At 40.3% G+C, this 72,089-nt stretch overlaps 1 protein-coding gene across 2 annotated transcripts; it reads right to left on the reverse strand.

The window, feature by feature from the left end:
* Positions 1-21,113: 21,113 nt before the first annotated feature.
* ANKRD10 (ankyrin repeat domain 10) lies at positions 21,114-59,083 on the reverse strand. 2 transcript variants are annotated; one of them, XM_056329664.1, is made up of 6 exons: positions 58,736-59,083; positions 52,796-52,948; positions 44,401-44,492; positions 29,366-29,601; positions 25,699-25,794; positions 21,114-22,780 (listed from the first exon to the last, which is right to left on the reverse strand). In XM_056329664.1, exons 1-6 carry the CDS (start codon positions 58,934-58,936, stop codon positions 22,302-22,304), a joined length of 1,257 nt encoding a protein of 418 aa, XP_056185639.1. In that variant the 5' UTR covers positions 58,937-59,083; the 3' UTR covers positions 21,114-22,301. The 2 variants fall into 2 exon arrangements, with proteins under 2 accessions (XP_056185639.1, XP_056185640.1); XM_056329665.1 differs by having other exon boundaries at positions 21,114-22,762; positions 58,736-59,081.
* Positions 59,084-72,089: the final 13,006 nt, after the last annotated feature.

Genomic DNA, 72,089 nt, shown 5'->3' on the forward strand with positions numbered 1-72,089 from the left:
GGGGATAAAGAATGAGAGCAGAAGAGTAGGAGTAAAGCTACAGTCAGCATCCCTTGGGTCTTAAGGGATTTCTAACTCTGACTGAGGTTTTGTCCCTCGACTTCCTGAGGAGCAGTTTGGGAGCTGGCTGCAGACCCGCATGCACCATTGCCCTTACAGTCACGGGTGTCCCATGGGCTGTTTTCCAGAGTACCAAAAGTCTGCAGCTTACGAGCCGAGAAGGAGACAATGATGCATCCACACATGGCCCTTGCAGCAGGAATGCTGTCCTGGGCAGTCCCACGAGCTCTTGGTCACCCAGAGGACTCGTCTTTATGCTTCTCTCTACATATGGGAAGATATATTTCACTCCTGAATCCAGATGGCTTCTTTTTGAAAAGACACACTATTAGAGATGGCACACGGGGCTTCAATCTGCCTCTTTGTCTTTGTGCTACATCTTGATCAGGCACCTGTGTCCATTGCTGTCGTTCTTTCTGCTCTTCTCCTCTCACCAGCTTCTTAAAGACGGCCGTCACATAGGAAAAGTCAAGCTGAGGTGGAAGAAGCTGCTTTGCTTTCTCCTTTCCTGGTTCCTGTTTGTGCTGTTCCTGCTTTTGCAGCTGTCCTGGGGTAAGGTTTCAGAAGATGGCGTGAGCCAGCATAACGGCTCACGACTGCTAAAAGGGGATGGTTCCTGCCCCAACCCCTGACCAAAGCTCCTACCACCACCTCTGCCAGGTACACCACGCTCTGGGCTTCTCTCTAAGCAAAAGCAGTAGGCAGGTTTTGCCATTTCAATAGGTAAATGGGCACAGGAGAAGGTCTGAAAAGGTGGTAGCCATGCAAAGGAGGTGGTGGGATGGTGTGGCTAGTAGCAGAAGTGGGACTAGTTCCCTTTTCTCAGCCGTGGGCAGCACTGCTGGCTCAGCTGAGCACAACGCCTCAGCCGCAGCGCGCAGCCCAGCTTTCTGCGAGTGCTTCTCAGGTGCCACGTCTCTCCACGCCAAAGGGACGGGCACTCCGGGTGGCAGACACTTCAAGACACAGTGTGTGCCCGTGGGTGCCAGCTGCCCGTGCTTGCAGGAGAAATTCAAGGGAGATTTTCAAGCCCTCCCTTTCAGCAAGATGGTGATATTTGCTATTACAAACCCGGTCAAGCAAAAAGAAAAGCTCTTCTCTAAACAGAAAGGACACACGAGCAGAGTTTTGCAGCTTTGAAAAGTACTTATCTTGTGACCACACTCTGAAGTATGATCCATTTTTATTCTTGTAAGTAAAATAACTTTCTGTTCATGGATCCCATTGAAGAGAGACCAGCCCAGCTATTTTAATTTTAATCCAGGCTAAACCTATGCATGCCGTGGCATATCCTTTCTTATATGAAGAGTCATTCTTGCTGAATTAACTCGTACTATTGCTATCTATTCCATTCAATGTACACATTCCTTTATGCAATCCTGCTGCCCTCTGACTTTCCAACAATGTCACAAAACTTCAGCACTGAAGTAATGAAGACAGTGATTTAGCATGCCCTATAGGAAAAAGAGAAAAGATGAGCCTTCTGACATTGTGGAGAGCAGTGGTGTTGTGTTTGATGCCTCATTTGTCACAAACAGTGTCTTAACACAAGGGTGTTTCACAGTATGTTAATCTTAAATCAAGCATGTAATTATTAAGACTGATGTAGCACACCTAGAATCACAGCACACTAATGAGTCTTCCTAGTACCACTAGTTCAGGGCATTTCAAAATGAATGGTGGTATTCAGAGATGTGATACAGTAGGTTCACAATTCCCAAATAGTGAATCAGATAATTCCATCCATCCCAATGTCACCAAAGATGTGGTCTGCTATAATATGCACAAATGAGAATGATCTAGTAAGATTTTTGAGTCTGAATAGATTGGACGGAATTCCAAAGAGACTGAACCACATATTAACTGTGGTACTTTGCAGTGTGACCCATACACAGTGAACAAGTGCAGTGTAAGGTTCAAAAGTACCCAAATAAAAAAAGATATTTTTTTTTTAAAAAAGCCAACAACATCATTGCATTTGATGGAATTACCCCTTCAGAAGATTTTAGGAGGTAAAATATCACACTGGCAAAGCTTGATAATTCCAAATTCCCCAGGAAACAAAAGCGTAAGGGATGTTGGTACTACAACACGTTTTTGAAGGCTGAAAACTCAAATCTGACCCCTGAAGACATATTTAGCTAGACTTGACATTCAGGCCCAGAAGGCTGTGCCAAGTCATTTATAAGTCCAGGACTTCATTTTTAGCCAGCCGTTCCTACATTACAAATGCACAAATGCCATTCAAAGTTGACCTAGAAAGAATTACATGACACTAGTATCGTAACATGAATCCATCTTCAGGAGTTGTTACGTGGTTCTGTTTTCGTTTGTATTAAGCCGGGGTTCAGAAGTGGTGGTGCAGTGATTTGTTAGCACTAGAGTGCAAAAGCTGTCTGACACAGGGCAGGAAAACCCAAAGCTGCGATATTTCAGCCATCTATCAGGGCTTCAAAAATAGCTACCAAAAAATCCCCCAAACCAAAGGGAAGTGCTCAAGCCCTTTGAATGCATCACAGTCCATAGTGTGGATATCAAGGTCAGCAAGGTCAGGCTATTAACTGTCATCAAATCAGAGGTCTCCTCAGACATGTGCATGGTCCAAATCCTTTGGTGGTATAAATCAACGTGAATAGAGTCAAGGAGGTAAAAAGTGATCTCCTTAGATCACAAAACCCTCCCTGGCAAGTCACTCTTCATCGGAGTTTGCAAGGGCCATGGGCTGACTGCCAGGACTTCTTTGCTGAGCGAAGCCTGAGCAGAGGGTGAGCAGAACTTGTGGGTGAAGGCAACGTACACACAGGTTTAAGCAGTGAAGTCTTCCACATGTATCAGGACTCCCATTTCATCTGCTCTTCTTTTATTTATTATTTCATTGAACACTGAAGAAAAGCAGCAGATTTTTGCCAAAGAGCCTGTCAGAGGAAGTATTTCTCCTTTGGCTATCACCTGATATTACCAGCTCTTACATTTGCCAGATGACTTATGAAAGCACACATCCCTGTGTCAAATCCTCCAACACACATGCCGAGCCTTGTGCACTGCTGATTTGTCCCAAGCCATCCTGTTCAGCCATTTGCTGTTTCTATAAGGAACATCACCATCTCCTGGCTCACTATGAGATCACTTTGTTACTAGACAAGACTTAAAGTGGAAATAAAACAGGTTTATTTGATCAAAGTAAAACGTTAAGCGAGTGCAAATTCTAAGCCCACTTATAAAGACTACACCTGCTGCCCATCCTGTGCTTTAGCTGTTCTCCCTGCTCGGCCTTGCTTTATTTCAAACAACACCTTTTTAGTGAGGAATCCTATTCTCACCTTTTATATTCCTGTTTGCACATGGACAGTTTTTGGTCGCTCTTGAAGTGCCAAAGGATGTTGCTCTACAAATGTAGAGCACCTCTGCATCATGCTGATGCTTAGCCATGCGCTACACTACTATGTGAGAATACTAATGAAGTATTTTTAAAATGTGAGCTCTTTGAGTAGAAAGTCCTCGATCTGCCAGTTTTTTCTTATCTTTCAAGAGTCAAACAGTTTGCCGCCATCAGCTGACTTCCTAACATTTTACAAATCACGCATACCAAAGGAGCCCTCTGGGGCAGCACTTTTTTGGTTTGTCTTCCCAGAAACGACAAGAACCGTTTTGTGAGCTGCATGAAAACTTGACACTTATACACTCTGAAGTGCCCGACATTTGACATGTTTCTATTTGTTCAATTCGTGTGATGCCCTCAGTATCTGCAGGGGCTGCACATGACTCTGGTGGCATGGGTCTGACCTGCCAGGCCAAGTGCCAGGGGATTCTCTCACAGAGCATTGGTGTTTAAGGTTCATGCGGGAAACATGTTTTAGGAGGAAATGGAAAAACTAATGAAGTCACCATCACAATGAGCCTCATTGCTTCATTTCAACTTTTTTTGTCACCAGCCCAGTTTTGATCTCCCTTGGCAATTTTTTCCAGATTTGTCCTTCTGAAATTGATGCAATAATAGACTCGCAAAGGCCTACGTGGTGAGTTGTACTGCTCCAGCCCTGACCTTAAAATTCAATGCTAATATAATTTGAGGATGGCAAACAAAAAAAAGTAAAACGATTTTTTTATTTAAAGGGATTTTTGTGCCTCTTACACAGTAATCATTCCCACCAAAGTGATAAAAATTGGAGGAGATGCAGATCTCCTTCATTGAGATTGAGTTACTTTGAGCATTGAGTTCAGAGTCGAGTTCTGCAGCCCTTAGATTAGGCTGCAGGAGAAACAACAGGCAAAAAAAGAAAAGGGAGGATGAGCTGCTATGTCTGTGCTGTGAAAGGCGCTGGGCTAACAGCACCTTCTTTATTGTTTTGGTAACTTCATCCAAGTGGAGAGTAGCTCAAGAAATTCCTCATGCTTCAAGCTCCCCCTGACACTGGGCATCCAAGACCAGTGATGGACCACAGCCGTGTTTGCTGGCTCACCGCTGCTGCCAGCCAGATCCAGGAGCAAACAGTGCGTGATGTGTGCGGGATGGGGATGCTGTATTTGCTCTGGGCTGGAAACATCTGGAGCTCCTGCCTAATGAAGAGCGGGTCTTCGTGCCCTGTGCCGAGTGAAAAGCTGGAGGAGCAGGACCATCGGTGTCTGTGTCCCGCACATGTCCAGCATGAAGAAACAAGTGGTTCTTCCCTTATTCTGACTTCCCAGGGGACATGTGAGGGAGGCGGGCTTGCTGGACAGTCCAGTGAGTGGATAACATGCTTCTTCATGTTTAACCCTGTCTTGGACCAGGCTGCCCTTGGACTGATGACACTGTGAGGGTGCAGCAGACATTTTTCGGGAATCCTCTCCCAGCTTTCTCACGTACCTTTCCTAGGACACTGTTGGAGCAAGGATGGAGGGGCTGACTGATCTCGTGTGTGCACAAGTACAAGTTTCCACAGCACGTCTGGGCTCGGGGGGTGTGCGGAGCCGTCTCGGATCCAGCGCATTGGTGCCCCCCCAGGTACCCCCGTCGGGGAGCCATGGCAGAAGGGTGTCAGGGCCACCGCTGGCTAGGGTTATTAGGGCTGAGAGCAGAGAGGTCTTGCGGCTCTAGCAAGTCTGTCTCACAGCCCAGGGGGATGGCCTCAGCTCCCGTGCTTCCAGCTTTCCCTCTCCCTCGTCTTCCCTAGTCCTCCTGCTCTGCTCTGCTCATGAAGAGGAGTTACCTGGCACGACGGTGACCCACAGGGTGACAGCCACTCGGTTCCAGCCTGTGTCAGTGAACAGCCGTCTGCTTCAGGCTTTCAGAGCTGTTCTAGGGCTGGCTTTCAATTAAAACCTGCAACTTCTCCCTGTTAGGATGATACGTCTGCTCATATATAAAACCATTTCTCAGATGTTATAGTGAAAGGCAGACAACCGAAGCATTTACATCAGGTCCACCTTCATTTCAGGTAAGTTATGGAGAAACGGTGGGTTTGTTCCAGGCAGAGGCTACCCTCTCTCTTCCCTAACAAAGCCATACGTCTCAATCGCCTGCGGAGAGGCTTGTGCTGGGACACCCCATGGTGCTTTCCAGTACAGAACTGGGCATCCCAGAGCCCCACCAGAGCACTACAAACAGCCTGCTCCCTCAGAGGATGAGACCGTTTTTCTTTGCAGACCCAGTGAGCAGGTGCCCTTGCTTCCGCGCAAGGCATAACAGCGTAGCACACCCTGTAGCTGACAGGCACAGCTTGCTTAAAGGAGGTTTTCCTCTGTCTAAGGTTTTTATGTGCAAAGCCCAAAGGGAAAGTACAAGCTCTTCTCTTACCAGGGTGGCACTGATGTAATGTCACTTCTCATCTATGCCAGGGAAAACAACCTTGTGCTAAATATTTGTTTAGAGCCTTCATTATTTGACAAAGGGTGGTTCCATGTAGTTTCCTAATAACTGAAGGAGGCTGATGTTATGAACATCTGATGCAGACTGGCCGCCTTCTGAAGGGCAGTGCTGCTCTTAGGTTCTACCCCTAGGTCGCACCCATTAACCATGAGAGAGATTTTAAAGAGTACCGGTGGTTCCATGAAGGAGGTTTTGCCCATGTTACAGTACAGTCAAACCGTGACATTGGTAAGGAAATGCAAGGCAAGACTGCTCTGAGCAGTGTGGTTGCACAAAGTCCATTCTAGAGCAGCAGCTGGCCAGGAATGCTCCTGTGGGAAACCAGCTGCTTTGAGTGGAAGTGGGAAGAAGCACTTCTTTTTTCCAAGTGTGTAGAAACCCATATTCTCAACAGATGCTGCAGAGCAGTTTGTGATAGACCACTTGTTACTTTATTAACTGTTCCAACATCAATTAAAACAAAAAAAAAAGCAAGCAAGAAAAAAAAGCACTAAAATAAACTAGACCACATCCTTGTTCCCTGTACCATTCACAGCTGCTAGCTTAACAGTCCAGTTTTTCTGCCTGTAGGGTGGGCATGGAAGAGATGCTGCAGTGTCCTGAGCTGTAGGATGCCCCTGTGTACAGTTTGTCAGGGAGGGAGACTCAAGCCTATCACCCCTAACAAGCACTGTAGGCTACTCTTTAAAGTACTTACCAAGTGTCTATCCTTTAATCTGATGAGCGATAAATAAATAGGGGCACCTTCCAGCCCGGAGAACTGTACCGTAGAAATATTCAAAGTTGTAACTGTTAATGGCAAAGCAGCTGTTGTGTCTTTCACTTCAGTTTAGCTGTGCAGGCAGCCTGGTGAAGAAAACTGTTCCCTGAAGCCATGGTGGAAGCGGGCATGGGGCAATTTAATCAAAAGGCCAGGGGGAAGCTGAGAGGTGGGGAAAAGTGCAGAGGTTATGGTGTTGTGGCTTCAGTGGATGAAGATATTAAAAATTCTGTATCCTGGAGGGGAATGGAGAGATAAAAAGGACAGAAGCTGACAAAATTCAGCAAAGAAAGTGGGCGGAAAACAATTACAATAATTAGAGTCTTCTTTTAACAAGACTATGAAACAGGGACTAAAGGGGAACGGAAGGCTGTAGAGCTGGGGTGATGCCAGTGAGGACACGGCAGGGACCTCAGATGCTGGGAGGGAGGGGGGATGTTGCCAGTGGGTGCTGTAGTACCCTGAGTGCTGCCACAGAAGGCACATATGCACACACTGGGGCCTGGTCAGTGGTGATTCAGGGTACAAAGTATTTAGGAACAACTCAGCAAGAACTCGCTCCAGCTGGGGAACGGTGCTGGAAATATCAGGCAATATCCTGGGGGGAAGCTGGGTGGGGGTGTCTCAGCTGCAGCGGAGAATCCGGCGGGAAGCCGTGCCATAGCTAAGCTGCACAAGTTACAGTGCTGGGGCTTTGCCAGCAACCGTCTGGCCAAGATGTCAATAGGGACTTGGAAAAACTAAGGGAGATCAGGGAGGATGGGCAACACAAAGTATTTCAGTGCTCCCCATGCAGACAAGGAACCATCACGATGGAGCATGGTGCAGAGACTGAAGTGCTAGACAGCGTAAGTGCATGCACGGCTAGCCACAGCAAGTCACCAGAAAACTCAAAAGATGCAATTCTCAGTCTAATCTTGAATGGTACACTAGGCCTGGATCGTATTAAATTTAAACATCTGTATAGGAAAGGAAGGGTAAAAAAAAAAAAAAAGTCCATTAGAATAATGTCAAAGTGAGAAAGCTCGTTAAAAGGTACAGCCAAAACTACCTAATGGGACCGAAATGACTTCGACTTTATGGACACTGCATCAGAGGATGAATGGAAAAATATATTTTAAAGGACGCTCAAAGAAATAATAATAAAAAAAGCTACATTTCTGTGTTTTTAAAGAGCACTACTAGAAGTTAATTAAATAAATAAACTTCTTCAGAAAATGAAAGGCATCTCCCAATGAGGGTGATACAAAAAAGGATGAGCTCTGGCAGACTAAATGGAAAACCACAGCATGGCAGGCATAAAAAATTTCCTTAGAATTAGAGGGCAAAAAACCTATTAAAAACTATTTAAAAATCTATTAAGAAAACTCCCTTGGGGGAATTTGAACCCTTTCTTTGCCTAAGGATCTGTCTCAGATTAATGTGCCAGTAGAAGAAAATCTAGACCAAACCGATAGCTGGGGCTCCGGCAGGAAAGACAAGGACTTCAGGGATGGAGGTGTCAGATCCCTGCAGCATGTCACCCGCTGGTGAGGCAAGGCATCCTTGCACGGGGATGGCATTGGCTGATGTGGCATCTCTTTTTAAAATGGCCAGCCCAGAGATCACAGAGCTGAGATGACTTTCTGGAAGACAGTCTGGTTGTCAGGCTAATGGGAGACAGAAGCAGGAGGCGCATGGATGAATGAGACCTACAGGAAAGAATCAATGTGGATTTTGTAGGGCAAGAAATCATGTTTCATCAGGTGTATTTAGTCAAGCCAATGCTTTCAAAGCTTCTTGATAAGGCCCTTTATCCAAGATCTTTGAAGAAATGAGGATATAGGAAACTTTTGAGAGCAGCTTTAAAAGTAGGGATTAAAAGTAGGGATAAATAGGCAGCTGGAAAGGGAATATGGGTGAGGTCTGGGAGAAATTTATGTTGTGACCTACATTATTCAAAATACTTGTAAGTGATGCAGGAAGGAAAGCATCCATCGTGAGGTAAGAGGGTTTGTTGGTCATACAAAATTATCCAGAGCTATCTGAATTGAAACCCACTGCAGAGAGCTGCAGAAGGATCTCATGGTACCTATTAACTGGAAATAAAGTCAAAGATTAAAGTTGGTGTTATTACATTCACGGTAATTCACACAGGGAAAACAATCTTAACTATATAAATATATGCAATGCTGGGGCCTCCATTTCCTCTAGCCGCGTAAGAAAGATCTGGTAGTGTGTTGAGAACATCAGTTCAGTGTTAAGTAGTAAAGAGACTCTTGGTAATTCCTGGAGAAAGAAGGCAGCACAAAACAGGGTACATCATTGCACTATAAATTTATGGTGCATCATCTTTTGATATATTGTCATCTCATCTGAAAAGGTTATAGGCAAAATGAAAAAGAGGTACAGAGATAACTAGAATCTGCTGTATAGATCGACTTCATAAAAAGTACTGAACAGAATATGATTCCTCTGCTTGGAGAATAGATGATTGAGGAGAAATATGATATAGCTCTGTGAAACTGTGTGCTGCATAAAAAAAATTATTCACTGTTTCTCACAGAACCAGGGGTCACCAAATGAAACAGAGACAGTAAACAGAAAGGAATGCTTTTTTACGCAGTGTGTGTTGAATTTGCGGAGCTCATTGGCAACGAATGTTGTAGAAGTCGAAATCATAAACAGATTCAAAAATAACAAAACAAACTAATAGAGGGGAGGCAGTCAAGGGCTATGGAAAACTGATGGGCAGATACAGGGTCTGGCTGGGGCAGCCAGCTGGGCAGGAGCCAGCAGCGAGCCCTGGCAGCAGAGATGGCCAGCAGCATCTGGGGCTGCATCAGCAGAAGCCCAGTGAGGAGGTTGAGGCAGGGGTTGTCCCTTCTGCCCAGCCATTCATTGTTAGGCCACATCTGGGTACTGTGGCCAGTTTGCTGCTTCTCAGCGCAGAAAGGTGCTGACGACCTGGGGTGAGTTCAGCCCCATGATGCTCAGGGCTGGAGGGTGTCCCTGCGAGCAGCGGCTGGGGCAGTGGGGCTTGTCCAGCCTGGGGCAGAGATGGCTTCAGGGGCACCTCACAGCCACCCCAGTGCCTACGGGGAGGGGATGGGGAGGGGGCAGCAGGGCAACAAGGTACAGCAGGCGTGAACTGAAACGAGAGGGGTTCAGGCTGGGTGCGAAACCTCTCCCCCGTGAGGGCAGGCAGGCCGGGGGGTGGGCAGAGGGACCGGCTGCCCGGGGGGATGGGCAGGCTCCATCCTTGGGGGGTTTCAAGACCCACCTGGGCAAAGCCCTGAGCAACCTGGTCTGATCCCACAGCTGGCCCTGCTTGGAGCAGGGGTGCATGAGGGACCTCCTGAGGTGTCTTCCAACATGAATTGCCCAATGATCCCACCCTCTGATCCTAACTCCTTTAGATAGAAATTGTCAGAGGTGAGAAAGCTGTTATCAGGGAAAACATGATACTGCATAAGATTGTCCCTCAGTCAGTCTCTATGCATATTTATTATGTTATATGTACTCACAAAGAAATAAATATAGGCAGTAAAAAAAAAGTAAATTCAATGAAAAATGGGATTCTGGAGCACAATCCCATTGAGAAGAAGCCCCGAAGCCAGAGAGTGACCTGAGCCTTATGACAAAATGAAACTGTAACTGCACTTGACTCATGGCTACCCCGCAGAGCTATTGCAAGGGAAAGAAAGTAGTTTAAGGCACCCAGTCCACCTGTGCATCCTCAGCTGGTTCCTTTTGCAAGCTCCTATTACACAGACAATTAATCCCACCTGCCCCAGGGCTGCAGAGGTGTCAATGAAAACCTTCAATGCCCTGCATGGTCCTGAATGCACTCGGTGATGCATGAAGCAGAAGAAAATCAAGTTCAGACCTATGGTCCTAGCCTGAATTTGTAGGGTTTGTGGCTGACAAAACCTAGCACAGAGGCTTTCCAGAGCGACCCGAGGTACTGGATCTGTAGCACAGCAAGCACAGATCTGGCAAGGCCATTTTTTACCTGTTTTCAGCCTAGAACCACATTTTGGTACTTAGCGAACTCCCAAAAGAGGCTGCAAGTGGCAAGTACAGTGAAAGAGCTGTTGGTTATTTTGCGGTCCCATGATGATGTTTCATAAAGGTCCATGGTGCCAGGAGTGGGCTGGTGGCTGCCAGCTGCAGGGCAGGCAGCAGCGTGCCTCTGGTGCAGAGCAGCCACTGTTTGGACTGCGTGTTGGGAAGGGTGTGAGAGACTTTCCCAACTGTTGACGACAGAGAAGTCTCTATGGTGCTCAGTAACACCCATCTTTTTATCATCTTCTGGTATAAGAAGGACAAACCAACTCTTCCATGAAGTACTAGCCAGATGCTGGCAAACAGGGTTGTTTTGCTCATGTAATAGGGCTCTCTGAGACAGTTCTGTTTTCATGAGCCATTTCAGGATGATGCATGTTCATTTTTACCCCCAGGTAGATTTTAGGTACAACTGGGCTTTCCCATCACACGTTGCACCTGAAATCTAGATGTAGCACTACCACCGGTTATATCTTAGTCAATGCCTTGTTCCACTTTGTGTAAGAGCTGAGGAACAAGCTTAAAGCATCATATTTTTCTATCCCTACACAGTGATGCCTGACTCCCTAGGGCAAAACATTACACTTCCAAGTTAATTGGTATAGATGTTTCCAAAGTTTGGTACTACAAATCAAGCAAGAAATTCATTTCAGAGTGCAGGGGCTCCATACTTTCTCTCCCTCTCAAGTCAATTCCAAATGCTCCGCTCTACAAGTTTCTCTTCTTTTCAATTACAGTTCTCCCATGGTAGTAAATAAATTTGTTTCAAGCACACATGTTTCTCTTCTTTTCAATTACAGTACCCTCTCAAGTAATTTAATTTCTTTCGAGTCTTCAATTCACATCCAGCTTTCTCTCCAACAAATATATACATCAGGTAGCAGAAATACATCCCAGGCTCTGTCTTTATATTGAGGTTTTAGAAGGTGAGTTTTGTCTCCATTACCTCTGAATTGACTACAACCTCTTTACAGGTTCAGCAAGAGGTTCAGCAGACCAAAAAACAGGTGAAAGCTGCAGAAGTGGACTTTCATCTGGGCCATCTCCTTTGGTTCCAGTGGCTGTCCTAATCCAGCTGCAGGAGTAATAGGAGTGCCGAGTGTCAGAGCTCCAGCCTTATTTTGATAGAAATCTATTCATTTCAATTTGCAGCAATAGCTGATGTGATAGTGAAATTCTATGAAGGCTTCATCATCAGCTGTTTCAGGCTGATATTTATCACCCTCTCGTCTTCACAGAGTGTTAGAAGATGTGCAGAAAGATAGGGCTTTAGGTACACGTGAGGGATGGATGGAGGGCTGAAGGAACCGGAGGTCAAGGGCTTCCTTGGGGTTGAGGCTGGGGTGATCCGTACAGCCTCTGGTTGCTCTAGGACCCACCAGAGGTGTATCACAAAAGACTGGAGGACAAAGCAGTCTACCAGTATGTGTACTCTGTCCCTCCTGTGAATATACACAGGACTGAGGTGACCGTTTACATACCTTCCACATGTGCAATACTGAATATTCAGAAACTGAAATGTGCAGGAAAGTGCACATAAATTCATTGTGATAGGGGCTGACCTAAACTGCCCACATAACAATAAGGGATTCAGGCAGCGAGGCGATGCGTGGTCCTCACAACACAGCGAGGAGATATGTGGTTGGACTCTGGTGTATGTGTAAATTCATCCAGTTGAGTTAGCAGCTTGCTGAACAGGCAAAAATATTTCTCTGATGCTTTACTACAGCCACCTGTCAGAGGATGGGTAGAGCAGTCAATAATCTACAGAGGTCCCCACAAGAGGCTTCCTCCTGCCTTGGTTCATTTAATCACAGCAGCGAGAAAAGATGATTCAGCCTTTCATGAGAACTATATAAAGGTTATGAAAGCGAGAGACAGACCTCCTCAGTCAGCTGTCCTGAGCTGGCATGATCTGCTCTCCACAGCTCGTAGCTGCGGGCCAGGATGCTGCAGTGTGTTTGGGGTCCCTGCCCAGACCCAAGCCCCGGGCAGGTGGCTGAGTGCATCCCCTCTCACGGCGCCAGGCAGCTTGGCTTCAGTGCCTGTGCTGGAGAGCCACCACCGGTTCCTGGTGGCCATGGGAAATAGGTGTCCACACTTGCTCTCATTTTGGACATTAAAATAGAAAACGTATTTCTATCTTCAGTCTCCTCAGCTAATTGCACTTCATTTCTCTCTGGATTTGGCTTTTACGTGTACCCCAACTGACACCTGCTGTTTTTATTTATTGAGTCTGTATCTGATGAGATTCTGCTTTTTTCTTCTTCTTTTCCTCCCCATTTCACTGTACTTGCAGTTCATTCAGTAGCTCCCTGATTTGATAGCTCTGTCGTGGGATCTGGCACAGTGCTTAGTCTGCCTCCTTCCCAATACCATACTATTTCCTTACAAAGTCTTGTTTTCCTAACATCCAAATTGTGCAGAGGGGCCCGCATGTTCCCGTGGTCCATGTGCTCTAAGGCACAGCAAATTGCTCTTTAGAAGAAGCCCTCCATAGTCCCCTGTGCAAGCCGAAAACGCACCCTTGGCACGGTGCCGTTCCCACCGACAGTACAAAGTAGTCTCGGGGAGAAGGTTCTCAAGAGGGCACAAGAGCTGATGTGCACAGTGGAAATGTAGGTGCAACTACAGACCAGCTCAACCAGTATGCTCAACGTGTAGCATTCTGTGAGACAAAAGCCTCCCACATTTTAAATGCCACGCGAGGCACATGCTGAGCTCCCCTTCCTACGATGTGCAATGATTAAAATCCTTCAGAGATTCCTAAATACACCAAAACCCACCTCCCGCCATTCGGAGCAGGCAAGGCACTCGCTGTGTGGGAGTGCACGGACTTTCTGCTCGAGAAAAGTGTTTGCTGGGGCCTCATTAATTGCCTTCCCTACTTTGCTTTTGTCTTTTTCCATTTTTCCTCTGTGTCAAACGTCTGTTCTCACAACCCTCTCCCATTTTACCCTCCTCACCGTTGAGGAGGCACTTTGATTTCATTGTGCCAGCACAGCTCCTTGAAAGCCTCAGTGGTGGAAATTATGGGAGTGACTGGAGCTTGCTTTTGACCTGCTACAAAACACCCACCTACTCTTTCCTGGCAGCCCCCGGCTTCTGCTGAGCAGGGGAACTGTGCCTTGTCAGCAGCCCAGGGAAGGGCTGGGGAACATCTCCTGTTTGTCACAGGCAACTGGGAAGACACAGCTGTGCTGCATCTGGCTAGGAAGAGCCACATGGGAGGGTAGGAAGAACCTTGGGGCTGAAACACTGAGAAGGGGCAGAGAGACAAAGCAGCTGTTGGAAGGGATCTTTTGACGTCTTAGCTGGTTATCCTCTTTTTCAGTCCTGTGTGGATATAGTTACACCTTTCCAGGTGGGAAGCTGGATGTGGAGCCTGCTTCTCACTCCAGAATTTTCCTGCAGATTTCAGGCTTTCACAAAGAGGTGAACACCCAGCCCTCGCCAGGACTGAGACCTCCTTCCCATCAGCTGGCCCTCTGTCAGCCCTGCACCTCCCTAGCTGTGCAACCTGGGGCTGATTTCTTAAGCAGTTTTTTTCCTTGTTTTGTTCTGGTTTCTTTTTCCCCACAGATTTGGAAAAAACAGTTTTGGCTTCTCCCTTTTTTTTTTTTTTGCCGGTGCGTCTTCATTGTCAGTTGTAGGGTGCTACCCATGCGCTGCACATCCTCACCGAGCTGCGGAACAGAGAGTCCAGGGGAGATCTGGGAGCAGAGCTGGGATCCTGGCTGCGGACAAGGAATGGTGTAACGATAGATGGGGAACCCTACGCATTTGTGTTGACTGGGAAGTCAGAATCCGGTCTGAAAATGAGACTTGAGATAAGGTAAAGGAGATTTTTAGCCTGACATACTAGAGGAGCGGGATGTGGAAGAAGGCTGTTCTTAAATGTATAATAAATGAATCTTTTCTTGCAAATAATCACAATGGGACACAATCCACAACAGTCATATCAATCAATATTTTCAAACATGTTCCTGTGAAGAGTGTGTAGAAGAGGAGGAGAAAAAACTACATCTCAGCGTTTCTGCCACCAGATGTTGGTGCTGCTGCATGCCACAGCTTTTGGTCCCATCATACCATGGAGTACAGAAGTCCAGGGTTATAGTTTTAATTTCTTAGTGTTGTGCTGCTGCTGTGGGCCCACCTGTGAGGAGGAGCTGGGCAGATCTCACCCTTACGGGAGGATGCCCTCAGCGATACACTGATGGTGAGTGCCAAAGAAGATGCTGCAGGGCTGGAAGGCAATGCCTGGAGAAAGCTCAGACAGCAGCAAGCATCCAGCTGCGTAACACACTGAGTGTACTCTTCACACTGCTAGCAGGGGGCACGTAGGGTTGGACACTTAGATGAACAAAGAGGTGGGGATGCAGGAGGGCACAACCTCCCCTGATGGCCCCCAAGCCAGCGTACAGCACTCCCAGCACAAGGGCCAGGCCAGGCAGTGAGGGTCCCCACTTCCCAACATCCCAAGTGCTGAAGGCCAGGCTGGATGGGGCTTTGTGAGCACCCTGGTCTAGTGGAAGGTGTCCCTGCCCATGGTGGGGGGTTGGAACTGGATGATCTTTAATGTCCCTTCCAACACAAACCATTCTACGATTCCCTGAAGGCACTGAGGACCTTCTTGTCCAGATCTCCTCACCTCCTCACAAAATTTGGACTTACTGTGTATACAGTATTTTGTGTATCTTTCAGATACTTTAGTGATACACTGACACACCAGACATGGTAGCAGATCACTTGGAGTTTGGAGGCCTTCTGATACCTGTCAGTCCCCCATAGACCTCTGCTCCTAGCCATGAGGAGCCAGGACTTGCAGTTCCTCATGCCCACCTTGTGCTTAGATTAGGCAAATCTATTTGTTGCTTAAGCAAAAGGGAAACCAAACATCTGTATCAGGTAAAATGGGCACTGCGTGTTGTTTGCATCAGGTGTGGACTTTGGCCTTTGGAAAGCAAATGGCTGTGAAATATGTAACTGCTCTAGTTCTGGAAAGGTTGTACCTTGCTGGTCATAGCACACTTTGGTCTTTGCATTTGCTTTTTCCTTTTTTCCCCCCTTACTACTCATTCTGCTGCTCCCAGAAGTAATATACCTGAAGAGAGGTATGTACAAGTCTATACAGGTTTGAGAGTATGTGCATCAACTGGTGTCAGGCACTGTCCTGGAATGCCATTAAATTAAACAACATTTCTGGGTTCATTCCTTCTCATTCAAAAATAGTTTTGCTTTATGATCAGTCCATCCTTTGCAATTTTAAGTAGTTTTCCTGTTGGAACCAGGGTGATGATATAGTATGTCTGAATTTATCCAGTGCCTGGATAAATCGCTCAGATTCAGTATAAATGAATTTTAAGGCCAGCACCTGAATTTACACAGATTGGGAGCACATCTATACTGAAATCTTTCAATGCTTTGCATAGTAAGGGCTCTACAAGAGACAAAGGACAGCTATAGGATGGCTCGCCTTATTCATAAGAATTTAAAAACTCACTAACAATAATAAAATTGTTGGTGTCATCTGTGGCAAAGAAGTTACTTACTTTGTTCTCAGACTGAGTATTTTCATTACCTCATTTTGCTGCTTGGCCTGTGTTCCTCTCCTGGTTCCTGAAATCTCTGGATTTCTCATCCCTGGATCTCATCTTGTCTCATGACTGGACTTTTTGGATGTATCTTTATATACTGGAAAATCTCTGGTGAGTCCTTGAGAACCTGTGTCTCAAAGAGCCGCCCATATCAAGGATGCTGCCTTCCTGCTCCTTTCACCTTACTGCTCGTCTAGTTTGTCCGTCGTTTTCTGAACTTCTTCCAGGATGAGGCAATCATGTTTGTGTTTGCTCTCTTTAGCCTCACACTACGCAGCTGTCCTGTGCAAGAGGTCACCTGTGCGTATCGCAGTTCCTTCACTCCACAAATTGAGTTTGAGGGATGATGTTATCCTCCTGTCTTTGAGTTCAGCAGGATTCTTCCCTCAGCCATTCTGCCTTTTACTGTCGAGGTCACGGCAGGCTTAACCACAGGCAGAGTACCGAAGAACTGATAAACAGGGCTTATTATGTGGGGCTGGGTGCCATGCTAACCCAGTTACAGAGCTCCCAGCTGCCACCCGCCTGGCTGGGGGCTGTGCAGTGCTGCTCTGAGCAGCGTACCCGCACCTTGGGGAGGGCAGGGCTGTCACGGCTGATGTGCCCACCGAGACTCCATCATTCCCAGCAAGCAAGGCATAGCACCGGGGACTGTGAGGGGCTGCTGGTCCCAGGGTGGGGAGGGGTGGTCTGCCAGGGGTGATGATCCCCTCCGCCCATGTGGCAATAATTTCTTTACGCAAGTGTTGGTTACCGTCAGTGATGCCAACCTGCATCTGCAGAATGATGCTTCAAGATGAAGAGTGAAAATCTATCTGGAAAATGGTGACAGTTTCTAATATGACAGTGTCCAACCCATCAGCTAATGGAAGACATATCTGTGATTTGTCAAAACTAGGATTTCAGCTGAAAATGCAGATTTGAAATATTAATTACAAATATAGTCCAATAAAAGAAGTTAGCCATTTTATCAGCTACGGTATATATACAAAAATACTGAGGGTTTTATATTTCCTAGAATTCACAGAATTTTCTCCTTGGGCATCATATTGTTGAGAGAGTTGCTTGATCCCAGGAACTACCATTTAAGTGCTTTTCTGCATCACAAATATACTTCTTACTTGGTTCTTCTTACATTGTGTACCTACCTGATTTTTACAATTTGCCCTTTTGGTACTGATTTTTATAAAACATGTTCTATTATACAATATGTCAAATAGAAAACCAAATAAACTGAGATTCCAGACTATGTGCCTAATGTTGTTAAGACTTGATCCTCCCCACAACAGCTTTTAGAAACAGTGAAAATAAAAGCAAACCATCCCCCACTTCTCCTCCCCCAAACAAAACCCAGCACAAACCGCAGACACTATTAAGTTTGTGGTTGTCACAGGAAAGCACACGTGTCTTGGGTGAGATCAAGCTGCCAGCTAGCACCGAAAAACAGTGCTTGACCTTTTGGTAACATCAAGAGAAGAGCTCTATCAATGTGTGGTATTTCCTCTGTAGTAAGACTACATCCTGCTTTTGCAGGAAGGGAAACTCAGGCTAACTAGTTTTTCTTCTTTCACTTAGAATTCTAGCCTGGCAAGAAGAAATATGATTAATACTATGCAGCTGGGTATCGTGTTCAGCTCTAGGTATTCGGCTGTTTTCCTTGTGGAACATTGCTCAGGCCAGTGGTTGAGCAGGGGAGTCGCCTGCAGTGCCGAATGCGTGTCTCCTCGCTTGCGCTTCAGCCAGTTGAGGCCAATTCCTACCGATTCGGAAGCGGTTATCAAGTCTTGTGTGTGCAGCTGAGTCACACAGAAGCAACGAGAAGTTACTCGTTAAAACTTGAGCTTTTTGGAAGGAGAGAGGATGCCTGACTTTTCTTCTCATCCCACAGGTAACACTCACTATGCTTTTTGGGGGGGTTATGATTTTGAGTGTGGCAAAGCTTTTAATTTGGATACGTACTCCAAGCATATGGTACTGTTATGAACTATTGTAGTGTTATTTTTTTTTTTTTAAATATGACGGCCAGCTATGCTTTTAAAATAAACCATCTGCTTTAAAGCAGAGCTCTTTTGATCCTTGCCTGTGAACAGCCAGTCACCACTTCGAGACAGGAAACTCTGGGAATGGAAGGAGAGGTGTGAAATATCTGGGAGTCATTAAGCAGTGTAGCAGAAATGTAGTTACCAGTTGCCAGGAATAGTAAACCCTGCTTACACAAGACTGACTTTTTTTTCTTTTTTTTTTTTTTTTCCTTTTTTCTTTTCTTCCCTTGGTTTGCCTGGGTCTCAAAGATTTCCTGCCCGATGGATCTGCATCCCCCAGGCCAGTGGCAGCAGTGAAGTGGGATGCTCCCAGGGTGCCATCTCCCTCTTCTGCTGCAGTGGGATCGCTGCAGCTCTTGGCAGTGCCCAGCACAAGGAGCTTCCTCTGCCCTGCCTCTTTTTATCCCTGTAGGAAATCTGCAAGGCTGCTCCACCCCCAGCTCACCTGCCCCCAAACCAAGGCATGCAGGACCTCCTCCCTGGAGCATCAAGGAATTCAATTTTAGCTGTAGCTTTGCATGAAACCATACCTGAGAGTTAGAGGCAAAAACCAAGAAAAAGTCGCTTATTAGAACGCCAGAGACGGTGGGGTTCTTTTGTCACAAAGACCTCTAGAAAGCTCAATTAAAGAATTTCACTAGGGTAGTAGCCGCCCTGGAGAGAATGTGTTGGGATCTGAAGATGCCGGTGGGAAGCTGCAGCGTGTCACACCCCGTGGCAGCAGCAAGGGAGGAGTGGGCCAGCTGCCGCCCCCTCTGCTGCCCGTGCCCCACGTGCCCGGGAGACCATGCGATGCGGACATACCGCACTGGCGATGCCAGCATGGCACGGCAAGGTGGGCAGGACTGTGCTGGTGAAGGACCAGTTTTGGTTCTGGGTGGGGTTTTTTTGGTTGTGCTTCCCCCCCTTGAAGCGTGTAGTTTTTCATCGACTGGAAGAAACTTGCTGGACAGAAAGTAAGGGGAGAGGTGTGCAAGGCTGTACTTCAGAGAGCGTGCGTTACTCATACAAGCTTGTGCCGTAGGCTGGTTCCAGCATATGGGAGAGCCGGGATTCCTTTTTCATTCCAGGTTTGTTTTGTGCTCAGGACTTGACGTTTTGCGAGGCAGCTCTTTTGGATGTATTACACCGGTAAGCAGAATGGCAGAAGCTCCTTAGTGGTTTGTAACTTGGCTATAAATATCAAGCTGGGGTTCAGTTTCAGACTGCAGACGGATGATAGTTGTTAGAGGTTTAATAAAATAGACTTACAGCCAGTCTTTTGCTAGCTTACGGAATGCCAGTCTGAATAAGGAGCAGGATTTCAGTCAGGTGCAAGACCAATGTTCAGGTAAGTTCACAGGGTCTGAAAGCATTTGCAGTGGGTCTTGAAGCCAAGCAGCATCTCATCTTAATCTAGAATATATCTCAACTGACAGCCTGCTTTCATTGTTGTTGTAAGTTCAGGCTAATGTTTTATCTGGAATCAGAGGATCAGTTGTTAGCAGTATTAATGACTGTAACCATGTACGGAGTTGTGCAATACCTCCCTTTTCCCTCTTCCAACACTGCCAGACTTCAACTCCTTCATCAGAAATATTCTGTATCAAAACACTGCCTGAATCTGTACTTGTTAATATTTCTGCCAGAACTTCGCAGATGGGTTTTGAAAAGCAAAATAGGAAGGAAGTTACGTTTGGGGGGAATTAGGACAAAACCATCTACCTAAGCCAGAAAAGAAATCAACTGAAATTTCAGACAAAACACGTGTGTAGAAGTGCTTTTTAAAATAAAACAGTAAGCTCTCTCTTTAAATTTGAAATACAGTGTCTTCCAAGGTATTTTTAGGTGGAAAGATGTGAAAAGCAAGTGAATGCAAACCAAGCCTACACCAGTTGTAAAAACCTTGCCTTATGAACACAGTGTAAGTCTTGTCATTGTAAAATTACGTACTTAATTTTTTACCATCAGAATAGACACATGCAAACTTCGCTGTTACCCAAAGAAAATCCTTTAGGAATCCGTTTATAGCCATGTACGTAAGATGGCAGTGCTTATTATAACTACGAGTTGCTTGGGTTTATTTGAAGAAGCACAACAAAGCATATGTAGCAAGCTTGGCAAATACTAAAACGATCCCCAAAGCAAACGCTACGACAGATTTAAGCTAACATCTCATGTTAGTATGATGGCAATAGCACATGTGCCTCTGGGCGCTACATGGGCAAATTAAATTGTCCAAGAACAGGGCCTTGGTGCCGTTGTTCAAGCATGAGCCAGGCAGTTTCTGCATGCCAGAAACAGCTTGTTTCAGGTGAGACTTGGTCTTGTAAGACCCTGTGGAGTTTTGCCGGACTGGCCAATTAATTTGCAAAAGGACTGATTAATATTCCGATCAGCACTACTCGCAATCTGAATACACTGTATATTCTATGCAGACAGTGAACCACATAGAGCGTGAAGTCTATTTAAAACACCGACTTCTCTGTAGTCCGTAGCAATTTGCCTAAAAATGTTCGAAGGAGACTAATTTTCATGAAAATCAGAAAGCCAGTATTTTAACTCATTTTTGGAGTTCAAGGCTGATATAATCCTTCGTATGCAGACTATCCGGTATGTGTTTCTGTAATTCAATCAAGGACAACTTAGTGGGCTTCCATATACTGACAAAATCAAGGAATTCCACAGTTGCACCAAAAAAGATTATGGAGGAATATGACTTTAAAACTATTAAAGACTTGCTCAAGTTGCCAATAAAATAATAATATCTAAACAAAATATTCAGATACAATGTGTTTATTTTTTTTTTAATCCAATTTGTAAAGGTCCCTTTTTAAACAAAACAAGAACAGAAAAATCAACACAATTCAGAGGGCTTATCTCATTTACCGTATTCTTCCCCACTCTTCACTTATAACACAAAGCAGCAACTTATATTATTAGTGCTCATATAGTGCACTTATATGAATTTTGATTTGTGTATTAAGCTTTAAATACAATGGTTTTTCTGTGAGTATAGCCCAAAGAGTACACAACATTACATTTCCAAAGCATTATGTTAAAAAAAAGGACAATAGATGTATATCCAAGACAGTTAAACTCAAATATTTTGACTTGGCAAATTCTATAACAAGTAACAGCAATTTTAAACTGCGTACAAAGCAGAACAGTGCCAACATGCCTCTGGTCTGTGAGCTATGGTAAAATATCAAGCATACATATAAAGGAGAGAAGCCAAAGAAAACCGCCACAAATTCAGAGCTAACCTGAGGCACACTCGACTGCGACCAAACAAAGGCAGCCCACTTTCTCACTCGATAATGCAAAGAGCCTGACAACAACGAAAAGCACTTCTACCCTACAGAAAGTGAAACGGTAACTCCTTCCAATTTTGTATCTGTGTTTTTAAACAACTTCAAAAAATTTAAAGATGAACATCTACTTATGCCAAACAAATGTACAAACTATAAAGTCAGAGAAGCTCCAGAAGATTGCCACTTTCAACCTTGCATAGTGATAGCTGGCATTGATATTGCTACCATAGCTTCAGCAGAAGATATGGAAAAGAAAAATCTTTACTTCTAAGTGATGCACATACGTAACGTTTTCTTCACAAAATTCAGTTAAACATTGTTTTAATAAAAGGGAAAACAGCTCTAAAAAGGGAAAGATAGTGTTCACAAGCTTAGAAATAAAAAAATACAAAACCGAAACATTCCATAATAAAAAACCTAAAATAATAAACATTCCATCATAACAGCCCTACTTTATCACTAAATAAGCCCCATACATGCGACAAACTACAACTATTGTATAAGGCTGTCAAATTAAAAGGTTTACTTTTCATATAAACGAAGTGTAAAAATAGCAGTAAGTTGCAATCTTCAAATCTAATGCTGTGAGGATTCTGTCCCCCCAGTTTCATTTGGTAGCAATTTCAATATGGATTTGATATAAAGGTCGTTCATTTAGGAACCGTGATACAAATACATTGTGCCTAGGACAGTATTGTCGTATCTCTGTTCAACCTTGACCGAATTGGAATGCTCAACGACACTACTAAGTTCGGGGATGCTTTCAGCAGTATCCCCAAAACCATGGTAGTGTCCATAGTGCAAAGTATCGCCAGGGTCTTCCACCCATGAGGGCCGGTTAGAAACACAGCTACTCGGGCTGCCATTCAGATGTAGAGATCCACACATATCGGTGGAATTATTCATGGCTTTTTCTGGTTCCTCGGTGCCACCACTGGTGTGAATTCGATGCCTGCTGGGAGAAGTTATTCCGGGAATTATTCCGTTAGGTGTTAAACACTCCTCGCGCCTGGCATCCATCCCACTGAGCTGTTGTGCGGTGGTGAAATCCAAATGTCCATTGATGGCACATCCATTTGTCAGTGCATTCAATATGGAGCTACTGCTATTCATATCTGCATTAAGAAATACACCTGTCACCAACAATTAAGAATAAATCAAAATACATCAAAATGTCTCCACTATACTCCGCTTATTTAAAAATGTTGCCGTACACAGCTTGGAAATGCAATCTACCCTTTCTGTATTTGTAACAATATAGGTAGTTCAAAGTAATGAGAACTGATTGCTTGTTATCTTGTAAGCTTGTAGCATGGATTCTTATGTTGAAAATGCAACTATCTATCTACATTCGATGTGTAAATATGCCTATATTAATCTTTGCAAACACAATGTGAACTTCTCAGAATTTTTTTATTTAACTGTACAAAGTAAGCGTAGCAGAAAACGTTCCGGGCAGTGTTTTGAAAAGTGGAATATAAGGTATCTTTCCACCTTAACTGTAATGCCCTCTTGGGATGAAAGATTATGTACACACAAGAACTGAGTATCTGTGAGAGAGTGAAGTGTTGTTGGTTGGGCTTTTTTTGGTTTTTTCAGCTGTAATTTATCCGTGGCTCTTTTTTCTTTTCAGTGGTAGCTTTCTCAGCACAATATACACTGAAATAGGTCAAATAAAGAAATGTTATGCTGAGGTGCTAATATAAAATGTTTCCAAGTTCCTTTATTCAGAAAGTACTTCAACTTAACTGGCAGCATGCTAGAGAACGTACTAGGCAAGTTTGTACTTAATGGTAAGTTTATAATAACATCTGTACAATCCACATGCAAAATGCCATACAATAGCAACAGCAGAGTGCACAGAAGACTAAAAAAGATTAGTAGTATGAAACAAAATTCTAAAAATGTGCATGCAAAAACCACTGACAACTGTTATAAAGCAATTTCTCCTTTGAATTTAGTAATTAGTACAACAGTTTTTATTTCCATAAGCAGATTTCATCAGTATGTCTGAGATGTACGCTTTTGCAGTGGTACTCAAAGTACTAGCACAAAAAATGGGTGATGTATTCTGCCTTAAAAATACCTAGCAGTAAAGGACATCTAAAATTTACATCTCTACTGGTAAAGATGAGTAAGGCAAACGTAGACACTGCAGACCTATATGGTGACATTTAAAGATTTTACATTCTGTTATTATCCTTGGATACATGCACATATGTTTATGTATACATGAATACGTAAACCTATGTGCAAAATAGGATTGCATTTACCGCCTGTTTCCAATTCAAGCCAGTAAGTCTGCTGGCAACTCCCCACATTTGTAAAACGCTGGGTTCCTGTTTAAGCGACACATAATGAGTACCACTGTTTGACAAGGAAGAATACGAAGTTTTGTCTCTATTAGTCTTTTGCATGGATATTAACTGAAATATGGATTATGATACTGATACATACAGCAATACATAATGCCAAGAAATGTGTTCGATTTGTAACTCACTGGATGTACTAACTGGAGTTTTCTGTTAGTTCCTACACAAGCTGAAATAACGGTATCAGCTGAACTCACTAACCACAAACTCTTATTGAAAGTGGAAAAAAGAACCCAAACCCATCAAGATATCAAAGCTACTAATTCAGTGATGAAAACACACAGAAATAATTTAATATAGGGTTTATTAACTTAAAAGTGCAAAATTTTAACTGTTTAAAAATAAATCTTTATAGGCTGGCTTTGGCAAATCAAATTTATTAAAGATGGAACTACTGTTAGTTAATATGCAGAAGTAGGTAATGAATAGTTCTAGTGATAATTATAGAATGTTATTATTTGTTAAAAATTAGCACCTATAGTAATAGAGTATATTTATGAAAGACAATCATTTTTCCATAAATAAGAACACTTAGTAATTATCACTGGAAAACATCATAGTCTACGTTTAAAGTATTGATATATATGTATGTATATATTTATTCCTAATATATTAAAGTATCTATTAATTATCATTCCCTTTGGTGAATCTGATCTGTGGTACAAAGCATAAACATATGTATCACAAAACGGATTAAAGAAAGAAATTAATTTTTGAATGTAATAGTGCACTATCATAGTAACTCCATGCCTTTACCTACAAAGTACATGGAAAAAGCTGACCCAAGACAGTTTTAATTGAAACTCTATACACATCCTGGGGTTACCAAAAGAATCTTGATTAAGCAGCCCTTAAAAAACTTAAGAGCATTAATCTTCAGTAATACTAGTAACATTTTGACTGTTTCATGAAGATCAGTACAAACCACAAAAACTGTTTTCCAAGGTACTTTAGTTCCAAATACTAGTTTAAGACCTGTGATGTCAAGTCTTTTATTTACATAAAAAACCCCACAGCAGGATCCTGCACTTAAATCATTGTGGCTGAGCAAAGTCTGAAGACATGGTGTATGTCTAGGCTATTCTTTATAGTATTTGTTGAACTATTTTGAATATAGTTTCATTGTAACATGTTATTTTCAAAGCTATAAAAGCACTAAGATATGTTTCCCTATCGAGTCTTCTCATTAGCAATGAAATCTATTTAATGGAAATTAAATCAATAATTTAAATTATCTCTGAATTTCCTTTAACCTGAAATTATAGCAACTAAAAGCAAGGCACAACGTAATACAAGCCTCAGGTTAAAAGTGAAACAGCCATTGTGGAATTCTGTTTATCTGAAATAATAATAAACTGCTAATAAACCTTCTCTTTCACCATTAAAATATACTGTGTGAAACAGCTGATTTTCCATACCTACTAAACCCCAATATAACGGGTGTTACAGCAATACAAGTTTTCAAGACTCCAGACAACAATGTGCAAAAATAAAGGACTAAGTTTTATACTTAAATTAAAAATAAAATGTGCATTGATTCTTGCAACGACAAGGAGTTTGCATTGCCGAAACAGTGTATATTTCAATTTCTTTTGGTCCAACAGAAGAACTCTCCTGTTGTTTGGTGTCTTCAACCATTTGAATGTTGTTGTAGTTAACAGGAAACTGTCCACTCCCACCTGATACAACAGCAAACTCTCTATCAACGTGCATATTGTCAGCATCGTCCTCAACTCCTCCATTCATCATTGGTATTAAGCCATCAAAGCTGTAAACTGATAAAAAAAAAAAAAAGTCATGTTTAGTCACTGGTGCGCACTTGAAAACTCAGCCGAACAGACGACTATAAAAGCAAAAGCTTTTTACAAAGGAATGTAAATTTTTCATGTCTGAAAGCTTCTGACGTGCTTGAGATTCCAAATGCAGAGTAAGTAAATGCTAAGTACCTGCACATTCATTTTAATTCCTCAAAAATGGAGAATTACCAGTGTACCTACCAGACTTTGCACCTACATACCAAACAATTACTAGTCTGATATACTAATTAGGAGCAATTTAAGTTACTTACATTTAGGCTTTGCAGCTAGTGCTCCCGATAGATAAAAAGCAATCTCTACCTCACATTTGTCTACCGTGTCTGGACTGCTCCCTCTTTCACTCCCAAGGGCCAGTTCCCAGGAATCCACCCCCTGTTCATACCAGACCGCTACAGGGAACCCTTCAGGAGCTGAACGAGCAGATTGGTTTTCCAAGAAAAGCTGTCAAGTGGTCAGACTGCTGTGGGAAATACTTTAACATGCAAGATGGGCTTGACTCCACTACCTCTTGTATCTACCACCCAAATCACTGCTCCAGTACTACCCCAGCAGATCTTCTGCTGCTGTCACACTGATATTAACACGCCTTCCTACATACACTGCACACACTCTTAAGGTTACGTTATGAAGGGCTACTTCAGTAGACTGCAAGTCAGCTCTCATTACCTTGGGCACAACAGAAAGGTAGAAATTTTTGCAAACTACTTGTCTTTTAAAGAACTTTAAGCAATAGCTGAAGAGTTTCAGGGCCAAAGAGATTGCACAGTGCTTAAAGGAGACGGGGGCCCTTGATCAGTGGGCTTCAAACTACCCTGAACCAGGAAGGGTAAGGCGTTTTTTCTGGTTACCTAGAGGAATATGGAAGTGCAGTTTCAAGCTGGCCAGCTCAAGGGTACACCTGGCCATGCCTTCCACCCCCACCTCCCCACGCACATCTAAAAGCTGCCGTGCCGAGGCTCGCAATACCAACACCGTCGGTCACCGGCTGTGTACAGCAGGTCAGTGACGTGTGCAGCACGTACAGCACAGTGCCCAAGCCAGGCTGCCAAGGGCCACAACCCGAGGGGCTGGCACGAGGAGTGCCGCAGAGCCATGTGACCAGCCGGGCTGGTGCGCGCCACCCTCTTACCAGCCAGCCCAGGAAGCGGGATGGTATTTCTCTGACTGATTTCAGAAAAACAGACACAAAATCCAGCTCATGTTTCCAAGTCAAAATTAAAAGCTGTTTGGGGTATATTCTGAAAGTGGCCACTGTGTTAAGCTCAGGTTCAGCCTTTGGAACGCATCTTTGCATTACATTTGAGAAAGTGATCGGTGCAACTTAATTTTGAGGCCGAATGATTTTTTTAGTAACTATGCATCTAACAGCAGATATATGTGTGCATATACATATAATTTTAAGTAACCCCCACCCTCTGCTCAGCTTAGCTACCCGAGGACAAAGGGCAGGCTAAGTATTTCTCTTCTTCCAACTCTACTGCTTACAGGTTCTTGTAAGGGGCATATACTGTGCCTGGTCACAAGCAGCTTTTTTTCCAAAGCAGCATTTGTTTTAATTTGGGGTATAGCCATCAAAGCTTGACTCTTCCCTGCAAGTACAGCCTACCTGCACATTCTGAATATCTGGAATGTCCCGTGCAACATCTGAACAGGCCAGTGTGGTTTTGGCAAGGGCAAAATTACCACAAAATCGGGCTTGTTTTGTAAGAAGGCTAGCTAAGCATAAAGATGTACTGATGACTTCTCGTTACTCAGCTCTGTTTACAAATTGCCTTGAGAACAGTGACTCATTCTCACGCCAATAGACTTTTTACATTGACAGGGTATTACTGATGCTGATGTCTTTGAGGGAAAACACGTCAGATTAGCAACTTCAGCTTCTGCACATGGGATATATCTCTTCATTTTTCCGAAATCCCTCAAGCAAATGCAGCAAAGCTTTTGGCTTTGTTTGCAAGTGTTATAAAAATCATACTGGTAAAAAATTCAGATTACCTACTCTGATTGTTTCTGTAATTGCTTAGCTCTCATTTACTTGAGCATATTGTCTGTTTGTTTGCTTGATCCTACTTATCCACTGGGCCAACTGTTTCTGCTGAAAGGTAACGCAGATACTGCTATTTCATGACAACACGTAGAATAAAAAGAGCTAGCTCAGCGCCACTTCCACAGCCTGTGGGGAAACGCTACCTATTGACTAGATTGGAGCCATTTCCTGAAACTAAAAGGTTATGAACTCAGAAGGAACAGCTCATCAGAACAAGAGATACACATCTCTGACTTGAAGCAGCACCTCCTGGTAACAGAACACAGCATTGAAGATAGCCTTCTGTAGCTGTATACTGTATTTGGGCACCTGTATACTGCCTAAGTTTTCCTCATGCTACGTAGCTACTTAGGACATTATTTCTGAAAAGCAGTCTTGCACGGGCACTCTTCATCCTGAATTAGTTATCATTTAGACAAACCGCATAAAGTAACATATCCCATTTATGATCAGCTATGGAGTACCGCATAAGGGTCTCCAATAATAGTGTAGTTGAAATGGTGGCTGGATAGCCAAGCAAATACTGCAGGATGTCAATAGTGATGCAATTTATGTTGTCGATGTCATATTTAGAAACACTGTTTTGGTTTCAATTCCCCTCTCATTTTCTGGAATTATTTGGCTCACTGGAAGTCATACCTGTTAAAAACAATATAAACTTTAACTGGTGTCTTCAGTGACGACCTACAAAGTCCATTTCCTGATGCTACATGGGAAAAAGAACCAAGGTTTGAGTGCAGTGCTGTGTTCCTTTTAATAACAATTTAATGGGATGACCGACAGAAAGGAAGCAGAGGATATTCTCTGTCATGTTAGTCAAGGTATTTATTGATACAGCCATCAAAAATATCTATGGCATCATTGCTGGCAGACAAAAGCAGTAGTATCCTCAATACACAAGGATGAATCTGAATCCTTAAGGTTCATTCTAGACTTGCATCCTCCTGTAAGGTACCAGTTCTCCTTGGAACACGATCCTGGAAACTTAAGGTCTGTTAACTTAATGTCACAGACATAATCCCTCTCAACCTGAGAACCCTTTTTCCATTACATTTCTTTCATCCATCTAACAAGCCATTTTCAAGTTGTGAATTAATCCTGAAGTGGAAAATTAGCATCAGAACATCCGGGCATCTTTGTGAATTAAGGCAACATTATTTGGCACTCCTGAAGGGGCAGAAATCGAGGAAGGAGTAGAAGCTAATTTCAGCTCCTACTCCTCCACATATTATTCTTGGCATCATGTAACTTTAGCACTTTCTGGAAATAGAAGTTTCTGAAGATACCAAGATGATGACAGTGAGAATGAGATCTTGTGGCATGGAGTAACTGTATTCATCTGCTTCTTGTATTAATATGTAATTCAGATATGCAGGCGAGTTTGTCAATAATACCCAACATCCACTCTGAAAGGCTTTAAAATGTTTATTTCCCTTTCTCCGCAACAGTATCACCGCATCCCTTTTACCTCTGAGGTCTCACCTTCCGTTCTAGCCTTCTTTACTCCAGCAGACTCCGTATCTTCAAAGGATCTCTTTCGACTTGTCCCACCACTGAATGGATTGGGACCTGCATTCTGATGAACCCCATTTAAGGTGCCATTGCTATAGAAACGATTCAGGTGACAATTCTGGAGGTTCAAGAGAAACTGGGCACATTCTTGGAAGCCCTGGTTATGTGCAAGGTCTGCTGCTGTCAGGCCACTGGCATTTCTCAAGCTGTACAATGCAAAGAAACTGAATTACACTCATTCATCAAGCTAGCTTGCTCCTGCTGCTGCCCTTACTGACTATCTATCTGTTGCTGATGAGAGAAAACATACACTTAGCAAATTTCCATTAAGAAATTAGTTATCAATCTTAGTTTTATAACTAGCTTAACTTTTTGCACATATATCTGGCTTCTAAAGCAAAATTTGGGAGACAATACACTTTTAAATAAAATCAATATACTATGTGCCTTAAAAATCTCCATCTTCCTATTTAAGAGTCTCAAAATACTTTATTCTAAAATAGTCTGAAGTATCTGATCTTTACATAAACTTCAGACTAATTTACGCCTTGAATTTTACCATCTTCTGCAGTCTATTCTGCAATCTACTGCTTTAACTTGAGCAAAAGATCAAATACTCAAAACAAACTTAACATGACTTGGCAATTGTCCATGGCATTCTGGTTTCTAAGGTAACATCATCATCACTATTCTTCCTAACAATAAAATATATACATATATAGGAAAAGATAGATAAAAGATGCTATACTTAGTTATGCTTTGCTTTTTTTTTTTTTCCTTTTTTGTTTCTTGTTTCAAAGTGTGTGACATCATAAGTGCTGGGACTTGCTTTGTTACTTGAACCAAGATGCTTCCATGCATGAGAGAATGGCACCAGATTTTGACTATTCTAATGCATGAAGGAGATTATAAATGAAGTCAGGTAGGACTTGTACAGATGTAGAAGTTTCATTTGAAAAAGTGCTGCATCACATGCATTTACACAAACATACGGCGTATCTGTGCTTAGAAATACAGGCTAACTTCATAAGGAAGTGCATAGAAGTGGAGACAAGAGGGACAGAAATGACAAAACTAGATTGTGAAGTGAAAGATGCCAATAAATCTTTGCAAAGCTTTTCCACCTTTCCAGACAGATGTAACTACTCAGAAAACAGAATTTTTGTTTCTTGGCTAGATAGACAAGTCCATTACTTAAAAAAATCCAGAAACGGACCAGTCAACAGAGTAAGAATTCACAAAGATTAAAAGACCTGAATCTGTTGAAACTCATACGAAATAGAAAACTACTCACTTGAGCTCATGTGAAGAAAGAACAAAGCACAGATCTGCTTCCTAAATAAATGAGACTAAAAAAATAATTAGACACTGACTAGTACAGCAAGACTAATTCCGTAAATGGATACCGTCAGACTACATAGAAATTAGAAGATGAAATCAAAACACCACAGAATCGGAAAAACCACTAGGCTAGATCAGGGTTGATTTCATTCTGTACTCTATGTAATCACTTGAATACTAGTGAAAAATCCAGAGAACAGCAGCCACGAGTGGTCTAGAAAGTAAGATCTCAGAAGACTGAAAAACCTAGTTAGAAAAAATGGAATCTCAAGGTAGAGGTATGAGTTTTGAATACCTCAAAGACAACTGCAGAGAATAATCCATTCCGTTCATCCAGTGCACACAGTGTATGTACAAACTAAGGATATTTGAAGTTAAGACATTAGGAGAAAGTTTCAGAGTATAAAGGTTGCCGAAACTCCAGAGGGTCCTCTTCTCCCCCTCATTTTAAGAGCAGATTACAATTTCAGAAATTCTGCAAAATACTTTCAATCCTTTCCCACGCTGAACTAGATAGCTTGTTGAGCCCCCCGCTAACCAACATTCAATGCTCTTTTGGTAGTTCTAATTTACTTGCGTAGCATATGGATGTAACACAATGCAACTACAACTTCAAAACCAGAGATTTCAACATATCCATTTTGGTCAAAAAGAATAGCTCAGTTCTCTGAAATCCATTTTACATTTGCAAGCCCCAAGAAGACGGTAAAGGAAATCTATATAACAGCAAATTAAAGTTATGGAAATATAAAAAAATGACCAGAACAGTATGGTGTTGACTGACTACCTCATTTAACAAAACTTCCAAGTAATTCCATTACTTCGCAAATGTTACTGGACTATAATTTTGCTTTGAAAAAAAGGACCATAAGACAGACTGTAGTTGAGTCACCACTTCCCAAAGGAATGTTAACGTAAGTTGCCAGAGGCATGTGGAGATGTACAAAGTAAAATGCAAGTGTCTAAGGCTACATGACCAAACTCTGGAAAAGAAAAGTTAAGTTTCCCAGAAACAAATGAACTTTAAGTCAGTGTTTGTCAGATTTTAAGATGTAACTGATTTTGATATTTTTAGATCTGTCCCCACGTCTTCCGGAACAGCTTAATTACAGGTAGGCAAAGATGTACGTTCTACAGGAGTATTTTGGAAGCACTGCCTAAGTTTTCAAGGGAATCAAGCACATCAGCTATAGCATTCTTACTTCTGAGTTTAGAAATCTCTCTCAAATATCTGAGCCTGAATTTAGCCTATCAATTACAAAAGAGCATCCTGTATTTAATAGTAATGACAAAAAGAGAGGGGGAAAAAAAAAAAAAAAGTCCAATCAGGTAAAAGACTACAAGACTTAGATGACTCTAGAAACTGGTTGGCTAACTGCTACGAAAGAGTTAAATACTGTTAAATCTCTCTGCTCCCTCTCAGTGAGAACATTTAGTGTATTTTCTACATCCAGTTGCCAATTTCCATTAATTTCATCAAAGTTTGTTATTCCGGGACTTTCAAATTTCAGTTAAACTGGTTTGCAGTCCAATACTAACGCGAAGGAGAACAGAAGTTGACAAAATTGGTACAAACTCTTCTCACTTTCTAAAAAACAGGCTAGAAAGATAAAAGACGTACTTTTACTGATTTTTCTACCCTTCTCTAGGAGAAAAAAAATCTTGTCAGTGGAAACACAGAAGGTAGCAAGAGCTAGCCATGCTATACTAGGCTCACCCTAACAAAATGCAAGTAATCAAAAAAAAAAAATGGCTAACTCAGACACAAGCACAAAGTAGGAAAGAAAATGCTCTTAACAAGTATCACAATAGTTTTACCAGATTTGAAGAGCTTTAGGCATTTCCAAAATATGTAGAAATACTGCCATCACCATGTGGCTTCTGAGCGCATAAGAGAAAAATATAGTCTTATACAGACCTTTCTAGAAACCCTGAAGTACTTGAATGAATTATAGAGCTAGGGCATCTACTAGACCATTCTTTAGAAGTGCTAATCTGGACTTGAAGTACCCTGTTAACAGCAGTAGTTACAAGTTACTGGGAAGCCACCTTTCAGTGTATCTGCAGTGTATGGCCTACCTCAAATGCTGCCAATGTCTGAAAATGGAGCAGCTACCTCAGCTTAGTCCACGAGCTAAGAATATAAAAGCCATTACTGTAAACAGACTCCATTTCAGGAATGAGAACAGAAATGGTTCATTGCTCCAGCTACACATAAAGCTTAGAGGAGTTCCACCTCTTACGTGTCAATCCCTATGTCAGTCCTTGGTTATGAACTGCCGTTACATATAAACTATCAAGCAAAAAGAAGGAGCAGTAACCAAGGACTCATTTGGCTATTACATAGACTATACATGACGTGGACTGGATGGTTAATAAATAAATAAATAAATCATCAAGCAGGAAACTCAAGAGGTAACCACTATATTTAAGTAAATTTTTAACTACTTCCGTTATTAAGTACTTCACTTTATCTACATAAAGAAAAAGGATAGGTAAAGAATATTAGAACTGAAACCGATTTCAAGACCTAGGCGATGAAAGAAGAGCAGTGAAAAAAACATACACCACTGGACACCACAGACAGAAATATCATAAGATTTCACATCTGAGTTTTTTTAGTAAGTTAAAAATCCCTTCAGTACTAGTTTTGATCTTCTGCCCTGAATACCTTGAAATAGCGGAAGCTCCAAAGAAGCTCAGAACACACTGTTTGATACTAAATCTTCAGGCAATCTGTTCTTTGTTACTGCTAATCATACAGCAAATATGACAGCTCTATTTCAGTAACTGCATTACTCAGAATTTAAAAGTGACTAAGGAAATTTCATGCAGGTTTTGTGGGTTTGGGCATGTCCCCCATCCCTCCCCCTTTTTTTAGGTTGTTTTTTTGTTTTGTTTCGTTTGGGGAGTTGGTTTTTTTCCCCAACAAAGATGCCAGACTTGAAGAGAAGCTTATGTTTCTTTTCAGGGTTTTTCTCTAAGGTAGGCTACCTAGCTGAAACAAGCATAAGCAAATAGCAAACTACATAGACTGTATTTTTCAAAGATGATCTTATAAAGGAAGCTACCAGTAAGGAAGGTGTGGAAGGATGGAAGAAAGTCACATTAAAGAAAGTTACATTAAGGAAAATAAAATCAGACTAAGTCTTGAAAAGTTACATGCATTTTATGATTAGTCAGTCTTTTATTAAGTAGTACTAATTGACTTGGTGCAGTATTTTTTAAAAGGCTGGCTGACTAACTTTCAAAACTGACAGCTGTGCTCCAAGAACTTGATTCCCTGTCTCCAGTAAAAATGAAAACAAAACCAAAATTAAAACAAAACACCACCCCCACCCCCCAAAACCGGAAGACATATCTGAAGATAAGTCCAGCTATAGAACAGGTGGAAAAACTGAAGGACAGACACTGAAAACTAAAGCTCTGAAAATCCCATTCCCTTTTTGGCACCTACTCCAGACAGAAAAATACATGAAGGTTTGAACTGATGAAAAGGAGAGAAATTCCTTAACCTTGAGCAGGACTAAACACAGTTTTGGTACGTGGTTGTAAAGTCAAGTGTCTCTGTGCTTAGAAAACAGATAAAAAATTTCCAAAGCAATTCAAGTCCTGTTAAGAATCTTTTGCTAGGCAGTATTGTTTTGCTTTATAGTTTACTCACTATTTCCATGTAATTCTTATTACTAAAAACAAATTAAGAATCATGAAGCATGGTATTATTTACCCTCAGCCTTCTTGCAGTCTAAAATCCAGGAGCTGGGAATGATAAAGACATATTGTTTTCTTCAGCGTACAGAAGTGTAAGACGCTAACTCCAAAGCAGAAGACAGACAAATGTAACCAGAAAGATATATTTTCATATTACCAAGTTATTCTAAATAGAAAAAAAATCCTGAGAAAAGTTGAGGAAAGTCTGAATATGGATGAGTAGAAACAGATGATCTTGGAAGCTCCTTGACAGATGACATTTAACACTTGAGATGGTCTCTAGTGACAGGCATTTTATAAACAAACTCAAAACATGCACTGTTATTCTAACTTTTGTACATACATTTATTCACACACCTACAGTGCTTAGAACAACACTCTTATAACATGTTTTTCTTCCTCCATCAAGTGATGTCCACAGGCAGTCTTCAGATCTTGGTATGAAGAGGACTTTTATTTATTTATTTTAAAATGTTTTTTCTCCCTCTAGTTGACATCACCAGAACTCCCATTTTAAAGGCCCAGTTCAACTAAGAGTTCTGGTATCAGTTAAAGCAGCTATAAAGAGGACACTGATGAAGCACATGCTTTAAGATATTCCCTTCTTCTGAAATGCTTTTAAAAATGCTGACTGTGAGTTTAAATCAATTGTTATTCAAAACCAAAAGAAATAAGTATGTTATCTGACCAAGTAGGATTGGTGGACATAAAGTTAACTTTCAGCTTAGCAGGATGTTTTTATTATTTCAATCTAACCAGAATTTGTTGTTCTGAGAAGTCCACTAAAGGAAAGAAAAAAATCTGAGGCAAGCTCTCAAAAAATACACAAGACACTTCCACCATGATTAAGTTACAGAAAGTAAAAACCCAAAAGTTAGAATTCTTTAAATATAACTTGTGTAAGAAAGATTTAATTCAAGATAATTTATAAAACTTACTCTTAGAAAGATCTGTAGAAAGAAAAGATAGGCACTTGTGCCTCTCACATTGAATTATGAATTATATTGAATTTACTTAGAAAATACCTTGATTCCAAGTTGTTTCAACTGTTTGTATCTTTCATACTTAGAGGAAAAAAAGCAAGTACATTTCTATGTGTCTTTAACATAGAAATACATTTGAAATACACTATCTTCCACTTATAATGTCACATACCTTGAAAAACAAACATTTGCTACAAAAAGTCAACAGTAAATCTTTTTGAAAAAACATATATGTAAGTAAAAAAAAATCCCCTACATGTTTAATTTTAAACAGTGATTACATCACCTACAGCTTACTGTGTTTTTGTTAATGCCATGCGACAATCTAAGAAAATAAACCACAGTTTTCGTATATCAATGTAATATCTGTTAAAAAATACTGATCTCAACTTATCTATTGTTAGTTTACAAATAAAAATGTAGATAATTGTAAATTAGGGTAAGCAAAGCATGCAAATCTATAGATTCTATATCTGAATTCCTAGATTAGCATTAAAACCAATCACCGCAACAAATACCTCAACAGTATGCCTTGTGTGCAGAAAGGAAGCGATACTGAACATTCAATGCCACAACTGTAAGGTTTTCGGAGAAGCACCTGTGGCAGTTTCAGCAGTTTCTATATGGAATGCTCCCCCTTTCTAGGATTACTTGAAAAAATCAAGTCAATTCGAATTACGTAGCTGTAAAACATTGACATGTGTAGTTTTTACAGTTTCAGAATCTTCTGTTTGATTTAAACGGGCAATGGTGCATAAACAGGAAACTTATATCATAAGGGATCACATATTTGCAGGCAACATTAAGATTAAAAGTTACATTAACATACATGAAGTGCTGTAGCACATTATTCAATATGTAAGCCATTATCATGTGACCACCTTAACAACAAGATACTAAGCCTTTTATGCCTTTAAAGCATTATTACTTTCATCCTGAAACCAATTTGTCAGTTCTTCACTGAAATTTATATAGATTGGATTAAAATTACCGGTCAACTCATGGCTTCAATTACTTTAAATTTAGTAGGCTGTATTTCAAAAGAATTAGTAACTATTCCTATACAAAAATTAGCAGATACAAGGATTAAAACAAAACAAAAGAAAGAGAAAAAGAGATCAGAACACTAAAACGCCCACAGTGAGAAAAAAAACGTTTCCTATATAAACATCAGTATACTAGTCTAAAATTTCTAAAGCAAAATGATTTTAAAATACTAAACTTTAAGTGTTTTAACCCTTTGGTGTCCAAATACAAAAGATGTGAAAGTTTCAAACTTTTTTTTTTTCCAGATACCAAGAGAAATATTCTTAACTAAGCAGACGTGTGTCACTGCTGGGGACAGCTATAAAAATTCATGCTAAAATTACATACTGGGCATCTAAAAAAGCACAAGTTGGTGCCAAGTTTTTATTTCACAACAAAACATGTGGCAGCTGAAATTGTTTTAGACTTTTAAAAACAATGGTAGAATTTCTATGAACATCCTCCAAAATTGTAACAAGGTGAATATACTAGGAAAGAAGGAAGCTCTTCTTTGTGAAGCCACTTTTCTGACATAAAAATAAAGGTTCACTATGAATTACACACCTACAATCAGCTCCTAGATACTTCAACTCACACAACTGAGCAAATGCTGGCAGAAGAAAGAATTGATTATCCATGGTAGGCAACATTAGAATTACTACAAGCATCACCATCAGGTGGTGATTTATTGCTGCATCTGTATTCCACTTCATATGCTTTGAAAGACTTCAGTGGATTTTGATTTTCAGTATCTCTTGTAAAAATAAAGCACATTTCCAAGTAAACTTCTGTCTGAACAATATAGACCTATCTGACTTCGCCTGGTATCAGCAATATTTTGAAATTCTTATCTGATTACGTAAGAAGTGATTCCTAAACACAATTCACAGAAGGAATGTATGAAAGACTATTGAAACTCTTAAAGCAAAAGTGATTGCAATACAACCACAACAGAAAAGACATTCCCTCATAAAGTGAAAGTAAGTATTTCCTAGATCACTCACAAAAATTAATTCCAAACAAGCATCTTTTTAGTACTGCCGCCACTTTAAATCCAGATTAACTAAATAAGAGTTACTTAGCCAGCTAACTTTATGAAAATGAGAACTAACCTTACTGCTGCTATCATATTTGTAGAAACAGACCAGGAATTGCAGATAAAGTGGCTTACAATGAGGAAAGCATCATGGAAGACCATTAAGGAAAGGTTCAGTGCAAACTCTGACTTGAAAAGATAAAATAATCTTACAACACTGATGCTACCAAGATGCCTCTAGCAGCAAATAAAATCACACTGTTTCTCCTCACCACACCAACTGAAAACCAGTAATTGCTTAGAGTTAGAAAAATTAAGAAAGCAAGCTTCTCTCAGACATGCTGAACATGGAAGAAAGTTTAAGAGATTCAGCATAAAAAGCACGGACAGTAAAAGCTTAGGAATAAAACTAAAGAAATGAGGTAAACTAATTTTCAAGTATTTTTGTGCCAAAAGGGGAATAAAAAACCATAATGAAAGGACTAAAGGAATTAGATTATTTCATTATTTTCCCATAGTAGGCATGTAGGGGGAGACTATCGAACCACACAAAATTATTTTTTGTGACAAAAAGAACTTTATGCTCTTACTCAAGCAGACAGAAGATATTTTGGATTAAAAAACCACTGAGGTGCATAAAACCACTTTAAATGAGCTTCACAGAAGAGTTTTTTCAACTTAGATTTTCCTCCCTTTAAAAGAAAATTTATCTACCATATATAAGCAACACCAAGCAAAACAGAAAGAAGAAAACAGAAGCTGAAACAGAAGAGTAATATTTTCCCCAAGTTATAGCTGCCAAACCCTCCATGCAATGAGATACATCTTGTAACCTGTAGCACATGACACACATTAGAAAACTTTTCTGATGAACCTGAACACATTCTGGCCCACAACACAACTACCTTTCATTTTTTGTCCAGGTTCAAAGAGTGCTAGCTGAACTATGATCAACTTTACTGAAAAAGACACAAACTAGAATAGAAATGAAATCTAAATCAATATAACAGAAGTTAGAGCAAACACACTGCAATTAACAGTTCTCTCATCACATCCAGTCAAAAACTATCAGAAGATCAAGCACAGCACACGTGCAGATCACCACCACCACCTGTCTGGACTAACCACCAGAACTAACCAGACTATTGTATTTGGGAATATACCCCACCCTTGTTTCTCTCACTGTATCCAACTTAGGCTCTGGCCAAGTTCTACTTCGTAACCCTCTGGTGTCTCCACCTGCCTTAACTGCATTCACGTTTCTGTTGCCAATAATAGCTTATCTTACAGAAAAAAACCCCAAACCTATCCAAAGGGAAGGTGCACAGTGAACATTAGCCCAGTATCATATGTGAAGGAAGATCACTCCCAACAAAAAATCCAAACATTCCTATCAGAAATCTCAGCTATCCTAATATAAAAGTCTTACAAATCCTTCACAGTTCCTTATTCAGCTCTTCTGGACTGAAGAAAAGCCGAGAAACCAGTGCTATAAATCACAGAGGCTCATCACTAATGAGTAAGCTCCCCTATTAAGCTGACCCATACCCTGTGAACTTCCTTTATGTTCCAAAAAGGTCATAAAGTATCATTGCTTTAATGAGGGATTTAACTGTATTCATAGGAAGTGCAACTTCTCACATTCTTCTCCATTTCTGAACTGGTGTCAGTCACTACTGTTGTTACTCCACCCCCACTATGAATAATCCACTCTCAAACCAAATAGGAACTCACTGGTAAGAGTTTGCCTCAGCTTCTTGCAATTATTCAGAACAGCTGTAACTGAAAACTACCCTTTTCCATTCTGTTTTACTGCAAGACTGAGATTCTCCCACTTTTTGATTTTTCAATTATCCACGCACCTACGTTCTCCTTCAGTATTTCCAAACCTTTCTTTGAGACTAAATCCAAATTACTGCCTTACTTCATGGTCACAACCTCCCCCAAACCACATTAAGTTCTTCTATAATGATGGCAAACAAGTGTGAAACTGAACATGAAAGAAATTAGCAAGCTTCACTTGTAATTATTTTGCAGGAGAATCACCAATTTCACCACTGATATGTACAAACCACTTTGCCTTTCTGTAAGAATTCCTGCAAGGCAGGAAAGGAAGAACCAATTCCAACACCTGTAGCCTCCATACTGCAGAATGGTCCTTAAAATGCTTGTTATATACAATTAAACAAGAGCAGCCACATTTTTCCCTATCTATACTGCACTGTCTAACAATGCAACAGTAACAAATCCAGCAGTTTAACTGTTCTCTGGAGGGCAGGCCATCAGGTTTCCCAAAAGAATTGTGTATGAAGTGGTCAGAGTTTGAAAAGTACCAAACAGATTACAGAAATACTAATATACTAATTAACAGGTAAGAACCCCTCTGTTGAAAAAGTATTTAAAAACTATCCTAGACAAACGATCAGTAAGAGCCTGAAGGATTATTCTCAAGGTGAGATTAATGACCATAAGAAAGTAGTATGTTGATAATTCTACACTAAATCAATGCAGCAGTACAGCTTCTAAGGTAAAAAGATGACAGTAATGGCACTTGACAAATACATTAACACCAGAAATGGACTGCAGTTTAGTATTGTAAGTTTGGTAGTTAAGTTAGCCAGGTAAGAAAAACAAGACAAACGCTGAAAACCTGCAAGTATCTGCTAAGATTTTAAGAAACCAGGAAGAAGCCTAGAAACTAACAAAGGAGATCTCTGAACCCCGAGACCCTTCAAGAGAATAGGCCACGAAAGTTTCCTCTCCAGACTGAAAAGGAATTGAGGGTTTATCTCACAAATGAATTGCCGATTTCTACATTGTCGTAATGAAATCTACACATCACTCTTCTTCTGCTTCTTCACTAGAGGTGCATAAATTTCAGAAAATCAAGAAGCCTCAGAAGTACAAATGAGAAGAACAAAAGCTGAGCTATCACAGGAATGGTCATAATAAAAATGTGAAACGGACATCACTTCAAACAGAAATGTATAACGAGAGTTTCAAAGGTCGAATCCAGTGGCACTAAAACATTCATATTGGACAGATTTTTGTTATGGAGGATGGAGAGCAATTGTGGAGAAGAAAAACAGATTTTTTTTTATTTTTAACAACAGAATGCAGTTCATGACACATGAATTTGCAAAGAACTAAAATTAAGCCACTGTCAAAGAATGAGAATAAAAGTTTTTGCTGAAAAACTGAATACCAGAGATGGGACATTCTGGCATTACAGGAGGAGTGAATTTACACATTCAAATGAATGCAAGACACCTTTATGAGGAAGTGGCTGAAGTGTCTGTCTAAACTAGATCAACATCACAATATGAATCTGTCATCTGGTAGAAACAGATGTACTGGTATATTTATCCCAGCATGTTCGTTATTCTCCCCAAACCTGGAGACCAGAGTGTAAGAAACTAGAAAAAGCCATACCTCTCTGGGGTCTTGTAGCATCCCATAATGGTACACAAACCAGTTTTCCCCAAAACCTTCAGATTTCTGGCAGGCAAACAAAAAGCTTTCCTATGCTACTATTCAAGCATCTTGATCAACAAAACTGAAGCAAGCAAGTCCTTGTGTTCAACTGGATGGGTGTATACCAAGCTACAACCCATTCCACATTATCCCAGGATAATAACAGCGTTCAAAACTCCTCTCTTAACTCTAAATCAGGCCGCTAACGAATATGCAACTGTGACAGTTGCAGAAATTTTATTTAGAAATAAGTCGACACAATGCACAAGCGAACTGCATGCAAAGGGACATGAAATGGAAGTTCAAATCAGTATAATTAACAGCTGCAACTGCTTTTTTTTTATTCAAGTGTCCTGTGTTTATAGATGAATTTTATATTTTTTATATATGCTGTGATGCAATCTACCTAACTATATTAATACCCAACATTTAAAAAAATTGTGTGCAAGAGCAAAACAAAACATGGCACCAAGGTGGCTTTTCCTCCATCAAGCTGTGGACACTTGTTTGTCACAATGATAAATAATACACAATTAACCATACATAAATTGAATAATTATGCTTTTAGTGAAAACCCAGCAGTTATTATGGATACTTTAAAAGGTACTATCCACATTAAAAAGTCAGTTACACAGCAAACCTTTTCACTCATATGAGGACATTGTGACCACCTGCTTCCCCCTCTTCAAGGGTCCATGAATACCATAGTTAGTGGAGCAACCATTTTTATGGCTGTAGGACATACTGTGCACAGAATATGCTTCAGCTAAAATGAGAAGGTAAATACCACAAAAAAAATCAAAATATTTTCACTAGGGTACAATTATTATTTTTTAATATTATTAAAAATTTACACAGGAATAGAGACCCAAATTCTCTCTCATCAATTAGGAAAACAATGCAACAACTTCATGAAATTTAGAGACTGCAACATACTGTATTTCTCTGTTAAAGCAAGAAGCAAGAAGCTAACAAGCCTAAAATTAATGAGAACAATTCAAGTGAGGCAACTTTATTCAAACTAAAATTCTTACTTTTATCCTTACTTGACTACTGTCAGTATTCTTTGGCTTCCAATACAACCACAGGAGTGAATAAAGTAGGAATACAGTAAACACTGATTTCAAAGATTACACTAGTCCAAGTTACTTCATTTTAACAGCAGTATTTCAATAATCACTCGATAATAAAAAACACATCTCTTGCCATATTACACTACTGATTACTAGTGTTTGTGTAATAACGAGATCTTAACATCCCTGTTCTACTAGCTATAAAAAACTAGGGATGTGCAATACTTTATGTATGCTCTAAGTACCACATATAAGCAGTATATTTGACTATTTGCAGTCACAAGGGTATTTTCTGCATCTTCACATTAACTAGATTTTGATACCATAACTGTATGAATAAATAAAGAAAACACTGTATTAGAATATCTAATCCCCATAAAAAAGGGCCATATTCACCATCAGTACAGATCAGCACCTTAGTTATAGTTAGTGCTTAGTTCTGTATTTACTGAAATTTTTGCCTTGGTCCTATATAGTCAATTATCATTTCAGTTAATGTATACAAATTAGAACTCAAATATATGCATAAAATCCCTCTTCCTTTTCTTCTAATGGAAGCCATAAAATAAAGGAGTCAAAACTTTCAGAGCATCTACATTTTCAAGTTGTTACAAAAATCAGAAAATCCACATAACTTAAGAGATATGGGGCCAGTTTTCAAACCCAGATAATCCAAAATTAATCTGTGCCAAAATCACATACATGGATTTGGCCTAATTTAACATACTGAGCCTGTAAACTAGGTTCTATGGGAAAAAATCCTCACTCCAATCAGTCAAACAGCTAGCTCTCTCAGATGACAGTCCTGATCCCCTAAAAAGACTAAACATAGGTTGCTCCACCAGCCTATTACATTTGCATCCCTGATCTTACCATTTCCTGGATAGAATTTTATATTTAATTACCTATAGAACTTGTGACAAGTCTATCCTACTGAAACACAGATGGAATTCAAAGTTAGAAAACTGAGAATTCAAATTATTTCCTGTTCAATAAAACTGCTGTAAACCTATGGTACTTATGCTGCAAATAGCTGTGACCAAAGACAGGTATCACTCTCCAAGTTTTACAGAAATTTTTGTCTATGGCTTGCGAATACAATGTTTAAAAGGCAAAATTTTAGTTCAGGAAGTTAAACGTTGCAGCCACGTCTCCTACCTCAGTGTATCAGCTCTTTTTTTGAAAGGCCTATGGACGTAACACATCCTCTTCTTTACCAGACTCTTTAACTCACTCATTTCACATTGTTTTTGCAGTTCCACAACTTCTCTTTTCATTGGATACTTCATAAAAATCAGAAGATTACATACTAATTGATGATGATAATTAAGGTTTGCTCAATTCCACAGTAAATTTAAATCCAGGTTTATGTTAAGATATCCAGAAGTGAGTACAAAATGGGAATGTATCAATTTATGACTGATTTCATGAGCTTGTCAATAACCGAGACAGCTGCACTAGTTATTTCAGTGTCATTTTTCTATGAAGCAATCTCTTCATATCAAGTGATTTTTAAATTATTATTACTTAGAAGATACAGTATTTCCTGAATACTCTAGGATACCATTGAAGGAGTTAAATTTTATGGTAAGTTTATCAGGGCAGCATTACAAAAAAAGTAAGATGGAAACCAAAGGGTAAAACAAGAAATTAATTACATAATTCTTATTTCACAACTTAAAAATTTCATATTGCAGGTTAAAATACAGTAACTAGTTACCATTTAAGATAATAAAGCTAGTTCTAATTAAAACAAATTGCTAAAATATTTACATTATTATAAGCCATAGAGCTTATACTCAACATTTCTAGGTGAAAACTGCATCCATTTTGTCCATGCTGAAAGTTGCAAAAGTTTGTGAGATTTTCTGAATGTTTTTGCAGTACATAAACCTTTAAAGAAAAAAGTTAACAGGGCAAATATACAATACACTAGCAAACAGTATTAAACTAACTGTGAAGAGTGTGTGAGTTGCTTTTTTGCACATAATGTTGCTTTCGCATTGTTTTTTATATTTATTCACCAGTGCAAGGTGTTTAAATTTGTTGGAAAAAACTAACTACACACTAGTTAAAGTGTACGATTTGGGGTCATTTGACAGAAGCATGGTAAGTATTTCAATATATCAGATATAAATGCAATAGTAACGTAGCATACTGGTATCACTTAAGTAAAATAAACTGTATTACTAGACATGCAAAACACCTTGGGCTTCATTACAGTAGAACATGTCTAGCTTTCTTTCAATCAGGTGTCTGCTGTTTTGACTTTTCTTTCTGAAATTAGTATCTACATTTACTGGTCTAAGTTAGTTAGCTAAACACACAACAATCAACAACAAAAAAAAATACCTCACTTACTCTATTTGCGCACCATGAGCCACAAGGGCACTTATGGAATCCATACTACCAGACCGTGCTGCTTTATGAATAGGAGTTTCACCAACATAATCCTGTAAAGACAAACTGCATTTTGTCAAGCATAATCTTTCTTAAACTTAAAATCTTTTTATATTACTCACTTTAGTTAAGAAAGCAGATACATAAAAGCAGCATTTATTAGCTAGCAAATGCATCAGGTACTTTATTATTGTTTAAAATTTGCAATAGAGTGTCATGTACATTAAATATTTAGCAAAAAATAACGCTAAGGGCATCTAACTCACAAGATAAGCCTTATTCGACAACTAAGCAATCAGCAGAGTCATATTCAGCAAAACTTGCTAAAACCCCACAACATATACCACTATAAGAAGATACTCCAACACCTTTATTTCCTAGCACTTTTATTTCCCAGTATGTTGGGCTGAGCAAGTCATCCTGAAATCAGAAGCAGCTTGGCCAAGTTTGTGGGACTAGATTGCTTTCAAATCTTGTTGACACATTTACACAGTACTGTAATGCATCACAAATACTCACCAGGACAGGCCAGATCTCCCCTGAGATATATACACGTCGAGGCATGTGCCATATGCTTTTCTTTTTTGGTTATTTTTACCCATTTACATTCCATTATTGTTAACCAGCACATCCAATAATTTAATCTTTTTGTATTATGTGCAAACATACTCGGAGAAGTGTATCACTTTCCGGGCAACTCCTCTCTACAAACTATCTTCATAGAGAACAGGGAGAATTTACAAATGCAACTGGCAAGCTGCGGGTAAATGCCATGCATCACGATCTACAGGCTGCAGATGAAGTTGAGTACTTGCAATTAACCATCAGTATTAAGAACCACAGAGAAGAATCTGTAATGAAATACGGCCTTGAAGTATCAAGTAAATGTTCAGTTACTGGTTTGTTACATGATTTAATTATCACAACCCTCAACACTTCCAATGCATAGCGAGGTTGGGTTTTTTCCTTTCTTCCCCACCTTCTTTCTTTCTCTCCAGATTTCTGGCAGACTTTGCTTGTCTGCTCCACTGATAGTTGGCATATTCTAACTGTATGTGCCTCATTTTTGCTTCTCCATTCCTTTTATTAAAATATCAACACTAGCTATTAAAGTGACACAGCACCTTTACTGACTTACCAGTCTTTATCCACAACAGTGTTGACACCTAACTCCACAATACTGGTTACACTTTAGCTTTATTTGCAATGTGAATGTATTCAAAATACAATCGTACTATCATCTTGATAGATAGAAGGTAACAAGGTTTTTTTGTCTGCCAAGCTTCTAAGAAATTAAATCACATCTTTCAGACCACGTAAATGTAACCTGAAAATTAATTTTGAATTATCTGTTATATACTCTCAGTTTTCTCCTTGCCAATTTTAGCTCATGGTAAAGTATTTTTATAACAAGTTACAAATTCACTGAGGGTAAGCCAGTTTACCAGTGCTTAAGACATATATTCAGCCTAATAGCAAACCACCTAGTGCCCCCCAGCAGAGAACAACAATAGTATCAAAGTTTACTTTCTTATAAACTAAGGAAAATTGCTGAGGATGACATGAAGTTGAGAAAGAAAATAGCAGAAAACTCCCTGGAGCCCTTGGTGATTAGAAAAGAGCCATAGAGCCCTTCCAAGATGGTTGCCTGTAGCTGATGAATAGAAGACTGCTTTCCAATGAAGTTTATATAATTTCTTCTATTTATAACTTTTCTTGATGTTACAGACATGCTTAACAGAGGACACAATTCCATTATACATGGAAATTCATTTGTCCAGGAAAATTTTCTTCATAGTGTAATATGTCTTCCCATCACAGAAGCTGTCTTCGATTCATCTTTTTGTTAGTTTCCTTTTCCCCAACTTTTGTCAAAGAGGTAAAAGTGCAGAAAAGATGTGAATTGCCTCCTTTGTTCAGCATTAGTATTTATAAACCCAACTCTAACTTAAAAGATAATAATTCAATATAAAGTTCAGTTTAGGGCAAGTTAGCTTAACTAGCCATGCATACGGCAAAAATCTCCATCAGCCCCATAAGCCTAGCATGTTGCCCACAGTAAGATCTAGAGAACTGAATTATGAAGTGTTGCTGTGAGGGAACACCAGAATAAGAAAAGACTTTTGCAAAAGGACTCCTTGCCACTGCACTACAAGAATAAGCTATGCTTATAGCAGCTAACCATCCTGTCACCAACAACCAGAAAAAGGTTAATAGCTCGTAAGAGAATATATGTCTCGAGAAGGGCTTCTTTCAATCACTGGCCCAAAAAAACTTGTGTTCTTCTCTAAAAGCTAAGGAATTGAGCAAATACTTAAGAGAATGACGGACTATATGGATTTTGATTTTTATAGCATTCATGTTAATTACAGCACCTAAATTTCAGTCATCATTAACATTACCTACTTCTGAAGTTCTCCTACGGAACAAATCTCTTTGTGCTGAAACAATTTCTAAAATAGCCTCCTAGCTCTACAAAGAAATCCTCTCTGGGTTATGAGCTAGACTGAAAGGAAAAAAAAAAAAATATCTCCCACTGAAAAATGTCTAATTTTTCAACACACTCAAATCACGCATACAGAGGAAAATACTCTATGAACTCCAGAACAATTCTGTTTTGATGCAACAACTGAAATGGATTGCACCAAACATAAAAAGCACTGTAACAGAGGTTCTTCCAAGAAGCATCTGAAAGCAATTCAGGGTCTAGATGGCTAGCACATTTTCATGGATAAGACACCTCTTCACTATCTTTTTTTTTTTTTTGGCTATATGGAGCAAACAAAGTTATTTTATTTTGAGGGGCTCTTACAAACTCCTAATTATCCTTGATAATATCTCATAATCCTTCTAACTGTCCACAGTTCCCATATGTGCTTCAGTAATAATATTCCAAGGAAAAAAACATCCATAACTTACACGGGCCTTTCACATCTAGAACAGAACTTTTCAGGGTCCCATTTACCCTTCTGATGTAACACTGTACCAACAGCCCAGATGTGTATCACAATCCAGAATTCACATTGTAAACCAATAAGCAGAAAGACCAATCATGTTTTACTAATTTAGCATTCAAGATAAAATGTACATTTGCTTCTGCAGACAATAAGTATTTTGTGTACAGTGGTCCTGGAGATGACAAAAAGAGGCATGAGGCACCATAGACACATTTACTTTTTGCAGCTCACTGCCACTGTCCAACACCTCCCACCTTTCCCTTGGAGAAGCATTACTACCCTCCCACAAAGACAAGGAATGTCATCTCTAGCTTTGGGCTGTTGACTAGATAACCTTTGACTTCTTTTCCATTTTACTGCAAAAGTATCTAGCTTCCTTCCTTATTCATGCAGCTGAAGAGTCTTTTGGATTAAATCAGTAAATTTATCTCAGCTTGATTGATCGGTTTGCATTTCCTCACTATGCTGCTAACCTCAAAAGACATGTCTTCTGCTTTTTTTCCCCCCTCAAACTCTGCTTATTCTCAGGCCTCTTTTAGACATGGTTATTTTTTCATTCAGTCTAAAGCCATTTCTAACTGTTTTCCCCTCTTTCTTTTTGGGATCCAAATTTCTGTTGGCTTTAGGATAGTCAAGTTGAACTTAAGAGCAAATTTTCCATTTTGTTCTCCAAGTTCCAAGTCCCTGGGTATGATTCAGTTCATTTCACTCACTGGTACCTTTACAACCCTTTCATTTAACTAAAAAACCCAAAACTTACTTACCTGTAAATATTTCTTTATAAAATAAAGAGGCCCCATCCACATTTACAATGAAAGCTTTCAACTACCTGCACTGCTTTTGGCTGAGATAACGTTAATTTTCTTCACAGTAGCCAGTATGGTGCTATGTTTTGGATTCGTGACCAAAGTGGTGTTGGTAATACACCAGTGTTTTAGCTAGGAGTGGGCTATGGGTGCACAGGGAGCTGGGAGGTGACACAGCTGGGACAACTGACCCAAACTGACCAGAGGACTATCCCATATCATACAACATCATGCTCAGCATGAAAAGCTGGCAGGGTAGTTTGCCAGAGCTGTTGTTGCTCCAGGACTGGCTGGGCATCAGTTGGCTAGTCGCAAGCAATTGTGGGATTTTTTTGGTTGTGGTGTGGGGGTTTTAGAAATTTTTTTATCATCACTTTGATTTCTTGGGTTTGTTTCCTTTTTTACGTATTAAGCTGTCTGTATATCAACCCACGAGTTTTCTTACTTTTCCCTTCCGATTCTCTCCCTCAACCTGCTGGGGGGCCGGGGGGGGGGATGGCATGAAGAGCAATTGGCTGTGTGGTGCTTATGTGCTGACCAGGGTTAAACCACAACACTATGCAAGTACTTGTAAAATACTTCTAGTATAGATATCTAAGACAGACACAGAAGGACTATTTTACCTGACAAGAAATATAAACTAACTCCATTCTGTAACTCAACTGACTGAATTTCACGTTCTAGCAACTCATCACACTACCAAAAACCGTCCAGATTTCTTAGATCCAGCACCCTACCCTTTCTGAAGCCAACAAGTAGAAGCTGGAGAATACTGACTATTCTTTCCGCCCTCATTCTTTGCCAAAACACTTTGAACTCACGATTGTTTCTCCTTCTGAATTTTGAGTACAGGTGAGAACTCATGGAATACCTTTATCTGGATTTAGTCCGAATTGTTGTTTAAAATGCAAAACTATAACATACCAAAGGAAGGAGCGTTTTCTTTCTCCTCACCAAGGATATTAGTGTGTTTACAGTTCTTGCTAGCACAGGTAGTATAACACTCCTACATCTATCTGCCATCACTGCCAATGATGGCAACCAGCTAGATGACAATTAAGGTTGCATCACCTGTAAGAATGCAGTATTTCTTATCCCTTCTCTTTAAGACAGGCCACACAACTCTTTCTGGCCAATCAACACAGTCAACATACAACAGAAATGTTTAACAGGCTGAGGCTAGAGGGAAAAATATATTTAAATGAAGTAACAGGCTTTTTAATCAAAAAGTACTCATGATTATCTGATGTTGATGTGTACAACAGCACAGAAATAAACTGCATTGTGACAAGGATAAAATATCAGAAAAAAAAATCTCAGGGAAAGCAGCAGTGTAATTGCTTTGCATTGTTGAAAGTGAACTAGAGCAGGCAGGTAGCCAAATGCAGATCTTGAGTCACATTATTAGTAACAATTAGCAGGTACTACCCGCTAAAGAAAAAAATATAAATATAGTAGGACTTTTGAGTCCACTGCTGGGTAGAAACAGGCAGATCATTGCTTGGCACTTTGTCTTTCTCCTGTGATTTTTTATGGTGATCCTGGCAGGGGTGGGGGAAGAACTGCCCACTGATCATTAAGACAGATAGATGGCTCTAGCCAGCACATAGAGTTATCTAAGAGGGCTGGGCATCACAGGTTATACTCACAGAACTTAGTTGGGGAGCAAGGTACAGTTGGGACAAGCAGTTTTCAGCATTTGTCCTTCACTGTTGCTGCCTGAGAAAAGTCCTGGGCAACTGTCACCAGCACTGAGACACGCATTTTCAAGTTTTCCCTAAACTTCAGGGCAGGCAGCATAGGCTACAATACCATACCTCAGGGCAGATATGAGAAAGCGTGCATGCAAATTCTACTGAGTACCGGAAGTTTACGTTAAGACTGAGAGACTCGAGTAGATTCCTTTTCAGAAGCTATCCTTTTCTTTTTCCAGAGGTGATGGGTTAGTCTGTAGCCAGTGACCAGGAGTCAGTTTGGAAGCAAGGTTTTACTAGTTTAAGTATCAAGTATTCCCAGATCTTTCTCAGCATGTGTATTGTATCCAGTGTCCATGGAACACTTGTCCTCACACAACCATTAGCCAGTGACTATGTCTGTTTGAAGTACAGCATCAGTCAGCGAGCTGGAAGGAATAAACAAAATACACATCAGGAAATAGTGCTCCAAAAGCTCAAGTGTGGGTGGAAGCCCTAGATGGTCACCTGGAAGTGCTTGGAAGTTAAATAAAGAACCATGATCATTTATTAAGGAATTCAAATAAAACGAGAATATTAGAATTTGACTGCAATTCAATAAACAGCTGGGAGGAACTGGGGAGAGCAAAGCATGCACTATGCTTTACATAGCCATGTATGAAACATTCCAAATAGCAGTGGGATGAGTTTGCTGCTATAGGTATCACCAAGGCACACTGCCTAGCTTTCAGTGCTCATGCATGTGAAACCAGTGTGGACTGACCAGTTGCATCCTAATAAAGAATTTAAGAGACTTTTTTGTTTCTACTACCATTTTAATTAACCAAAACTATCTTCTTATTTTAATGTTGAACTTAATCTAAACTGCCTCTGCTTGTATGTTCAATTAATATTTTGTGGGGGCAAAAAAAAAAAAAAAATTACATTGAAGTGTAACTTGAGCCTACCATTAACAACATACAAGGCTTCCACAGTGTCAACATCCAGTATCATCTATACTGGTGTCCTTTGCCTGGCAACATCCAAATCTGCCTTTAGAAATCTATATGATACTGTCACCACTATCAGAAAATTTGAGCATCACAGTACTCTTCCTCCTGTGGAAGACTACAGATCTATTATTTGTATTTGCTCTGGTGACAGGCCATAAATTTGTAAAGACTCCTGAGTCACTGGCTAGTCTTGGTGATTACTTCAGGCTGGAATGAGTTTCCTGCCTACTTTTAACTGCATATTATACTGCCTTCTGCTTTCCTTTACAGTCATTTGCATATTGCCCTCAGCCCATGGAGACATCTCTCTGCACTCTTCTCCTCTTCTTTGGGGGGCCCGCTGCTACTTTCTTCTTTACTATAACCTTGCCCACTAGATGCGATTTCCCTCCCGCCCCCCCTCATGTTCCAGGACAGCAAGCTTGTTCTTCGACTCCATTTCAACCTCACTGGTCAGTTCTTCTCTTTATCCTCATAGTTGGAAACTTTCATTCTTCTCATTCATTCATTTTCATTCATTCTTCTCTTCTCATTTAGCAGATATTTGTACATCTTTATTCTGTGCATGCCATGTTTCCTCTCTAATCACCATTTCTTTACATTCTTACCTGGTCTCCAGATGCATTTATACTTCTTGTATTTTCTCTTCTGAAGATTCTACCACTATGCAGCAATAACTTATTGCATAAGTTACTTTTGTCAGGTATCAAGGAGAAGATGCGATCTATAGCCTCTGCATCCAGTCACCTTCATTGTTTCTACAATTCTCCTGGTGTCTCACAGCTGTTCTCAATGCACCAGCCTTCTTTTCTGAAAACTCAACACAAACTTCCCCATTTCTTATTTTTGCATAGCTTAAAAAAGAAAAAGAACCAAACTCTAGAAAAGCAAATGTTCAAGTTCTTCAGCAGACTTAGCTTAACTCTACTGCATATGAAACAGTCTGGCCATTAAATATTTTATAAAAAGTATGATGCAAGATTTAACAGACCAGACATTTTATGGGTGCTGTGCCATATTAGTAAATGCTGCAGTATTAATCTCATAGAATATTATACATAATTTTGAGTACTGTTTCAAAGGCATACCTTATGTATGCCCTGCATACACAATAGATCCATTCAGTACTGCAAATATTTTCCCCAAAAGCATGATAGTTTTAAGCACTTGATTCTGGTATTGTACCAGAGTACAACACTCCTTTACAGGAATTTTGCTGTATTATTGCACTCTCTGCTACCAGATAAATCATTATCCATACAGTAAAAGTAATGGAAAACTATTAAAAAAAAATAATAAAAGTCACCCATTCCTTCTTTGTTAGTAAAGTACATGTTTCTGATCTATTTGCAGGAAGTTACCAGAAAAGTTTTGCAAGTAATCTAAAATGGACAACAGTATGAAACCAGGTGCACCTTTAAAATAAACCATGGCAGACCTTATTGTATGCCATGTATGTATGTACTAGATGTATGACTAATCACGAAGTACCACAAAGGTCTCATGGTTCTGTAGGTAATGGTGAATTTTCCAATTCTTAGCATATTAAATAAGTAAGATATTCTTCACTAGTCTTTTTTTCTTTCCCCTAAAGAGGCATTACAGTGTCAGAGTATTTGCTAATGCTGCCAACACCAGCACAGCACACCATTTTGTTCAAGAAGTAGCAAGATGTCATTTCCTAAAACAAATGTTCTCCAAACCTTTAGTGGCTTAAAGGACATTTATTGCTCCTATCTCTACTATAATCAAAGAGGTCTGTAACTGGTAATTAAGTCATTTGACTTCAGCTGATGTTAAAAATAACATATCTGTATGTGAATGTAAGGATCATACATGTAGCAAAAAGGGACCAAGACACTCCTTCCAAAACTATATGCAGACATGAAATACACACAAGTCCATACCTGTTTGTTTATGTTGGCCCCCACTTGAATCAACCAATTCAGGCACTGTGGATGTCCTCCAAAAGCAGCAATGTGGGCTGGTGTTTGAGCAAAACGTGTTGTACTGGCATTTACAGAAGCTCCAGCTCTTACTAACTGCATTAGGCACTCCAGCTTTAAAGACATGAGGGAATAAAACCAAAAAATATTACACAGATGTGCTATGACAATAAGCACGTACTAAATACATAAAACTTAGAAAGGCTAAACTTACTAGTGAGATTACATGGATGTAATACAAGACAGAATACAAACCTTAGCATTTTCCCCCCTCCTCCTTATACTCCTCCCTCCTTTGGCCACAGAGCATACCTGAGAAGTACTTAATTCTCACCCCTAAAACTGAATTCCAACATTTATTTTCAGGATGAGGGAAAAGAGGGCATAAATACTTCAGTTCTGACTACAAGAACTATTTGGTTCACTTCTGTTAAGAAGGCAAGAAAAAAGAAGAGAAGTTCTGATCCAGCAAAACTACAAACATGATACTAAACCCACATTGTTAGATAACGTTTGCCAAAACAAGAGTATTGTTAGGAGATACATGGATGTGTTCTCAGAAGAGTTTAGAGAAAGGGTATCAGAAAAACACAAGATTTTAAATTCCTTTAATGTTTTCCTAGACAGCAGCAGATTACTAATGAAAAGCAGTACTGCTAATACTATGCTAAATTTATAAAGGAAAAATTCTTTCCACCATTTTCCTGTTACTGCAGCTGAAGAGCAGTGAACAAAATAGGTTGCATGTTTGCGGCAATACCAAAAAAGAAAAGCACTCAGTCTTAAAAAATTGCAGTATTTTGTCACACTATATTCTGACTTTTATTTTCCCATCACACTAACCAGAAGTGTCAGATATCCAGTTACTATTTTTAAATGTTCCTAACATCACATTGTAGAAGCCAGGCAAACCACAGCCACAATGACCTCAACTTTCAAAAATAGCCAAAAAACTGCTCCTTTCCTGTCACAAAGCAACACTGTCTTTTTCTTGATAGGAAAAGGAATGCACTATGTTAAAATAAACAGTTTAGCCTAGGCTTCCGTTTGTTGCAGTTAGAAAACAAACAACACTGTGCACACATGCCACAGCAAAACAATAAAAACACCACACTGACTCGGGGAACTGATTCATATAAAACAAAAATTTACAGGTCAGTCTCTCACAGTTAAAGAAAATGTTTGTTAGCCATACCACAGCTGTGGAATGGTCTGTTCATAAAGGAACAATTTAAAAGGCATCAAAGAGTCAGCTGGCAGCCTGATTCAGAAGCACAAATACCACAACTCCAGTGTGCTTCTCTACTGCTTTATGTCAGTCTCTCCTTTTTTTGTCTAACCTGTAAATTCCTGATCTTGATGAATTACATCCATGAGAAAAGTACCAACCACCGTAGAGTTATTTTGTATTAGCTTTCCAAATATATTGGGAACTTCAATTGTTTCCTCCCCCCATATAGTTCAAACACACACATATGAACCCTATCCCTTAGGATATACCTAAGTACTTTTTTGGACTCTAATAGACTTGACACTAGACATAAATGTACCATTAACTCACTAATTACATGAAGTAAATGTGCAAGGGTGAGACTGACTGAAATATGGCAGTATTAATGAATCTAGCTCCAAAGTTAGGTTAAGTACCTTTTCAAAAGCAATCGAGTACTACTTCTGCAAAAAAAAAATTACATCAAAAAAATGGTGTAATAAAATTTATAATTCTAATGGTAGACCACCCAAATACATTTTGTATTTGCTAATCTCAGCTTTTCCTTTCTGTTCACATGCTAGCACCCCCAATAGTGCTGTTAAACCTTAGTAACACTGTAATTATTAATCAACTATGTAATGGAAATAAAACTCCAGTTACACCAAGAGGTCCCTCTCCTGTAACTGCAAACAACAATTAAAAGTTCAGCCAATTTTTAAAACAGACTTTTAATAGAATTACTTTGACAACACTTTCAGACAAGCATTACAACTTCAGGAATAAGTAGTACTTCCTGCACAGAAACTGGACCGAACAAATTTCCATAACTAGACAGGCATTATAGCCCATCAGTTGCAAGGGGAAAAACATTGGTTCACCAGTGTCACCTTGCACTGTTTAAACTGTTTCATAAGAATGCCACCATTACCTATACAACTTCAAATTTAAATGTTTTCTTGTGTACTTTTTTTTTAATTCTCTCTAACAGGGGTTTAACAACAAACATAACATTTCATCCTAGTAAGAGCTGAAGTAAGTGTCTTCTGCATCATGGCTGTCAAAATCCTGCTTCTTCCAACATGATGGAAAACTGAGGCAAGTTATTTCTGTGGATAGGGAAAGTCAACATAACAAAAACCAATACCTCACTGATTATTTATGCTTGAGATCAAGACACACAAGTCCACTTTCATCAAATAGCCTTTTAGAAGACATTTTCCAATGTACTGTAATACCTAAAGCAGAGGTTAAACTGATTTAATGAAGAAAAAACCACAGGCCTCCATATAGGCCACAATACTGGCAAAATACCAAGGAAGAGACAGGCATTTCTCTCTACTACTTTTGTTTCAGAAGAAACAAGGTACTTGCTACTTTCTGCTTCCTGTAACATAAACAGTCAAGGGCAAAAACAGAAGTGGAAGAGTACAAGCAAACAGATGTGGTCAGAAAAAAATAAAACTATGCATGTAAGTGGTTAAAAAGAAAAATTAAATTAAGGTTAGTCTAAGAAAGCAAATTAACAGCAACTTCATTTTTCATGCAAAACCTTCATTTTCTACCTCCCTGGCAGCTTTTTAGATTGTTAACAATTTTACATTCCAACCCATCTTCTCAGGAATGTACAGAATGCCAGGGTAATTTAGGGCACTATATAATTAACTCTTATTGGAATACAGCAACTCTAATGGGAATTAGTTTACATCTCGGGATATGAGCACTTCTCTGCAGTCAGGTAATGTCCTGAAAACACAAACTCTACCACAGATACTCAACACAGCACTTTGAACTTACTGCTTTCTCTAAAAGGAGGTCCATGCTGTCATTAATAAAACAGGTATTACAACCAGAAACACAAATTGTAGTATCACTTGCAATCGACTTTGCTAGTATTTTATTCATTGCAAGCTGTAGAAGTATGTTTCAGACTAAACTATTAAAAAATACTGTGTTTTCATTTTTATTGGTACTAGTATTACATCAATATCATGCCCCCCCCCCCTTTTCTCTTTCACATATTAATTCATAATGGAACCTGACTGTTGCTACTACTTCCTTACTGCAGCACATCTACAACTGCATGCAAGAATGTAGTCATACATAGCTTTATTCTAAAATGATTTTGTACTCTCCTTTGAGATGAGTTCTTTCTTCTGCGTTCAAATTGTGCAACAGGTGAAGGGAAAGAAACACCTCTGTGCTGCTGAAGTTAACCAGCCCTAGGCTGATACTGTATGTACATGCAGACGCATATATACACGTATGAACTGTTGTAGATTTCACTCTAAAGAAGTTGGTCTGCAAGGACTTCTTCCAGAATGGAACTAAATCAGTTTTGTCATTTCAGCCTCCTACAGAGCTGCAGTTAGAAACAATACATGTATAGTGGACCCTGTTGCTAAATGGCCCTGTATCAGAAGGGCAGCCAAGAAGTTCTGTCACCATTTAATTTCTTTCAAGAAAAGAAATACAAATGCAATGACAATCCCACACAATCCAGAAAAAGAGAAGTGAAAAGAATCTTGTTTGGTAACTACTGATGAACATTTAAAACATTAATGTTTTAAAACTCTGATACTTGAGAAATAGAACCCTCCATTTGAAGTTTTGATGTATCTGTATTTGGAAAAAAATCCCAACATAAACAAGAAGATAAGACATACATATGAATGTCCCCTAAGAGCAGCTACTCCACTGCTGGCAAACATCTATTAACTGGTAAAAGATAAAAGTATAACTATACCACACAAACACAGCGTCACTTGAGTTTGGGTTCCAAATACATTACTGTAACTTTTTCAAGTGTATTCTACCCTGTCTGGCTCAGAGAAAGGAATACTAGCCAACAAGACTATAAAACACATGGGTAACTTCTGTAAATTGAAATTGCCTTGACTCTCGTCACAAGGCTTTTAGGAAAGTACATATATAAAAAGTTGTATAAAACCCATTTATAGCCTATGTCATTTTCACAAGTCTCATTTTTCTTGCCAGATTTTTCCCCCTCACATGCAGCAACCTCCACAAAAACATGTATCAAATTTTGCTGACACCCAAGAATGCAGATGGCAAGTATAAACAGTATCTTGTAGATTAACTTATTCCCTTTGTTAGCTGTTTCTGCAATAGTCTCTTCAACAGGAACTAGCACTAGAATGTACACAGAAATCTCACATAAACTAGGATGGTTAGTAGAAAGCTGAAGATGCTGAAAGAAAAACACAGAACACCACACACACTTCCAAGACAAAAGCAAGGCTGCCACAAGCATGCACTGGAGAGAAATTACAAGATGGTAAAAGGAAACAGAACTCTAGTGCCAAATTAGTATCTCCACATTTCTATGAATGTGCTTCATAATAAAATTTAAGGCGCTCCACTTTTTTTTTTGAGTGTAGATTATTACCTTCCTTCTGAAACAAAAAAAGACCAATTTAGCATTTAGTTTCGGAGGTTTTGAGGGTGGGGCGCTTTTTTTTGTTGTTGTTTCTTAGCTATGTTTCTCAAACAAGCACTGCAGGTTAAGATCACATAACATATAGAAACCATCTCTTAATGTACTTTTATGAACAATGACAACTGCCTAACTGCATTTATATTCTTCCCCTGGCACACAATCAACACACAAAGAGAAAAATATTGCAACGTGAGGGAGAACAACAAGTCCCTCAAAATCCAAACCCAGACAAACAATGAGGAAAAACCCCAAACCCCAACCCTCTAGCCCAGAATTCTGCACAGGCTAGAACACTCACCACATTACCTACATAAAATCAAGAAATCAAGATACCACTCATCTTTACACTTGAAGTTAGCGTGGCTACTTATGTCAATCATTTCTGCGTTGCAGCGATGCCAACGCAGTTAATTCTGTTCTCGTATCTGCACGCATATAAACCGTGCAAAAAAACCCCCCGTATAATTTCACGTATAAACGTGAAAAAAGTTATTTTTCATTCTGAAGGCAACAGAGGAGCGCTTTATAAGCCCAAGCACCTTCTTCCGAAGCTCCTAATGAGCCGGTAGTCATAACACAGGCACCACAACAGAACAGTCTCCAGGTGCGGAGTCAGAGGGCGATAAGGGCCATGACTAGACTGCACACAAAGCACGAAGCGCGGCCAGGGGACGGGCGAGGCAGCGGGCGCAGGGGGTGGCGACCCCGGCGCTCCCTCCCGCCCCGGCCGGCGCCCGCCAGGCAAGCCCCGAGGGGATCGGCGTGGGAGGAGCCCCCTGCCCCTCCTCCTGCCCATTGGCTCCCGCCGCACTGTGCCGGCGACCCGGGCGCCTTTTTGAAAGCCCGGCTGCGCGACCCAGGGCCACCCCTGTCAGCAAGCCAGGCAGCCTGCCGGGCGGGCAGCGGGACCAGAGGCCGCTCCGGCCGGCGGCGAGGATGAGTGATTCGGGGGCGGCAGGTGCCACCGGCCCGGTGATGTGCCCCACCGCTGCCGCTCTGACCGCGGCGACAGGACAGAAGCCAAGGGCCGCGGCTCCTCGATCCCCTCAGGAGCGGCGACCGGAGGGGGTGGGGGCGCGGCGGGCGCCTCCCGGCAGAGCGCGCGCAAGGGGCAAAGATGGCGCCGCGTTGCGAGCGAGCGGCGCTGGCGCCCTCCTTCCCCTTCACCCCCCCCGCTGCCGCCGCCGCCTCCCTCGCTCCGCCGGCCGAGCCGAGCCGGGCCGGGCCCCACCTTGCCGAAGTGCGCGGCCCAGTGGATGGGCGTCCAGCCGTAGAAGGAATCCTCGGCCGCCAAGTCGGAGCAGGGCGAGCTCTGGAGCAGCGCGCACAAGGCGGGCAGGTCCCCGTCGCGGCAGGCGCGGTGCAGCGGGAAGCGCAGGGTCAGCAGCTCCTCGCTGGAGAAACCCGCCTCGGGGCCGGCTCCCAGCGACATGGCGAGCGGGAGAGCGGGCAGGACGAGGGGAAAGCGGCGAGAGGGGAGGGGGAATAGGAAGGCGGGACAGAGAAGAATCAGGCAGAGGCGCGCTGCCCAGGCTGGAAGCGGCGGCGACTGCGGCTGCCGCTCGCTGCCCGAACACAAAGGAAGCGGGGCGGGGCCGAGCGCGCCGCTCCGCCCCTCGCGGGCGGGGCCGGGGTTCCCGCGGGGCGCCGGCGGGGGCGAGGAGGGGGCAGCGCCGGCGGGGCAGGGCGGGGGGCGGCGGGAGGCGCGCGGCGGCCGCCCCCCCCACTCCTTGCCGCCCGTTTTTTCCGCGGCCTGAGGCGGCGGGGTGCTCGCGGCCGCCTGAGGAGGCCGGTTCGGCGGCGCAGGGCGGGAGCGGCCTCCCCGCCCGGGAAAGCCAGCCGGCGCGGCCGTGCTGCTCGCTCTCCCTGCGCCGCGGGGCCAGGGGAGGGGCCCGTGGTTCCGGCCGGCGAGAGGGCTCAGCCGCGGGGCACGGAGCGTTCCCCAGCCTTCGCCTTTGCTGTGGGTAGCGGGATCGGCCTCCCTCGGGGATGTAGTATGGGTGTAGATGGGAATTGCCATTTTACGGGGGTTTTCGCTCCCCAGAGCGCCTGTGCGGTTAGCAGCGGTAGGTAGGCAGGCAGGATGTTTGTGTAAAAGCACACAGGGAAGCAGGGTTGATGGAAACAAACCATCCCTGATCAAACCCTTCCCCAGACACCAAGGGACCTCGTTCCTCTGAGCAGGCAGCCCTCAGCTCCCAGGGCCGGTTGGTGTGCGTGTAGCACGCTCCCTCGCTGGGGCCCTGACCCAGCACCCCAGTATTGAGCGGTGGTGCTCGCATACTCTGTGTAAGTGCTCTCAGGCGGACTTCAGCACGGGGAGGTCTCTATGGGTTTGTGCCGCATGATGTACTGCAAACCAAAGGATGATCTTAGTGTCTGACTAAAGTGACAATGCCGAATTTTTAATTGCAACTAAAACCCAGTCCTTGAGTGATGACTGCAGAGAAACTTCATGTAACTTTTGTCTTCTGTCCAAAGTTACTTTTCCCATGTAGCTAATTGCCTTCTGTCCAAAGTATTTGTGTACTAATTTTCTGACCGTAGTAAATTAAATCGATAATATGTTTGTTTAAGTACATTCATCTGCCCCTGAAAATCAAGGGCTGTTCCTTTTTCAGTATATTAAGCGATGCAAGCCAGGAATTATGTTTGGGGGCAAAGAAAGTATCAATTTCTGTTAAAAGTACCAAGAGACCTTAGAATTTTGAAAGCTTTTCTTTAACATCAGGTTAAATTGATCATCAAGGTAGTGTGAAATTACTTTTTCTTAATGTAAGAGTTCTGATTTCTCAGAAAGTATGTTGTTTTTCTCTCTTATGGAAGCAAACCCCAATAATTAGGAAAAATAATCAAAACGTTTGTAACTGTTTTGGATTAGATTTTGTGCATGGGAAATGTTGATTTTGTATTGTGGTGGGTAGAAGCTAACATCTGAAATTATTTGGTTTAAATGGATTTTTTAATTACTTTTCTGATTGAACTAGTAGTTAAATGTATAAAGATGGTGGGGTTTTGTTTTTAATTTTTTAATATATTTTTTTTTATTTATTCCATATACTCTTTGAAGGAGATCTCTGGACTGTTGGGCTGACATGTCAATGTTTTCAGCTTTTGAAGGAAGTGTCCCTGATAATGGTTTTGTATACTACTCACAGCAAGTATGTATAGTGACAGAACACATAGGTGTTCTTCACATTTATTTGGCTTCTTTGGATTTTGGCATAGCTTAAACTGTGTATATATGATATCCAGTCCTCAGAGATAAGATTCCAATACAAACAAAACCACCTACCTGCAAACAGAAAGACCTGCATCCTAGAATACGCCCTTTTGACATAACCCATAGCAAATAGTCTTTTCATACATATGCAAAAATCTTAGAAAGGGAATTAGACAGACATCATATGGGGTAGGTTTGTAGTCTTCAAGGAGGTGATTAGGGAATTCATTCACTGTGGAAAGGTACTGATACTGAGTGGGTGCGTGGTTGGATTGTACTGCTCTCATGTAGGAGGAGGTGCTTGCTTTCCAGGATGCTCTTGCAACAGCCAACAGGGTATTTGTCTTAAGGTCTTCCTTAAAATATCACAGTGATGGCCTGAGCTAGAAACAGTGGATTTAGACTGTAAAAATTACAGCAAAACAAAACACTTGTGTTCTCAAAGTCCTGTTTTGATCTGGACAGTCAAGTAATAACATACGGCTGCCTGTACTTAAGAAAAGCAGCACAAGTCTGGTAACAAGAACTATCACATTTAACTAGAAATTTGTAAGAATTATTAACTTTATATATAGATGTATTTTTATAGCAGTATCAAGTCAGAGAATATGAAGATAGAAAGCTTGCTTTCACAAACTTTTGTTTTGACCTCAGCTGCTTTTTTCATTGTGGCATTATTTAAACTGTAGAGGCTCATTTCATTCGTTTTTTTTATTGGCAAAATGGGAATAATAAAATTATGTCCTGAGTGGTGGTAAGAAGCTCAATTTATCAAAGTGCTTTGAGGAAAAACGTAACACTATGATATGAACATAAAGACGAGGAATTTCAACGCTAGGAGTTACTACAGCTAATATTTGTATCCTCTAGATATTATTGTATCTTCCCCAAAATAAAATAATACTTGGATTTCTAGAAGGCTACTAGGTTGTAGATCTCAGAATAATGTATAAAGGAGGATGAATTACAAATAAACCCTTACATAGATGGTGACACTGAAGCACGGGAGAGCTAAATACTTTGGCCAGGGGAGGGAGTACTTTCAGCTACAGCAACTTTCGGTTCAGTGCCTTGGCCTTTGCCTTACAAAAACGTTCGTATTATGTTGGTTCTGGCCTTTGTTTTCACAAGTTCTAAGAGTTTCCTAGCCTATGTGCACTTATGATTCCGGGTTATATGGCATTTTTTGCCCCACACACAGCTAGGCAGATGCTAATGCTTTACATCAGTATGCCTCGTTTTGGGATGAAATAATAAAGGTCCCACATGACAGAACAGTTGAAACAAGAAAAGGAGAAAATCCCAAACAAATAAACAAACAACAAAAAACAACACCCAGACCCACAACATATGTTATAAAAATGGTCATTACCAGAACACCTGGTATTAAAGAATACAGTTTCTTAGGTTGAAAACAGGCGCACTGTTTCTTATGGTGTTGTGTATAAGCATTGACAATGGTTGCTTACTTGTTTATAACTAGCATAACAAGGAATAAATATCAAAAACATGTGGGTTGTAGTCAAGATAAACAAGAATTTAATATTCCTGAACTTGAGAAGATTAATACTCAAGATTTGCATGGTTTTTATCTCTTACTGGGGTATAGAAAATGCCATATCAAATAATGGCAGCTGTCTATCTACTTTCCTTATAGACATCTGTACGTATTACAGACACATTTCTTATTTACCTTTTAGCGCTCCCTGCAAGATAGAAAAGTGCTGTTGTATTCCTTTTAGAAAGGGGGAAGCAGAATGCAGATAAGGGAAGAGGCTTTAACAATGCTGTGCAGGAATGCTGCATGTGGAACTGAACCTTGGTATCTTCAGTTTCATAACTAGACTCCTCATTATGAGGTCAACCTTTTTTATTTCCTTGCTAGTGGTCTACACCAAAAGTTCCAAAATAGACAAGCACAGTGCTCTCCATATGAGAGTGATTCCTTAATCAGTCTCTAGTTGGCATATGACTTGGAGAGTCACGTTCGTTTCTATTTTTTAAATTGTGAATCATTGTACAGATAAATATAAAAGTATGTATGTTTTAATATTTTGCTTTTCCATTGACTTCCTTAATATATTTTGGCAATGGGCTTTAGAAGTTAATTACTTTTACTAGAAATCAAATTAAATTTTCATTTAAAATGCTGGGGATTTTTAAACTGCTTTCATATGTTGTGAAACTGGGAACATGGGAATTCTGGTTTTAACTTTTTAAACATTTCCTTACAATTACATTACAATTCATCTTTTGTACTTCTCTGTCATTATTATAGTTAGTTTCTATATGGAACAATACAAATCTTAAAGGTATTTTCAACAACCTTTCTGTCCAAAAGACCAGATACATACAATATAAATCTGTTAGGGGATTTTGCCTTCTTTCTAGATTATAATTTGGTTTCCCAGCCAAACATAGCTTGCTATTATGGTCTGTTTGCACATAGCATAATTCAGGAAATTGACAGTCATGGGTTTAACTATAATTTACAACCTTTTATGAAAAAAGGGAAGCATTAATACATAACATCTCACGTTCTTTGCATTGTCTGGTTTATATGAAGACAGATTTTAGCATTTAATATGTTCTATAAACTGAAAGTCTTTAATGGCATGCAATACGTAGTATGCTTACAGTATTGTTTACACAAAAAATAAATTCTCGATTTTTTATGACTCAGAAAGTTCACCCAGTTCATTTACCCACATTCATTAGCCCACATTTTTGCATATTTGAAAAATATAGTTATTTGCAGGCCTATTTGCATTAAGTTTGTCCTCAGTTCTGATCCTGATCTTTTAAGGGAAGTCAGAGGCTTTGTTTCTGTTTCTGCTATATCAAAGAGGTAGACTTCATTTTTGGGGGGGCATTTAACAGAACTGGATTTCCCCTAAGAAAGAAACAGAAGAGTTTATAAGCAAAGCAGGGTAGAAGAAGAGATTGGTTTTATTTCAGCTAAGTTTGCTTTTATGTTCTCTTTTGGCTAAAGGTTGATAAAGAAAATTGTCTGCAAATGAAGACTTGAATATTCAATAGAGTCTAATAAGTATAAATTTAGAAAATAAATACATTGTTTTAAAACTGTGTTTTGTGAAAAAGTATTTGCTGGCCTGCATAACTGTAATGTACTCAGCTTCCTCTCAGTGCCATTCTGATATAAATAAATAGTATTTTCCCATTTTTCCTTTCAGACAGGTCGAATATGGAGCATTTTATAATACCTTGTGCAGAACAAAGTCAGGATTTTCTTGGTTTTGTAAAAAAAATATGGTAGAATTTCATTGAATGCCTAATTCATTCCAATCCTTCCGTTCTTCCTGAAGCAAGCTTGCATTGGTTAACGCTTAGGGCTTTATTTAGTTGCCCATATATACATGCATGTCTAGTGCCATTTGAGATGCCCAGTGATATTCTTCCCTGTTGCCAGCTGCTGGCGCAGAAAGGTATCAGTTTACGGCGGTCCTCTGCCATGCCTACACAGAGGTAACAGATGCCTTGGGAGGCTGAAGGCTGCTTAGGCTGCTGCGTGCACCTACGTTCTGATACATGAATCCTCCATAGATGTCTTTTGCATTGATGTGCCCAGTCACATAAGGAGTTCCTCACTCTTTGTCCAGGCCTGAATCCCATAAACCCTCTTGCCTTTGGAGGAGCTTATTGCAGAGTTGCTGGCTGCCTCCTGTATTATGCCTGAATCCAGTTCTGGATCTGTGGGGCTTTATACAAGCTATTTGTGTTTCATTTTGTTTTTCTGTCTAAAATCTTTGAGGAGGATTTTGCAAAAGGGCGAACTTATTCAAACATTATTCTTTTTTTTTTTTTCCTGAAACTCTCGGTGAACTGAAAACAACATTTCTTTAGATGCCATGAATTTACTTCAGCAATCGTGGGAACGGTCTATCATTTTCCTAGTGTAAATAGAGGCTGACTCATCATTTTCAGGGACTAGTTCAAAGATTAGCTTTACTTCCTATTTTTTATTAAATTAACCACAACTGAGTGGTGAACCACTTGAAGTATGTTGTTCTTACCTGGATTTTTTGCTGTTTTCACCTTTCTTCAGTGACAACCAAGGTTTCTGTTGCAATCCCTCCTAAAACAGAACAGGAAATAAATGCTGTTCTTTTAGATGGAAGTTGTTGGAAGAAACAACTGTAATGTTTTGTAAAAATTAATTTAATAAACTTAAAAGCATTGCTGCTGAAGTGCTAACACTGTTTGCCTAGTATGTGAGGCCTCTGAAGGCACAAAGATCAGAAAATTAATAGCAGCAGTAGCTGTTAACATGGAAAAAAAGCTGTGAGTGGAAAAACAGTAAACTGAAAGCCCTTTATCCTCCTTTCCAGTCCTCAGTTCTCAGAGTTTTGTCTGGCAAGGAAAGCAGGGAATCTGTCTGACTTTCAAATAATTACTGATGTATTACCCCATTGCAGGCTAGTAGCAAAGAGCAGCTGCGCCCTGTAGCCAGAGCCAACTTCTCCCTTTTCCATCCCCCATTTCTGACTGCCTTTTCTGGAGAAAGCTATCTCACTACTAAATAAACTAGGGTTGGGTTGCAAGACAAACCAAGATTTCATTAGAAAAATATTTACTCATGCATAAAGAAGCCCTCTTTAAAAACTTCACTACTTAGGAAACGATGCGACTTTGTGCGTAGTAAATAAAAACAGATTTGTTACACTACAGCTGTAAAGCTGCCGTCGTTCATGAGCCTGGGAAGAGTGACTGTATTCATCATAAGGTTTTGTCAATTATGCATCCATGCAGCTCTTCTTGATACATGTGAGTCATCTGGGCCATGCTTATCCGAGAGGTCTCGTACCTAAAAAGTAAGGAAATGAATTAATAGTTGTTGGCTTTTTTACAAACTACCCTTCTTTTTCCCACATCTCTTACCAGTTTTTACTGAAAATTAACATTTCTTGAGAGGCAAAAGGCCAGCGTTATGGTAAAAAACAGTTCTGTAAGAAATCAATAACAAACCATTTCCATTTTCCATTTATATTGAGCCTGAACCACAGTAATAAAAACATCCTTCAACATCCTCATCTCAAATTGTGTTCTGATTGTAAAAAAAGAAAAAGGAAAAAAAGAAAAAGAAGTAGGAGTTCTCAACAGAGTTGCAGGACTGCCAGAAGTTCATGATATCTCTCCACTTAGCTTTACATTTAAGTTGAATGTAAATCTGACTTGCTGACTACTTGCATTCAGTAAATAATTTTTACGTGAAGAAGTGCACAAATGTGTGGGGGAGTCTGTCTCAAGTTCCTGTTTAAATAATTCACACCGTGACTTCTTGAATTCCTCATGATAGATACTTCGTTAGAGATGCTGTCATCTTGAACTGTCATGCAGCAGTAAGTAGTTGCCATGTTGTAGCCTGCTCTTCAGCAATGAGGGAAGATCCTTGTTCATGTCACAGAATGACCGAATGGTTGGGTTTGGAAGGGACCTCTGGAGATCATCTAGTCCAACTCCCTGCTAAAGCAGGTTCTCCTAGAGTAGGCTGCACAGAGCTGTGTCCAGGTGGGTTCTGAATATCTCCAGAGGAGGCTGCTCAGCCCCTCTGGGCAGCCTGTCCCAGGGCTCTGTCACCCTCAAGGTAAAGAAGGTCTTTCTCATATTCAGAAGGAACTTCTTGTGTAGCAGTTTGTGCCCGTTACCCCTTGTCCTGTTGCAGGGCATCACTGAAGAGCCTTGTCCCATTCTCCTACAGCTTGCCCTTAAGATACTTGTACGCATTGGTAAGATCCCCTCTCAGTCTTCTCCAGGCTACACAGGCCCAGCTCCCTCAGCCTTTCCTCACAAGGGAGATGCTCCAGTGCCCTCGTCATCTTTACAGCCCTGTGCTGCTCCCTTTCCAGTAGCTCCCTGTCTCTCCTGAACTGGGCAGCCCAGCACTGGACCCAGCACTCCAGGTGGGGCCTCACCAGGGCAGAACAGAGGGGCAGGATCACCTCCCTCAACCTGCTGGCCACGGTCCCCCTGATGCACCCCGGGATCCCACTGGCCTGCTTGGCCACCAGGGCAAGGGCCACATGTCATTGGTGTTATGCTCTGAGGAATTCTGAGATGTGAGGAATGCAAAGGATACTGCAGAAGTGTCAGCGCTTTCGCACGCCAGGAAGGGCTGCCATGGGGCACTGCACGTTGTGACTCTGGGAATTCATGGCTGCTGGTATGGAATCTATGTAATTCAGCACAACAAACCTTTCACACCAAACCAGACTTTCTTATGCTAAGAACCATATTCCCTGTAATTACTCTGTGTACTATTTTGTGTTGCACTGGGTTGGAACCCTGAAGTGGTACATTTATGTAATATTTATTCAAATGTTAAATGAAACAACAACCAAATGCATATCTCGATTGCATCTACATGGATGTGGAGTAAATGAATCATGTAATAATTTTACAGTTTGATAATCTGGAAATCATTCCATGGAAAAATATTTAATAAAGGGGAAAATGCCATATCTGCTTACAAAAAGAACAAACAAAAAATCTTGAGAAAGGTGAAGAGTGTGAAATGTCTGTGTCTGAGCCTGACAAGTGTTCTTGAAACCTACACCCTGTTCAGTGAGATTAGGTGCTTGTTTTTGAGGATTTTAGTCCTTAGGTGTTTAATTAAGAAAAACCATGCTCCTCCCCAAACCATGATATAATAAAGCAATTGTTGCACTATCTTTTTGTCGAAGAGGATGGTGTCTGGTGTTTCAGTTGTTCATTAAAAGACTGAGCAGCGTATGTTATCAGAACAGGTTTCTATTTTAGCTGGGATTATATGAAAGGAGCCATCTTGTGGTTGTCTCTTTTGCAAATAAGATGCTGCTGCAACATTGCCTTGAAAATCTGAAGTTAAAGATGTGTCTATACTTCTGTGATAATTTTTCTTCTACTTTTGAAGAAGTGTTACCTTTTGAGTAAAACTTGACCTTATACATGTTTTCACTCACAGGATTTTTTTCATTCTATTAGATTTCTGATTCTATCAAATCTTCAGAATTGAAATAGCCCATCTATTTATTCATGCAGCATTAAACTTTGTATGTTCAGTCTATGTCCCTTACTAGTCGGCCTGCCCCAATATTTGCTAGTCATCTGAGCTCTCGGTTAGACCTTCAATCTACACTCGTAATTTTGCTTTAAGCTGCAATCAACAGGATATCCTCTGAAATGTGACTCTTGGTAGAATTGCTTTCTACATGAATGCCAAATGATATTTTTTTTTATTTTTTTTTATTTTGTTAATGATCTTCACTAAAATGGGATCCCTGGGAACTCTGTGCATTCCAGGCACAGAACTGAAGCATCCCCATCCTTTGCTCCTGGATTTCAAACTTGACTTGGAGAGACAACGTTTAGGTGATACATCACTCTGATTTCTTCACCTCTTTGCTGATACACAATGGCATTTACCAGTATTAGAGTTTGATTAATGCACACAATCCTGAGTAGATGTCAGCAATTTTATTTTATATAGATTAGCTCACTGCACTGATGCTTGTATCAATTTAATTAAGTATATTAAAAAAAAAAAACTTAAACCAAAAGTTATCTATAAACACAAGCCTCAATCATAATTTTTGTTCTATTTCCTTAATAATGCTGAATAAGTTTATGTATGATTTAACTTGGGTAGCCACGTATCTACTACACTTGTTTGTAACTAAACATAACATCAAGGCCAAGGATCACCATCATTTGCTGAAAGTATAGAAAAATGTTACAAATTTGATTTGATTGCTGTTTGTCTAGAATATTGATTGAATGCAAAAATGTATGAGATCTATAGTTAAATTCATTCACATGTTACAACTAACAGATAAGCAAAGTCTTACTTTAGAACGTGCCGTTTGAGGTTTACTGTATTTCTTGGAGTTGAAGAAAAGGCTGTTCTAGGAAAATTTGAAATTGGGGTTTGAAATGAGACTAATACTTACTCCTGCTGGGGTGGGAGGTAAACTTTGAGAAAAGGAGAGGCAGGATTACTAATAGTTTTAACTACAGCTAGTTTGTGAAGACAATGTAAAAATATATTTTGGGAAAGTATTTGAGCCATTGGATTAAAATTGGACCTGATAGAATTTTCAGTCAGAGAATACCAATTAACTGGGGAAAAATCCAACTTTTTAACTGAAAATGTGTGTGTGGGTTCATTCAGAATATGCTTTCTTTGCTTTAAAACTGGGAATGTAACATTTTTTCGTGAAAATCTGATTTCTTTAAAATTATTAAAATAGTTCAAAACATCAAAATGAAATGTTTTTAAATTGTTAAAGAAGTTGCTAAAATTGGTTTTCATTTTTTAAGCTTTTACTGGTATTTTTACTTTTTTTTTCCCAAAATAAAGAAGACTTTGAAAAATGACATTTTTCTTGAGATGGAAAAATTCTTTCCAGTGTCACTCTAAATAAGCTCAAAAAGTCAGATGGCATCTCACTGTTTGAGAAAATCACTTCATTGAACAAAACACCATGGTTGTAGAGAACATAAGTATGGAAATCAAAGGTATCATACCGTGTCAGATTTTGACATATTCTTTCTGTAAGGTTATATTTGAACTGATGTGAACAACAATAATTCTCAGACATAATCATAGATGTTTATTTTCTATTTTAATCAGCGTTCTCTGTCTTGCATCTAGTAAATGAGAGACAGCCTCTGTAATAAAAGAAATAGGAAAGGATTCTTGCTTGGGAAATCAGTTAAAAGCAAGTAAATTAAAGTATCTTCCCTCCAAAAGTGATGCTAGTATGACAGTGATGATTATTCGGTGCAATGGCATAAGAGAGACAAAATGTATACGGGCTTATTTTTGATACAATTAATCTGCTATATAGGAAAGTAAGTCCTTAAATGTACAGGATCCTGAAAGTTAATGGATTAAATATACCAATTAAAATAATAGCAGTTGCTTGCGTAGTTAACCTGCCTCATTTCCCTACCTGTTAGGATGCAAAAAGTCTCCTTTAAAAAAGCAGGTCTCTATGAAGAGAGCCACCCCAGTTATCAAGAACTACAGCCTGACTTCTGTCTTTACATATTTAAGTGGGACTTGAAGCAAAAGCTTATTTTTTTTTATGTTTCTGCAAAAACATGGATTTACTCTGGTGAAACTGAAATCAGACATAGATCCCAGGCTGATGCAATTGCGCAATTTTTTGATGTTAAGAAATGTACAAGTGAAGAATTTTGGCATATGTATTATATTCTGAGGGGAATAAATATGCATTCTAAGAAATGTGGAATTTAATGATGTTAAAAGAGGTTCAAATGAGAATGGACTTTTTGGGAGAGAATACATTTTTAAAATATTACATTCCCTCTAATGTCTAAACTCTTACAAGAACTGTTGAAAAGTATCAGTGTATCCTCACTTAACAGAACTGAACTGAGTTTATTATAATTACCTGGATTCAACTTCCAGAAATTTCTTGTTGCTAAGTGAATTTGTAGTCATAGATACATTTTTTTTACTTAGGTCAGCACTTCCATATTAATAAACAAGAATCAGGGTAAGATTTTCCCTAGGTATGAATCACTGCCATCCACTGTTTATGGAAGCTTATAGCAGATCAGCCTTAAAGCTACCTTTGTACTTTGTATATATATTTTTGTTCCTATTAACTAGGATTGCACTGAATTTGCAATCAGAAATTGTTTTATTAGAAACAGTAAGGAAAGCATTTTTAAACTATATTGTGAAATAGTTAAATGGCAGAATCTGGAAGAGAATGTTATAATGCTGTTATCAGGAAATTCATCCAAACGAGAAACTATTTGTCTCCCTGCTTCTTTTTCCGTTTTGGCATATTGAATGAATGTCTAATTTACTTAACTGAAACCTTTTGCTACAACTGTAGTAAACTACTGATTTGCTAAAAATAAAATCCTTGTGATACAGAGAGACTTTTCATACATCTATGCAGGAATATGAAATCCTTTTGTACTCTGAAAAGCTCTCAGATGTCACGTGCATAGTACTGAATATACAGTGTGAGAGTGGTGCAAGTTCACCGGTGATATTTCTTGTGAATTCACCTCCAGATGAGTGTTTTCTCGTTTTGTCATCTGCTTTGGTATTAGATTCTAACAAGTAAATTTTTGTTCCTTTTTCTTTTTTATAAGACTTTAAATTTGATCTTAGGAAGCACAGCATATTTTTTACCATGTCCAGTAGACGCTAGACAACATTTAAACCAGCTAAGCACTGCTAAAAGCCTATTGAACGCCCTCGGTTCTTGCAGACACCAGCCTGTCCTTCACCAGTGCCATGTCTTCTGCAGTATCCAAGTCCAGGTTCTGATCTAGTTGGAATGAGATGAATTTTCACTGACCTCACCAAAATAATAGAAGAGCTTTAAACTAAAATGCTACTTTGTTAACTAGATTGGTATTTTTACTAGATAAATCTATGTCAGCAATAACTAGCTGGCTGGACTGAAGAGATGGTTACAGCCCCGATTCAGCTATGTTGTCTGTTATCGTGAAGACCTTGCCTTATATGCAACTTCAGTACATTTTCCTCTGTCTGCTAGGCATATTAGAATACTTTCTGAAATAACACAGTTCTGAGCAGAAACAACCAAAAGTAAGTGCTGGCCTGAAAGCAAAAACTTAAGGCAGCGCAAACCAGCATGTGAACCTGGAAGCATCTCCACATAGTATTTTTTATTCTAGCAGATGCTCTCACTCCAGCTGCAGTAGAGACATTCTTCTATCAAAATCTGGTAGCCTAACATGCAGATATTTTTTTTATTGACCAGACTTTCTCTGACAGATACACAGACATTTTAGAGAGAAAAGAAGGTGTGCTTTATTTAGTTTTGGTGCTGCCATTCTGAAGAAGTTTGGGAAATCAGACCTAGCAAGTTTTATGGAGCATCTTACAAGGAAGCTTAAACCACAGCCATTTTTATATCAACATAAAGTAATTGTGTAACCCCAAAGGAATGGCAATGTGTTATTTTAAGCAATCAGACAGGACATGAGAGACTGTCTGATATCACATGTTGGCATGAAAGTTACTGAAATCTTTAGCCATGCCAGATTTTAAAATGACAGTACCATGTCTAAAATGTGTTACCTTTTTTTGAAACACGTAATTTTCTCCCTGCGTGGGGAATAATTTTCTGCTTATCACTGTAATGAAATGGATGACCAAACTTGCAAATCAGCCTTGACTTTCCAACATTTGAGAAGCTGAGGAATATCCAAGTAGTTAGGATACCAGCCTGCCTTATGGTAGAACAGGTTTGGTTCATCCACTGTTACAGGTTTCTTATGTTACCCTGGATAAGCCATACTGGTCCAGATCCACAAAGGCTTCTTGTTCCTATTGACAGCAGTTGAAACC

Source organism: Falco biarmicus, chromosome 2 (assembly GCF_023638135.1).
Source record: "Falco biarmicus isolate bFalBia1 chromosome 2, bFalBia1.pri, whole genome shotgun sequence".
NCBI lineage: Eukaryota > Metazoa > Chordata > Aves > Falconiformes > Falconidae > Falco > Falco biarmicus.

Excerpts from the sequence above, each read along its gene's own strand:
- ANKRD10 (XM_056329664.1), bottom strand. The coding sequence starts at position 58,936 with ATGTCGCTGGGAGCCGGCCCCGAGGCGGGTTTCTCCAGCGAGGAGCTG. Across the intron at positions 29,602-44,400 it reads GCTCATGGTGCGCAAATAGA|CTTGAGAAATGCCAGTGGCC; the intron begins GTAAGTGAGGTA and ends TGCATTGTACAG. Across the intron at positions 22,781-25,698 it reads AGAGTTTGCTGTTGTATCAG|GTGTATTTCTTAATGCAGAT; the intron begins GTGGGAGTGGAC and ends TGTTGGTGACAG.